Below are 72,089 nucleotides of genomic sequence, written 5' to 3' on the forward strand. Positions count from 1 at the left end.
AATGAAAAGGGGTCCTACCGTTTATCTCCAGAAGGTTCATGCAGCACAACAGGTCATTGTACTTCTGGGTCACGACAAAAGCCACTGTTCTGATTTCCAGTTTGAGCCATACGAATTATGCTCCTTAGAGGAAGCAGGGGTTGTGTTTTTGTAACCATGAAATCTATGAACCATAGATTTCATAGAAGGGAGGGCACGTTGAAGCTTGTACAGTGGGCTTGCGATAATTCAAATTCAGATATTTCGTACTTCCGGTTAATTCAAACAGATTTGAAAATTTTGGTTGTCCCGCTATGTTTTTAATTTATTCATAAGCCGCTTAATTCAAACGGTGTTTTCGTTTAATTCGTATTTTTTTTTGTTTTCGCGGCCCCGTTGAGTGCGCTTCTTTCCGAGCACCGGTGCACCGCAGAGCAGCAATACCCGCGGAGCTTGCTTTTGCAAGTGTTGCTTCTCCACAGTGCACCGGTGCTCGGAAAGAAGCGCACTCAACGGGGCTCAAGCGGGCACACATTAGCGGAAAACTGCGTTCACATTATGTGCTTCAAGACTAGCAATGATGACCAAGACGACATCGAGGATGAGGAACAGTTCACTGGCATCATGCTTTCTGGCCTTGAAGCACATAATGTGAACACCGAGCAGGCGGAATATGCTAGTCTTGACGACGATGTGTGTCTTTGTCTTGACTCATTAGAGGACATAGTACAGGAAGTAATGCCAGCACAGTGCAACAGTGAGACTGAAGATGACGATGAAGAAAGGGATGACCCACTACCAACTGTCACAGCCGCAGAGGCCTTTGAGCACATCGCTCAGCTCCGGAAGTTGGTCTGCAAAGGAAGAGTCCCCTAAAGAGCTACTTGTGTTGGCTGGTATTGAAAATTTTGTTTTGAGGTCTCATGCGCCGACTAAACAGTCCACAATCGACAACTTTTTTGCCGGATGAATAAACTTAACGTCACAGTTCTTTCACCAATCTGTTATGCCTGTACCTGCTTAGTTAGGCCTATATAGAGGAAGCTGGCAAAAATCTGCTTTGCATGTGTAACTATCTATGTAAAAAATCATGTCTAGTATATTTAGATGAATTTCTGATGATTCAAACTAAAATCTGTGACTTCCTGGAGTTTGAATTAATGAGAGTCGACTGTATACTGCACCCGTTACCAGTCCACCCCGAACAGCCGTGGGGTAGGGAGATTGAATAGGATGAGATTAAAACGAGCTAACCAGCAGCTAATCCTTTTAAAGTATCAACGTTCATCAAAGTAACTCTTTGCAAGCTTTGTCGTAGGACAGAATGGTATTGCCAACATACGGCGTGCACGTGACGGCAGTCTGCCCCTCTTTCTGGTGGCCAGAAGAGCTCATTAACGCAGAAGTTACCCTCTCACGTGTCCTTTTCCCCATTGTCTGACCAAGTGACGTCTGTGCAAGTCGTGTATAGCAAGGGTGCCAACTTCAAATCCAGATGAATAGTATTTGGTGCATGTGTTTTCGTCTTCATCCAACAGATATTTTCCACCCCAATATTATTTTTACTTTTGAAAAAGTCTACACTGCAGAATCAAACTCCGAATTTTGGAGAATCTAACAAAAACAATTTCAATAATCTCTGAATTTTCAGCAAATGTTCATGTTACTGCTGTTGATTTTAATGATTCGTGCTACAGAACCAGAAGTCACTGCTTCAGCGACTTGGACAGTGAGCGAATATGCAAAGGTTGCCGGTGTTGGACGAAGCTAGTCGCAACCAGTTAAACAACAACGAAAAAAAGACAAATTTTCTCTTTTCAGGTTTGCCACCGACACGATGAGAACGGCAGGAAGCTGCTATAGTTGTCGTGCCTCTAGCACAAACTACTCCCCTTTGAAAATGCTTGGGCGTCTCGAAAGCTTTATGCATGCACGCACAGCCAAAGCACGATGGCAGGCAACAAACATGTGCTGGGGGCCGGACATTCAAAATAGGCGGCCTGCACTTCTCGTCCCGTCGGCGACCACAGGAACAATGCCAAGACTCAAGGTTGGAACACAAGCACACACAAAAAAACTGAAAAGGACGCAAAATTAAAAAGGCGCCAAAATTGTTCCACGCTATTTGACGAAAAATTAGCATTTAGTGCCCGTGAATCGCAATAGTAGTTTCATAGTTGTGTGGCGCATGTTTAGACGGCAGGAAGCCCCAACGGGCGTCCAGCGTCTCTGCTGTAGACGAGAAATTCGGCCTGTTCAGTACCACTGCTAACCTCGGGTCTTTTTATGTGCACGACACGGTAGCGACACACGATGATACAGCAGGACGAGTGTTGTCCAGATCGGAGTGTTCAGGGGTGGGGCTCTAACCCAGGATCTCAGGCTTCTGCAGTGCTAGCTTTCAATACAGATGTTTCCAGCTGTAGTGCATTGATTCGTCACACTTGGCCACCTATACCCCTTTATTTCATCAAAAACATATTTGCAACTTTTGAGCAATAAATACTCGCGCCTAGTTCGTTGCTCGAAAAATGGCGTCGAACTGCTTTCTTATGTGTTGCGAATTCCAAGCGATTTTCAGTCTGTTGCCGTACGTATTGCAACTTTCGGTCTTCTTCCCTCAAACTCGACGTCCCAACGACGCTACACCGGCGACCCCTAGACGAGAGAAGGCTGGAGTGCTCCCGAGGGGTGCTGCGCCGATGTAGCGTCGAGCGTCACTGTAGTGGCCACGCTGCCGAGCGTGTTCTACGCTCCGCTTTGCCTCATGACGGACCTCAGCGGAAGCTACGAGCTGTCGCAGCCAATCCAATGCTGCAACGTAGGGAGCCTTCATGTGCGCTTTGCTAGGGTGGTGCCACCCTTTGTAATACCACTCGCCGACAAACCAGCAGCCATTTTGGTCTCGGCGATAATCCGTGGGGCTTATAACCCTCCCGGAAACAAGCACCTTATCTCACGAGTTCGGAGCAGCGTTGTGGAACCCACGGAGGGAGGATTAGCATTTCCCCCCTCGGATGGGGGGACCGATGGACACAAAGGCCACTTTCCGGCGCACGGGAAACGCACGGGGAAACAATGAGGAACAAAATGGCGGCGGGGGAAAGGGAAACAGGCAGTTGGCATCACTCTATGCGAAGCGCACATGAAGGCACCCTACTGCAACGTATCGTGCGACTACGTGCCCAGCACATTACTGCACCTTCTCTCCGAGATTGTGCAACACCGGATTGGCTTTGACGGCTCATGGCGTCATGTGTGGTCCATCGTAAGGTGAAGCGGAGTCATCGCTGGAAAGGTTTCTAGAGTACTGCATTTTCGCTTTGACGACAACCTGTTTTGTTGCAGTTGGCAGCGCAGTTTCTTCTAAGGAATTCAGACCCACACCGAACTAGCCACACCTAAATTGCGACGATGCGCTATTGCACCGAAGGAGTCTTTCGACGTCGTCCTCTTTGAATCTGCATGTGCAATCAATTGCTCAACCCTTTATCTGCACCAATCTCCAAAAGGAAAACATCTTTCCTCCCTCTTTCTTATCTTAAAAATGATGTACAAAAGTGCAACCACCCCCAAAATTCAGCACCTCGAGTGGAGCTGAGGGAGCGTAAACCCCCGTGCACTCTTTTTTTTTTTTTGGGGGGGGGGGGGGGGGGGGGGGGGGGGGGGAGGAAAACATCATTTTTTTAACACCAAAGGGAAAAAGCTTATCTGCAAGTTTTGATGTTGGAGATAAATAAAGAATGATCGCTGCTTGGATAAAGTGATCAATTGCAGGCGTACAAAGACGTCGGTAGACAAGATTTATGGAACAACCTATCGTGAATTTGGTTCGGCCCACTCGGCGTGGAGTGGCCAAAAAAAACTGCTGTGAAATGGTCCCAAAATGGCAGTGCGCTACCCAAGACGGATTTTTTGTACTGAGGAATCCTATCTAGTGATGCATACATGTTGCAGCATATATTTTGAATCACAAAATTTGTTGTCTGAAAGAGCAAGTAGGAATGACTGCCAGCAGGGAGAGGCGACATCACAAGAAATAAAGGAACTGCTTGGAGAGGCACCATCGTAGCAACAACCTGAATCGTAAAGGAAAAACAGGTTTTTATGGTCTAGATTTGAGGTATGAAAACCTGTAAAGAATAGTTATTTAGAGATGTCAGTTAGCGTGGAGCACACTAAGTTTTCGTGGAACTAAGGAAATGAATATTTACACAAGTAGGTACTATGATGGTCTCTGCATCTTACAGTACTTAATTCAAGTTCTTAATTTACATCGACACGAGTTAGCACCACCAAGAGTGCTTTCTTGTTCATCCTGCAGAAGAAGTTCTTCAGCAAAATGCTTGTGCTGCACCATAACACATGCCTCAGCACGAATTCAGCAGTGTGTCCGTCTTCGCAGACGTCGAAGTCCGAAGACTCCCCGTTGGTTAGGAGATCCACCGTGAGGTCGGTGACAAGCTGGCGCTGGTTCGGCATTTTCAGAAACTCGGCCTGCTTCGACAGTTCCTGAGCGACAATGTAGCTGTGTGCAACAGCGTTTATAGCAAACATTGTTGGAAAAAGACCTTTTCCGCCCAATTCCTTGACAAGCTTGAAGTGTTGCTGCGCAACAGAAATGGTGATCGCCTTGTTTACCGACAATACTGGTCTGCACTTTACACAGTTCAGCCTTTCCAGGGTGGCATGGACTGCATATCCAGCCACGTAGACAAGAACCGGGAGGGTGTCTTCCAACTTTGACAGAGCCTCTCCGGTCACCCCTACGGTGTTGCCAGGGTGGAACGTGTGTTCTCGCTTGTGGAGGTCTTCCCATTGCTCATCTCCTTCATTTTCTGTTTCGCAGGCCGCAGCGACTGTCGGCAGACTGTCTTGTGGCTGTAATTCACCTTCATCCTCATGAAACTGCCTTATGGAGTTGTGATATCGGGGGCCGGCCGGGCGTTTCGAGTTTCCAAAGCGCTCTTCCAAGTTGTCGGTCTGAATCTTCCCCAGAAGGATGAAAGACAGCTTGAGCTCGGTGAAGCAGTACCTGGCGACCTCCACCAATGCATGAGTCGTGTGCTGGAGAGCAGCGTGGGTATCGCTGGTCAGCGTCCCACTGTCAAGGTCCTTGCCCTTCCATTCGTCCAGCCAGTCCAGGAACTTGTAGAGGAAATCCACCTTGGGATCGTCCTCCGAAGGAAACACTGGTTCTTGGAACTGGTCTCTTAATGCCGTTCCCGTGTCTGGAGCTTTGACATTCACGATTCTCCACCACTTCACTATGATTTCGATGAAACTGGCTGTCTCCTCAAAGAACCGCAGGTTGTGCTTCGCTCCGAGGGCACGAAGGACCTTTGGCAGCGAGTCGTTGAAGATCTGCAAAGCCAATTTCACATTCTCCCTTTCAGTGTTCACCGGACACAGGGCTTCCCTTGATAGACTGTAGCCATACTTCACCAGTTGGTAGTTCTCCAAGTTGTACAGATCTCTGATGGTTGCAAAAGATGCGGACAGCACACGCTGCACACGTGTTGGCTCGGCGTAGAACTCGGGAAAATAGAAGCAAAGTAGGTCATTGCTTTGGTCGAGCCAACTGTTACGAATGCACTTGAGTATGTTAACAGGATCTATCACAAAGAAAAGCGGTCTTGCAGGATCAGACGGGTGCGGATAGACAATTCCTTCATTTGGCGGCGATGTGAAGTGAGACATTGCGTCTCTATTGACGGAGCTGCCATCGTTTACGACACATGCAACCCTGTACCCAATCTTCTCCAGCCCACAAATCAAGTCAATCAGTAACTTGTGCAGAAACTGTGCGTCGGCCCGTTGCATGGGAACAATGTGCGCAACTTCCTTGAATTGGCACGTGAGGCTTTGCACTGTAAAAACAAGCACACTGCTGGCGACTTCCGGGGAGTTAAGAGCTACATCAGTAGTGCTGCCTCCTTTGTAATCAAGGAAAGGTTTAATGTGGACCTCATCTACCATGACGGTCACAAGGCGTTGCTTATCGTCCAGATCAGAGATCCTCTTTGCCACATACCTGAGGAACGTTGTACTTTGAGGCAAAAGCTGGGGATTCATCCCGAAGGACAGGCATACCGACCTGATGATCATCGGGTGAGGCAGACTAATGTTGCCGGAGCTGCAGATGTACTTGTATGCATGAGGTGATATTGTGAAGAGGATGCAGGAGAACACCATGAAGTCAACTGAGTAACGCCTTCGCTCTTTTTTGGTTGACAGTAGATTGAACTGCTCTCTGAGGAACTGGATGGCAGCGGCCTTGTCTTCTGTCGGTGTTGCGGTCGACTTGCCAGGCAGCAGATGAACAGCCTCACCAATGTCTTCATCTAAACTGTCAGACGTGGAGCTGAGGCTGCTGTCCCAATTCTCTATGCTCTTAAGGAGCTCCATCAATGCCCTCTTGCTCTTCACGGCGGTTGGAATGCACAGACTGGATCCTAGCCTGGTGACCGGCGTCTTAGCGACATGGCAGGTAAGAGTGAGGTCCGTTTTCAGCACAACAGAGTACTTGATCCATGGTGCTTCATCTTCGACAATGTGCACCAAAAGGAGGCGTGCACTGCCTTCAACAGCGTGCCAGAATGTGGAACACTGTTTATTTCTCACATGGTCGGCTAGATCTTTTAAATCAAGGATTTTGTCTGCTTCTTCAAGGGACTCGTTAATTGCTCTTTGGATGTCATGAGAATCCCGGCTCGTATGCCTTGGACGCTTTTGTCTCCAGTTAGGGTCTTTCTCATTGAGCATCCCGTCTGCGTCTTCCTCGCTGCTAGACATGTTCACATCTGGTTGCATGTAATCGGAATCTGAACTCTCTTGCCTTGGACGGCTTTTCCTCGGATGCCTTCGTCCTGCATCTTGGTCTTTTACACTGCCCTTCCCATTTGTTTCTTCCTGACTGCAAGATGTCTTACGTGCAGTCTCGATGGGGTCTTCGTCGTGCATTGCATCGACATACTGACGTTTTTGCCTTGGCCGCAGTTGCCTTTTGTCCGTTACGCTTAAGTTTCTGTCAGTTTCCCCCTCACTGCGAACCGCCTCGAGCACATTATCAATGGACTCTGCGACCGCTTTCTCTCTTGCAGCAGCACCTAGACGCTTTCGCCGTGAACGAGCTTTCCTGGAGTTTAGGTCCTCAGAAAACTTGGATGGAACTGCTTTCGGGCGAAGGCGGGCTGTCAACAACGGCACCGTAATCACGCGCCCGGTAGCAAAGTCTGTATGTGTACTCTCCCGAAGGATGTCGCTCTCCGTGAAATGAAGTTCGCAGACCTAAAAAGAGAGAGAGAGAGAGAGAAAAGAAAATGGTTTTTGAGTTGATGAGAGCTAGCTGTCAGTATGCGAGATCAAACGGCAGGCGAAGATTCCCATTCGAGAAGAGACTTCATTGCTACTTGTTTCGCAGCCTGTTACACACGCAACCATTGTAAAATACAGGAAGATTCTCACCGTGGAGCACTTTAAAGGAACGAAATCTTTTTGCGGTATAGCCCGTATCCACGCTGCCCGCAACTCTTGGTCATGGGGAAACTTAAAGACGCGCGCCTTGGTTTCCCGCGTGTAGTTGCCACGACACCCAGGCACGCTGCACTTCAACGGCATGTTCGGGTCAACTGTATCGCCGCGGAGACGCCCAGGGAACTCATGAACACTACGACTGCAAGTTCGCAACAAGAAACGTGAACACAAAAGTTACTGACAGGCAGCGAGCAGCGGTTGCACTAGTGGTCAACGCAGTGAACGCGTCTGTGTGGATGGCTAAATCGCTAAATATTAAATAGACAATGGCTACATCCGCTGTAACCGGTGAAAGCTTGCGCCATCTAGCTGGTCATTCTGTTACTCACTGCTATAAATTGATTTCACTTTACACCTTGCATCTGTCACCGGGTCGTGGAGAAATAATCACCGAGAGGACCATTTGGGGGTTCATGCAAAACAACAGAATGACCAAGAATAACGGCAAACGTAGCTACCTCCTTGTTCCCTGCCGGAAATTTGAATCCCGTTCAAACTAACAAAGCCACCTAGACGAAAATGGGAATTCCCGACCTTTGTCCCCTTCGAAATAACGAGGTCTTCTTGAGGGACAGTGCTTATCCAAGCATTCCGTAGCACTTCATCCTTGGGAAAGCCGAACACCTTTACTTTGGGCCCTGTATCTGCTGTATCACTCCTGAGAACGTCCTCTGCTGGTCGAGACGCCTTCGTCCCGACGAAGACGTCGTCACGTCGTCGGGAAAGATGTCTTGAGGACGTTTTCAAGTTCCCTTGTTTAGGAAGTCCAAGAAAGTCTTCTCGCGAATGATTCTCAATTGTTTTCAATAGTGTAAACGGTTTCCGTGGCGGGAGGTGAAAACGAAACCAGAATGAGTACGAAACTGAGACTTCTTAAAATTATTTTTACTGAAAATCATAATAAAAAGAAAAACTTCACTGCAAACTAAGTCACCTTAAAATTATTTTATGGTATAAAAATGTGTATCGTGTTAGCGTTTGATAGATATCATACCTCGATCTTGTAAAAGCAAATGAATCTTGGAACGAAGTACAGGCTACGCGGGAAATAGAAAATGGCTTTTTTTCGACCACTGGACTTGGGAATGACAGAAAACGATAAAGAAGGTAAGCAGTTGTTATATTTGCTTTCATATTTCGACTGCCATTACTCAAGGAAAGGTTTGAACTAGGGGTGTCGCAAACTTTTATCGAACCGGATTCTTAGGTCGAACATTTGGGGTTCGACTGGGTCGAACCGGTTCAACGAACCTTCGAACTTTTCACCAGATTGGACCGGTTTGACTTTGTGGACATTGTGGCCAGACCTTGACACAGGCATGTCTAGGTCTGGAGAAATTTTTTTTTTTTTTTATGCAATGGGTTATTTGATTTTATGAACAGTTGCAATTAAAAGAAACCAATTCAAATCACTGAAGAAGTTAATAACTTAATTTTTTGTACTGTATTAACTGAAATAACCAATCAGCGCTGCCCTTAATTCATCCCTTAGCCATCACCATCCAGTCCGAAGCCAACTGGCCAGCCTGTCGCGCATGCGCACACGAGTCGAACCTCAATACGCCTCGCAAGTGGGCTCATTTTCGTCTTCTGCGCATGATAAAGGAAGTAGCGGCCACGTCAGAACGCCGAGCCCTGATTGGCTGATCGCGTACCCCTATCTCAGCATCGTCTGCTCCTTTGCAACGTCGTCTGCTCGCAACGTCATCTGCGCCTGTCTTACCTTTCCTGCGACTTTCGGGGCGAACTCGACTTCGCCTTTAAGAGAGGGCAGACGAAATAACTCAAGCGGTACGTTGTTTTTGTCTAAAACTAGCAGACGCGCATCAAGGAGGGAAGTCAAAGGACTCACTGGCGAGGTGTCCCGGGGCGCCGAGGTTTGTTTGTTTAGAACCGAGAGTGAGCGTGTTAGTGTCCGCAAGTTCCCTCCCAAATACTTTTTCCCTCCATTCGTGTGCGGGGAGTCCCCTCACTCTTTAACGGCGTCGGCGGGTTGGCGCAGTTAACGTCGTCTGCTTTACGTCTGCTAGTCAAAGCGATGGCTGCTTTACCTTTTCTGCGTCTGTCGGAGATTCACCGCTTTTTCACCGGCGAGAGTCACCGTTGCCTCGGGAAGCAAGGAGATAACAAGAGGAAGAAATTGACCTCTTAATCTAAAATTGAGGTCAGCGATCAAAGTATAATACGGGAAGGGTTCACAAGGGTCGTGCGGGCATATTCCATTCAGCACGCCAGCCGGTCGTGGGCAGACGGTCGCCAAGTCGCGGAGCGCCTGCTAGGCCTAACTGCCCAGCTCGTTTGGTCGCGTTCGGTGGAATCGAGGCCGTTGGAGCTTTTCCTGGGTGTTTGTGGATCCAGCGTTCTTGTTCGTCGTGGTCTGTTTCAAGTACTTCTTAATTTTTTCTTGCTGCTTGAAGTCGGGACGCGTCAGAAGCTCAGGTAGAAAAATAAACGTCCGTGGGTCGTCGCGACCGCGACGCTGTCGGCCATGCTGATCTGATCGTAAGAAGTGCGTAAGACAGCTTCGGAGGTGCCGTAGTATTTCGTCGTAACCTGCGCAAAACTTACGAAAATTTAGTTTCGTGAATACGAATTTGTTCTTAAGTTTTGTCTTACGCACAATTTTGGCGTAAGGTCGTTTTGTGAATCTGGCCTCTGCGCTTCCGTAAGTCGCAGGAAAGGTAAGACAGACGCAGACGGCGTTGCGAGCAGACGACGTTGCAAAAGAGCAGACGACGCTCAGATAGGGGGGTCGCGATCAGCCAATCAGGGCTCGGCGTTCTGACGTCACCGCTACCCCCTGCGCAAGAAGCAGACGAACTTGCCCTCCGCATACAAGGTTCATCGAACTTTCCACTAAAAGTTAGAAAAAGTCGAACCTGGTCGAACTCGAACCTCGGCCGACTCGCGACACCCCTATTTTGAACTTTAGGTGAAGGTGCGAAATAAACAGTAACATGGCGGAAGAGAGGCACTCACTTGATCGAATGACGTTTTAGCGAACGCCCACGTTTCACCGAATGACGCTTTAGCGAATAGTCGGACGCCGCGAAGCGGCGTTTTCGGGTGGTCCAAATGGGTTCACATTTTTGTAATGAGCCGCCGCAGACTGTCGCCACGAAGCGGCGTAAGCGCAGCGCGGCGGATGGGTTAACGCGCACCCCCTTTATTCGCTAAAATGTTGATTCGCTCAAATGTCGCTGTTCGCTAAAACGTCATTCCTTCATGTGATATGGACCCGCTGCTTGCTGGTGTTAAGGGATTGTTGATGACGTGGGTAAAGGTTCGAGCGATCTAAATGTTGATGAAGGAGAGAGTTCTGCTGATGGCGGAGGAGAGAGTTCCGCTGATGAGGAACGCGGCACTGGTTTGTGAGTTGAATCAGTGCTCCTGTCGAAATGGCAATAACATATCGCCGAAGAAAATGCCATTTTGAGAGCCTGCGCTAGGTAGAAAGCGCAGACGCAGTTGAAAGCTCAGACTTGGAAGACTGCTTGGAGTTTCAAAAGGGAACTCCGGGAATGGGCAATTCATCATTCTGCCTCCCACGGGTCCATTGAGCGAATGACGTTTTAGCGAACAGCGACATTTGAGCGAATAAACGTTTTAGCGAAGAACGGGGGCGAGTGTTAACCCAAACCCCCGCGCTACGCTTATGCCGCTTCGCGGCGGCAGTCTGCGGTGGCTTATGGAGCCTTTATGTGTGCTTTGCTAGGGTGATGCCACCCTTTGTAATACCACTCGCCGACAAACCAGCAGCCATTTTGGTTCTCGGAGATAATCCGTGGGGCTTAACCCTCCCGGAAACAAGCAGCTTATCTCACAAGTTCGGAGCAGCGTTGTGGAACCCACGGAGGGAGGATTAGCATTTTCCCCCTCGGATGGCAGGACCGATGGACCCAAAGGCCACTTTCTAACGCACGAGGAAACAACGAGAGGAACAAAATGGCGGTGGAAGAGGGTGTGGGAAAGGGAAACAGGCAGTTGGCATCACTCTATGCGAAGCGCACATGAAGGCACCCTACGGTGGCTCATTACAAAAAATCCACTTGGCTTACCCGTAAACGCCGCTTCGCGGCGGCCAACTATTTGCTAAAGTGTCTTTCAGTGCGGCGTTCACTAGAACGTCATTTGATCAAGTGAGTGTCTCCATTCTCCCCACAGAATTAACACCGCTCTTTGAGGCGTTCTGCACAGTCACGCTTTTATCGGCACCTCTGAGCAGTCATGGGCATGTTATCAGTAAAAAGTAACAGTGTTACAGTTACCTAGGGGGGAAAGGAACTGTTACAGTTACAGTTACCTAGGGGGGAAAGTAGCTGTTACAGTTACAGTTACCGGCTTCAAAAAGTAACGTGTTACAGTTACAGTTACTGCAAAAGCAGTAACGCCGTTACTTTCTTGTTACAGTACAAAAATTGGACACAATAAATTACAAACCAAAACAGTATTGTTTTACTTGTTACAGTATAGTGAAAGGAAAGGTAAACAGAAATTAGAAGAATTTAAACCCGAAGGGTGTTTCTTTTTTGCGTCATTCGCCGTTTCAGCATTTTGATGCGCATAATTATTTTTTTTGCAATATTCGTTATAATTTGGAATCAATTGTTTTTAAAAATTGGCATCGGCACACGTCAGTGAAAGTTTTCGTGAATTTTTCACTCCGAAACGAATGGGGACACAGATCGCATAATTACCTTATGAGATATACTCGGAAGCAGAGCTAAACGTAGCAGGTCAAACAGCTTCGCAAGAATATATGGGGAAAGGGGACAAAGTGAGGCCTTCTGGCGCTCTACGAGTGTACGACGACCACCTCTGTGTCCGAAACGCCAACGGTGGAAGACCAGTCCGCACGCATAAAAAAACATCGCTTCAACTGTAGCACTGCATTCATTCCACAATAAAGTGTCCCTCCATTGGGGCGTTTCTTGAGGCTATCTACGAAAAAGACAATTACACTTGAACCTTGCCTTCGTGTTTACTTGAGCGGCTTCGAAGAGAATGAATAAGTCAAACAAGCGCCGGCTTTCTGCACAATATGGGGACGGCTTCCTTGAAAACTAATAGGGAGGAGGAAATGGCGAGTGGCTGAGTGTAGCACGGACATACCCGACAAAGGGGAAGGGAGAGGGGGGTAGGGGGAGGGGGGGGTTCGGAAACAGCCCAGACGCGAACATTCGAGACGTTTCGCACGACCACCGACACCCGCAGATGGTCCCACAAGAAAAGAGTGAGCCAAAGTCGGTTTCGTGCTGCCGCATCCGTCGTCAATTCTCGATTGCAAGCGAAACCATGCAATTCTTTGTTTGTTTAATGCATGGCCACGCTTCTTTTTTTTGTCAACGAGGAGTTTTAGGAAAAATACTTCAAGATGGGAATTTCACCATGTCCGCGGAAGTAGGTTCTAATTTATACAGTAAAAAAAAGTAACTTTAACGGCCTAAACAGTTACAGTTACCCAATAAAAAAGTAGCAGTGTTACAGTTCCAAGTATCAAAGAGTAATGCGTTATAGGTAAAAGTTACAGAGAAAAAGTAACTAGTTACCGGTAATGCATTACTAGTAACTAGTAGTTACTGCCCAAGACTGCCTCTGAGCCCTGCAAGAACGCTGTTGGAAACGCCGCGGAAAACTATGCGTATCAAAAACATGGCCTCTGGCAAATTCTGCCCCTTCCTTTTGACTGCTGGTTTGGAGGAACTTCTGCGTAGCGATTCCCTGCTACCATATCATGTCCTCTTGAACTTCGGGAGGCACTCACTTGATCGAATGGTGTTTTAAAGAACACCCACATTTCACCAAATGACACTTTAGCGAATAGTCGGCTGCCGTGAAACGCAGGGGTTTCCCCAAGAGTTGAGATTAAGGGGGGGTGTCTAAATTTTTAGGGGGGGAGGGGGCATTGAGAATAAAGGAGTAGTTTCGAATTAAGGGGGTGACTTCAGAAAAACAAGGGGGTATTTACACCCCCCTAGGGGGTGTGTAGGGAAATCACTGGCGAAGCAGCGTTTATGGGTGGACCAAGTGGGTTCACATTTTTGTAATGAGTCGCTGCGGAAGGTCGCCGCAAAGCAGCGTAAGCGCAGCACTGGGGGTGAGTTAACGCGCGCCCCTGTTCTTCGCTAAAATGTCGATTCGCTCAGATGTCGCTGTTCGCTAAAACGTCATCCACTCATGTGATATGGAACTCAAGTCACTGTTGCATTTGGTTCCTTTCTAGATTTTAACAAACAAGGTCAAGGAAGCATCACAATAAGGCACAGGGGGCATTGGGGCACACAAGAAGTGAAGTTTCCAGTGGTGAGGTTATGTTTAAGTAGGATTAGACTTGTGACAAGAAGTTTTGCTGTAGGTACATAGAGTTAATGCTTTCTTTCTAGATTTTGAGGAACATCATTCATATTTTACACACCATCAGGCTAGTATTCTATGCAACTAGACACCATTTTGGAAAATCCTGAACACCAGTAGCAGTGAACAGGCCAAATGATGAAATCCTTGACGGACCTTTTGACAATGTGGATGACTTTCTGGCTTTTAACAGGAAATTAAAGACATGCCAAGCTACCAAGGAAAGACTGGCGAGTTCTATAGCATTGTTGAGTTTTATGGCATTGTTCTATTCATTGTTTTGTTGCTAAACCACAGGCCTTGTTTGAGCTCAGTAACTGCAACGGTTATTGCAGATCAATCAGCTGGCAGGGGTTGGAGGCTCTTCAGTGGGCAATAACACACATGGTGTACTAGAACAGCTGATGACCCCGAAGGGGGCCGTCAAATTCAGCTGGCTGGGTCAAAGAGTAATGAAGAAGTTTGAAGAGCTCGAGAACCCGGATGTCATCGACAGTAGGTGCTGTTATTAGGGCTGTATGCTACAATAGAGGTTATACTGAGACAAAAAAATAACTGTGGTGATTTCTGGTGTTGCCAGTGCCTTAGCACGTTGGTCCCTCTTCAAACTGATCCCTTACTCATTGATTCACATGACAAGATTTACTTTAAAAATCTTTGATTTTTGGTACAGTGACCTCTTTTCCAACATTGCAGTGTTTGTTTCTTTATTTATGACCAGACAGCTTTTGTTTTCTGTACTGCATGCTGTTGTATTTAATGTTTTTGTTCTTTTTTAATAGTTTGCTTTATTATACATTTGTGCAGCCGCAAAGTTCCCTTTGAAAAAAAAGTGTCGGAAGCTCATTGGCTGTCAGTGCCCACATTGGAATTACCCAATGTGGGTGCTGACAGCTAATGCAGCCGTCAGGGATTTGCCTGCAAGCACCTCAGCTTTTAGGCCGGCCGCAGATATAGCTCAGCGGGTGCCTGCCCGTGTTGGAGGTCATTTTAACATTTTGGAACGGGTGCTGGTAGCAGAGCAAGATTTGCGGATGGGTCACCTTAGTTGTGACCAAGAGAGGAAGGTTGAAAAGCACGCTCTCCACCTGGAAATCATGGTGGCCAAACACAAAATTAAGCAACGAAGGCATAGGTTGGGGGGGGGGGGGGGGGAAGGTACAGAAGCTTTGCAGCGAAAATAAGCTAGTGATGCCAAAAATTTATGAGCTGGAGAAAGAAACAGGAAAAGGCACTCTATTTTAACATTTTTTGTTTCTTTCACATTTTCTCGAAAGTCCATATTCTGCAAGATATTTGTGTCATTGACATGTACACAGAGATGTGGCGTATTAGAAAGGCGTCAGCACCCCAATCCACGGACTGGAACAGAAGCTTTGTATGCGACACAAAGTCTTCGGAAGGTGCTTTTTCTTAAGAATTGCTGGTGCGGCCTGACACTTCCAAAGCATGTGCTCGTGCTTGCAGTTTTCATTCCAGTCGGAGCTAAACATTATGTGGTTGCAAATACGCTGGTCAAATTACATGAAATGTTTGGCAATTGGATTGCTCCTTGCGTTCGTCCTGGCGTCTGCAGGAGGTGGAGGTGCTGCTTGCCCGAGTTTTCGGCGACGGCGCCTTGGAGGAGGAGGCAAGGGCACGGTCGGTGGACAAGGGTCTAAAAGCTGCCTTCCCATGTTGTGAAGTGCCACACAGACTGTAATAATTATTTGTAGATCGCTCCGACTTGTGTTGAGAACAAACATTTTGAAGCAACCTGAGACTGAGGAAATACAGAAGTTGACACCAAGATATGGAGAACGTCTTAAAAACAGGTAAAGTTTTCTTGCAGACAGAACCCTAGGTTTGACAAACTGAAGGAAAGGGAAAGACCCTTCTCCACTCTCACCAGCCCTCGTTTGACATAAAGGAATGAAACAACATTGGGCCCTCCACAATGGAAATCATTGCTCTATGCCATTTCTTTGGTGGCAATATGAGTTCATCAAATGGCATTTCATCGACAGATTGTTTCATTGACAAATTGTTTCGAAAGCTCAGATTAGCTTTTTTCTGTAATAAGCTGCACGAGACTGTCGCCGTGAAGCGGCGTGTATGGGGCGGTCAGGTGGATTATTATATTTGAAATGAGCCGCCACGAGGCGGCATGAATGCAGGCGGTGGCGGGGGTAGGGGGGAGGGGGGTGAATCTACAATCCAGTGATACACGTGTGAAAAAATGTCCCTACAGCGTGCAATTCGCATAACGAGTGTCGATGAAACGATTCTGTCGACAAAACGTGTGTCTACAAAACGAGTTTCGACAAATGATAGGGACCTGTGCTCACGTCGTCTACCACATAACTCGGCGGACATGCACTCTGCAAGGGCTCAAGTGCAGTCTGCTCCACAGTCTTCGTTATGTTCAACAAGCTCTGCAACACCGCATCCACAGCCTGCGTTTTAACACAGGAAATGGCACGTTTCACGGAAATGTGTTTTGTAAGCATTAGTAGAAGGACAAGTCCACTAGACTGTCCAGCTCAAGCAGCTTTAGCTGTTTTGCAGCGGTTGTCCAGCACAAATTGAGCGTGTCGTGTTAAATTTTTGCTGGACAAAGAAAGTGCGTTCACGAGTTACTTCTTAATATAAAATTCCCTCTGGAGTTCTGTGCTGCAAATAGCTGTACGTGTTTGACACTTTCATGGTAGATCATTTCTTGCCTACCTGCCAGAATTGATTGTTGCAGTCGCCTGCGGTGGTGACTGCAGGAAGCTTTCGAGACAAAAGGACCGTCCATATCACTACAGTAAAATCTCGTTAATTCGTATCTCATGGGGCCGGCAAAAATGTCTGAATTATCCGAAAGTTGAAATATCGAAAGGACAAAGAAAATTGCGCGAAAATGTTTCCCTGTGACATGCCTTTATTTTGAGAAGAAATCTGTTATTGCCGCCTGCTTTCTGGACGGCATTTGGGCAGAGATTACAACTTTCCTTAGCGCGGTCAGGTGCTCACCGCACTCGCACTGTCAGAGCTATGCATCTTGTGCGCTGAGGATTTACAACAGCAAGGCTTCTTCTAGTTTCGGGTGCACCACCTTCCACAGCCGCTATCTTTTTGCGTTGAACTTCTCGCTCTCGAAAACCTGTAGGATCTCGGCCTCAATTTTCACGTACGTGGCCAAAGTGCTTCTCTTGACGTCGTACCCTTCCATCACTTGTTGTCGAGAGCCGCCGTCCTTCAGGGCTTTCAGTATTTCCACTATAGTCGCTAAATTCTTGGCCTGGTACAGGGGTCCATATCACATGAGCGAATGACGTTTTAGCGAACAGCGACATTTGAGCGAATCGACGTTTTAGCGAATAACGAGGCGCGCGTTAACCCATCCGCCACGCTGCGCTTACGCAGCTTCGCGGCGACAGTCAGCGGCGGCTCATTATAAAAATGTGAACCCCCTTGGCCCACCCAAAAAAGCCGCTTCGCAGCGTCCGACTATTAGCTAAAGTGTCATTCGGTGATACGTGGGCGTTCGCTAAAACGTCATTCGATCAGATGAGTGCCTCCCATTTTTCCCGAGCGCGCTGATAGCGAGAGTGCCAGTCTTGTTGCATGTTTCAACGCGGGGGTGGCCGGCGAAAAATTAAGGAATACGATAGCTGTTAAAATGCGGTCTTTAGGATGGGCTGCTTTCTGCCGGCCACCCTGCGTTGAGGCATAAAACGTGACAGTCACTCTTGCTATCGGTGCACTCGGGAACAATAGCGCCGTGTGTCGCGGTTTTGCTGCTCCGGTCGTCGGTGACTTGGACTACTCTTTTTCCGTTGCAGCTGCACTTCTGCTGCTTCCATGCCAGGAGACTAGCGCACCGATGCATGGCAATCCAGAGCAAAACTGGTGCGAAACACTGAGAACTGGAAGAGCAAAGAACCATGGTAAAACTGGAAAAACCATGTGTGCACCTCGGATAGATAGCAGTCATACACTTTAGAACGGACGGTAGCTTGTGCCATATGCCGAATTAACCATAGCGCGCCACATTCCCTCCGAATTAATGTGTGCTTGGTACCATTGACTAATACACACTTTTGAAGGGACCGGATCGGCAGTTTAAATTATCCGAATTTGCGGGGTGTTGAATTAACGAGGTTTTACTGTACGACACTGCACGACAGAAGATGCACTGACCCTTGCTCATGATCATAAACTGTACTCTGTTTCAACAGCTGCGCGGCGCAAATGTAATGTAATGTAATGTAATGTTTTATTTGCTCAGGCTTGCTTGTGTGCGAATCAGCAAGCTGTAGCAACCAATAAGTATCCATACATCCAGCCCGAGCCTTTACATTAGTATTGTTGATCAGGAAGTTTGTTTCGTGCGACCATAGATGAAATATAACTTTTTGCGATTAATGTTTTTCTTAATACGCCTGAGTACGCGAGGTAAAACTCGAAGGCGCCATTGAAAACCTCCATTTGAACACACTTCTCATCTCTTATCTCTACCGCCCCGCAGCACTGCACGAAGTGAAGTTTCCACCCGCTTGCATTCTACTAATATTCAACATCACGTATGCGCATAAAGTTATCCTGCCAATCATGTAGGCACATTCGCTCATACAAACCGTTTTAAGAAAGCAAAAGTCGAGCACTTGTGTGAGGAATGTCGCACCGTTCGCCGGAAGTGCGCCAGACGGGCATGAACCCCTATGCGGAGCGCCAAACGAACGAAATTATTCAAAGCGCATTTGACGGATGCTAATGGCTATAATATTTGTTATGTGTTTGCTTTCTTCCTGAATGAGTGTGCCGAGATAATTTCAGACACACCGTTCAGGCACAGATCTTGGGCGTCAGGAAAAGCTCGTCCAAAAAGGCTTACCGAGGAGTAGGGGACGCTTGTTGGAACCTCAGTCGTAGAAAGCCGATCTCAGTGTTTGCAAAAACTTAATCTTCTATCAGCATACAATTTGAGTGTGAGATATGTGATGACACGAGGAAGACATCATAGTAACTTTTGTGCAGTAGTGAGGTCGAATTTATTACATTTCCTTAAAAGTTTGTGCGCCAACGCTGGACTCAACTTTGATAATCCTGTGAAGATGCGGCTTGCTTTTCGCCCAATGAAGCAACAAGAAGCGGACGTTTGGCAAACAAAATACGTGTAGGGCTCAAGGTGACCAAATTTCAGTTGTAGTTCACTGGTACTAGACGAGATTACTGACATTGAGCTCAAAGATGCACTCGTGGGGTGAGGTAACTAAGCCACGTCTTACTATGTCTGCATACGCACGCACAATATCCGGTGTTGCGGGAACCAAGGAAAGTGCCCCAGTCTTCGTTTTGTATCGCTTGAGAATGAGTGTATTGTACATTTGTAAAAAGTCAGAGAATCAGAAACGCAATCAGCGCGTTCGGTCGCGGCGTGATAGCATGAGATGAACCTGCTCACTCGAAACCGAAACTGAGTGGCCAACTAGTTCCCAGAGTGCACTGCGTGATATTTCGCCGCGATGGGGCGCGTCGGTTTTGGAAAAAGTCTATTGTAGAACGTCTGAAGTTCCACACAAGGATTCGTCAATAAGGAGAAACTGTGAGCGAGTTTATTGCATCTCTGCGGAAGTTGGCGGACTCTTGCGACTTCAAGACGGCGCTCAACGACATGCTTCGAGATCGGCTATTCTGCGGCATCAATAACGACCTCATGCAGACCAGACTTCTGGAAGATGCAGAACTGACTTTTGAGAAAGCGGTCAATGTCATCGTAGCCATGGAAGCCGCGACGAAAGATTCCCAAGCAATCGCGTGCCGGGCTGGGACGACTTCAGCTGTCGAAACCAACCGCCTATCAGAGCAGTCATCTAGACAGTCTCGATGTCGTTACTGCGGAAAGTCACACGGCTCAGCAGCATGTCGTTATGCTAATATGACATGCCACAACTGCAAAAAGGTTGGCCACCTCTCAGCGGTCTGCACAGCAAGATCCTATGACGAGTCAAGCAGCGTCAAGAAAGATGGGAAAGCTGCGCGAGACTATCAGAACTCGTCAGGACGACGGTCGAAAAAGGCGCCATCGGCGGTTACAGTTCACAGCCTCAACGACCCCAATGATCAGGACAGTGACGATGACCCCCAACGTACAACATGTGGCAACTGAAAGCATATGTCTCAGGTTCCTCCAATTATTATAACTGTCAGTATTCAAGGCAAACCAGTTGACATGGAACTCGACACTGGGGCAGGCGTCTCCGTAATGGAAGAAAGAAGTTTACGAGAATTGTTGCCGGATGTGAAGGTTGTCCCCTCCAATGTCGTTCTTAGAGGGTACTCAGGAGAGTTGACACCGGTTCAAGGTTGCGCGAGGTCCTGGTGAAGTACAACGATCGAGAAATTCTTCTTCCTCTGTTCGTCGTTGGCGGAACTTCCCCAACTCTGCTGGGACGAAACTGGATACAAGCTCTGGGTCTACCTGTTGCTGATGTTGTAAATCTACATAATACATCAACAGAGGGTCTTTTCAGCAAATTTCCAGAGGTGTTTTCTGGTGGGCCGGGTCTGCTGAAGAACGTGGAAGCCAAGATTTGCGTGCCAGATGGATCAAGACCCCGGTTCTTCAAGCCACGACCAGTCCCCTTTTCATTGCAAGACCTGGTCACTCAAGAGCTTCAACGACTAGAACAGGAAGGAATTTTGAAGCAAGTCAGGACTTCTGACTGGGCAGCCCCGATTGTCCCGGTACTAAAAAGAGATGGTAGAGTGCGAATCTGTGGAGACTTTAAGGTCACCATAAATGCAGCAGCCCAGGTGGAAACGTACCCGATACCGAGAGTCGAAGAGCTCTGGACGAAGCTTTCCGGAGGCATCAAGTTCTCCAAGTTGGACCTCAAAGATGCTTACCAGCAGGTGGTACTCTCTCCGACCTCAAGGAAGTATGTCACTATCAATAGCCACAAAGGATTGTTTGAGTTCACAAGGCTACCTTTTGGTGTTTCATCAGCGCCAGCAATTTTCCAGCGAGAAATAGAAAACCTGCTTTGTGACCTCAGGCACGTTGTCGTCTACTTTGATGACATCTTACTAACTGGAGTGGATGACTCGGACCACATGAGAAATCTCCGAAAAAGTATTTCAGCGGCTAACAAATGCAGGATTGAAGCTGAAGTTTGAAAAGTGAGAGTTTTTTGCATCAAAGGTAGAGTATTTGGGACACCTGATCGACCACACAGGTCTTCAACCTTCGCCAAGTAAAGTGGAAGCAATTGTAAAGGCACCAACTCCAAAAGACACAAAGCAACTACAAAGTTTTTTGGGCCTGCTTAATTTTTACAGAAGATTTCTACCCAATTTGTCAAGTGTCCTGGAGCCGTTACATCGGCTGCTGGGAAAAGGATCACGCTGGGAGTGGTCAGGAGAGCAAGAATGCACGTCCAAGCGAAGCAAAGAGCTGGTAACTTCTGCTGGTGTCCTTGCACATTACGACCCCACGAAGCACCTTGTGGTAAGCTACGACGCTTCACCCTACGGAATTGGAGCTGTACTGGCGCACAGCAGTTCCATGAGCAAGGAGAAGCCTATTGCGTTCGCATCATGTCGTCTGATGGCAGCAAAACAGAACTACAGCCACCTGGACAAAGAGGCTCTTGCACTCATGTTTGGAATAACAAAATTTCACCAATGTCTCTGGGGTCGACCTTTTGAGGCAGTCACTGACCACAAGCCCCTGCTGGGACTATTAGGCGCTGACAAAGGCATTCCCCCACAGTGTTCACCAAGAATCCAAAGGTGGGCCTTGAAGCTAGCTAGCTACAGCTACACCTTGGTCTATCGTCCTGGAAAAACTCTTGGTCATGCTGATGCGCTGAGTCGCCTACCACTGGTGACTAAGAAATTCACAGTGCCAAGGCCCGCAGATGTTTTCATGTTGGAACATGACTACAAAATTCTCTCCCCAGAAGATATTGCGACAGCTACGGGACGAGATCCGGTGTTGTCGAAAATATGAGGTGCTATGGGCCGGTTCAACTTTTCCCGCTACACCAGAGTGGCAACCCTACGCTAGAAAAACGCAGGAGCTCAGCGTGCAAGACAATTGCGTGCTATGGGGTACGAGAGTAGTAGTTCCGAAAATCCTAACAGGAAGTGTGCTGGATCTCCTGCATGAGGGACACCCAGGAATCACCAAAATGAAGACGGTGGCAAGAAGTCACGTTTGGTGGTATGGCATTGACGGAGACATTAAGGTCAAGGTCAACAGCTGTTCTGTGTGTCAGGAACACCAGCGAGCACCACAACCAGTGGCAACGACACCTTGGCCATTTCCCGAAAAAGCTTGGTCATGCCTTCATATAGATTTGGGGGACCATTTCAAGGACAATATTTCTTAATCCTTGTAGATGCTTATTCCAAGTGGCTCGAGGTGATGGTCGTTCCCTCACCTTCGGCGGAGGCAACGGTGAATTGTCTTCGATCAATATTTGCCACGCACGGATTGCCTGACCTGATCGTGAGTGACAACGGACCAGCCTTCACAAGTTCTGTATTTCAGAAATTCCTGAAGAACGGAATTCGTGGTATGAGGATCCCCCCATATCACCCGGCATCTAATGGGGCTGCGGAGAGAGCCGTTCGAACAATCAAGAACAAACTCAAGAAAGCTTCTTCGGGAGATTTTCAGACAAAGATTTCACGAGCCCTTCTGCAGTATCGCACAACCTCACGAGATCACTGGACCTGCGGAGGTCCTAATGGGACGGAAACCTAAAACTGCAATGGACTTGCTGCATCCTGATTTCCGTTCTAAGGTCGTACTAAAACAACTGAAACAGAAGCAACGTTGTGATCATGGAGCTAGACGACAGCCACTGCTGCAAATGGGTGACAGCGTTTGGGCAAAGAACTTCTGACCAGGGCCTGACTGGATCCCTGCGCCCGTAGTGCACCCAGCAAGCGCATCATCATCACAGGTCGTTCTAGATGACGGCACATGTTGGCATCGCCACGGTGACCACCAGCGACAGAGAGTTTGTCCCGCTTCGGAACAATTAAGGGACATCTGGTAACCAGTTGCCAGAATTGCCATTAATGGACGTTACATTACCCGGATCTTCTGCGCCGACATTCCCGAGAAATCCAACAGCGTCGTCTGTACCTCCGGTACCACCGCCTGTACCTGCGGTGCCAGCATCCCCGCAATGTTCCACACCCGAGCTTCAAGCTCCATTGGCCAGCCCTAGCCAAAGGGAAGCTTCCCTTATTGGATCGACCAGTTATAATGTTGAAGCGAGCTCAAAAGTGAGAAGATCCACGAGAGTTAAGAAGCCAGTGTCGCGCTATGAGCCATAGCGAACCAGGGGTAAACGTGTGTTATGTATCAAGGTGCGGAGCAACGGTGTGAGTAAAGACGACGATGGCGGTGCTCGGGCAGTCCGAGCCGAGGCTGATAGCCAGCCATATATCACAGTCCCTCTTATCTCAAAAATGATTTAGAGGAATGCAACTACCCCCAAAATTCAGCATCTTGAATGGATTATGGAACCATCTAGTGTAGGCAGTGTAAACCCGTCACTCTTTTTTAAGGGGGAGGGGATACATACTTTTTAGGGGCGAAGCTCTTTAGGGTCTAGCCTTGTCCATCCGTCTGGCGTCCGTGCTCACATCGATTGCACTGCCTCCATGATCGGCTCACTTTAAAAAAAAACAACATGCGCCCGCACGGGAGTTCAAACTCATGACCGCTTGCTTACGAGACAGACGTCTTAACCACTACGCTACACTCCAACGTTGCATGTAGCCGCTCAACGTCTATACAGGAGAGGGTGCTGCGGTCAAATGCGTATATAATCGCGTTAGACATTGCATGCATTGGCTCAACGTTTATAGACGAGAGGGCGCTGCGGTCAAATGCTCAACTGCGTATATAACCACGATCCATACCACACATTCTCTTCCTGACATGGACCATTGACTTAAGTGGTGGAGATGCATTCCCACGGCTTCTAGCAAATCCAAGCTGATCCGCCAGAAGAACCACTGGCTCTGCATTTCACTGACCATAAAGCAGCAATAATGAAGTCGAAACACAACCCGGAACTCAGCACTACCTATGAGCAATAAAAAAAAATCAGCACTACCTATGAACAATAAAATCAGTATCATCAGCACCACCAGAGCTTTGCCCCAATCAATATCATTCACCACGTGGAGATGTGGCCTCTTTTTTAGATTGCAGCTCTTAGGCGCCCGTTTCCGGCTTGAGCGGTGTCGGCGTAACCGGGCGGTGCATTATGGGAAACGCCCCATAATGCACCGCGCTGAAATGTTGCGAGTGACGCTTCGGTGGAAGTCGCATGCCTAAACGTTATGTCACATTTTGATGGAAGTCACGTGCCAAAACGTTGCACGACATTTCGGCACCGCGCTGAAACGTCGCGTGATGATGCTTGTTTCGCGTTTGAAAAAAGGAGGGGAAGAGGAGAGGGTACAGATGAGGGGCATACGCTCTCCTCCTCCTCCTCAGGAGCTGTGCTCTAAATCGGCGTTACAGGAAGTTGTAAACGTCTCATTTTTAACACCAAAGAGAAAAGGCTTATCTGCAAGTTTTGATGTTGGAGATAAACAAAAAATGATCGCTGCTTGGATGAAGTGATCAATTGCAGGCATAGGAAAATATTGGTAGACAAGAAATTCTTACGTAACAACCTATCGTTAATTTGGTTCGGCCCACGCAAGTGGAGTGGCCAAAAGAAAACAACTTTGCTGCGAGATGGTCTTAGAATGGCAGTGCGCTGCCCAAGAAGGATTTTTGGTACAGTGTAGACCGCATATAACGTATGTTGCGGGAGTCGCGAGAATCCGCACTATAAGCGGTACCGCGCTATAACCTAAACATAAATTTTTCAGCCCAAAATACATGCCATGAGACAACTTACCTTTGTAAAAGAATTTATTTTATGTTCGATGAAAAATAAAGCTTAGTTTGAGGAAAGTCTTTATTTCACCAGACTAGTACAGTTCTGTCTCAAGTGTGTCACACATTTTGAAAGAAATGAGCGGCTTTTGCCTGGCGCAGCCTTTTAACGGCGTCGCGAGTTGCGGACGGACGTTGCGAGCGGTCAGGATTGCTAACCCTAATCACTTTTCTCCGGAGATGAAAACGCGTGAAAATTCGCATCCTTCATACGGTACGCGCCAGTAATACCTCGAACTTGAGCACACGCATGAAATGCGCCAAATAAGAAATCCGGGCGATGTTCGAGGACACAAATGCTTAGAAATCACCGCTGTAGTCGAAGTAAACAAACACGACAACACGGGCGTTTCTGCCGTCTTGAGAGCGCCGCCACGACATCGCCGCACGAGTAGGTGGATCTGCCCTTTTAGTACGTGCTGGGTTATCATAGTGACACACAATGAAAATTCACAGTCAAGGATAGCGCGTTTACACAGAACGATGAGATGAACGCCGTCTACGACGACGATCACAACCGATGCCATGTTTGCGGATAGAAGTGATAAAAGCAGCCGGCCCGCGACCGGCATGCAACGCGCGCGAACACTTCTCCTCGATCTGCGATTGGTCTGTCGGTGCGGTTGTTTGTTTCTTTGTTTCCACGCAGCGGAGGGGCGGAGGGACGCACGCACGTGAACGACACGTGCGTGCCTCTCTCTTCGCTTCTCCCCACTTCTTCAAGCAACATCCCCGCGCCGTCAGCGCCGTTATCTAGTGTCGCACAGGGAAGCGTGCTCGCTGCTCCGGTCGTCGGCGCGGTCGGCGGGCTGTGCCAAAAACCGCACTATAACCGGTATTTCCCTTCGCGCGCCTGCATTTTAAGCGGTATGTAAGTACATGGAGTTCTATGGGAGGCGAACCGGTGGTTTAAAAATACCGCGTTATACCCGGTCCTGCACTATAAGCGGTTACGTTGTAAGTGGTCTATACTGTACTGTGGAATCCTATCTAATGACGCATATATGTTGCAGCATATATTTTGAATCACAAAATTTGTTGTCTGCAAGAGCAAGTAGGAATGACTACCAGCGGGGAGAGGCGACATCACAATAATAATGATTGTGTACATTTAGACAGCATGTAGTTGGTCAGCCATCTCAAAGCTGCGACTAGTCACTTGCTGTAGATGAAATTTAGCCAGTGCGGTACAACTGCTAGCCTGGAGTTTTTAACGTGCATCACGCAGTAGTTGTACACGACCGCACACCAGTACTATGCTCATCCAGATCGAAATGGGCAGGAGTGGGGATTGAACCCAGCATCCCTGGGTTCTGCAGCGAGAGCTTTCACTTCACATGCTTTGAGCTGGTGTGCGCTAGCCCACTTGCCACCGATCCCCCAGGTGACATCACAAGAACTGAAGGAATTGCTTGGAGACGCACCATCATAGCAACAACCTGTATTGTATTGGAAAAACAGGTTTTTATGGTCCAGATTCTGAAGTATAAAAACCAGTAAAGAATATTTATTTAGAGATGTCAGTTAGTGTGGAGTACACTCTCCTTTCGTGGAACTAAGGAAATGAATATTTACACAAGTAGGTACTATGATGCTCTCTGCATCTTACAGTACTTAATCCAAGTTCTTAATTTACTTCGACACCAGTTACCACCACCAACAGTGGTTTCTTGTTCGTTTTGCAGAAAAAGTTCTTCAGCAAAATGCTTGTGCTGCACCATAACACATGCCTCAGCACAAATTCAGCAGTGTGTCCGTCTTCGCAGACGTCGAACTCCGAAGACTCCTCATTGGTTAGGAGGTCCACCGTGAGGTCAGTGACAAGCTGGCGCTGGTTCGGCATCTTCAGAAACTCGGCCTGCTTCGACAGTTCCTGAGCGACAATGTAGCTGTGAGCAACAGCGTTTATCGCAAACATCGTTGGAAAAAGAAGACTCCCTCCACCCAGTTCCTTGACAAGTTTGAAGTGTTGCTGTGCAACAGAAATGGTGATCGCCTTGTTTACCGACAATACTGGTCTGCACTTTACGCAGTTCAACCTTTGCAAGGTGGCATGGACTGCATATCCAGCAACGTAGACAAGAACCGGGAGGGTGTCTTCCAACTTTGACAGCGCCTCTCCGGTCACCCCAATGCTGTTGCTAGGGTGGAACGTGTGTTCTCGCTTGTGGAGGTCTTCCCATTGCTCATCTCCTTCATTTTCTGTTTCGCAGGCCGCAGCGACCGTCGGCAGACTGTCTTGTGGCTGTAATTCACCTTCACCCTCATGAAGCTGCCTTATGGAGTTGTGATATCGGGGGCCGGCCGGGCATTTGAAGTTTCTGAAGCGCTCTTCCAAGTTGTCGGTCTGAATCTTCCCAAGAAGGATGCAAGACAGCTTGAGCTCGGTGAAGCAGTACCTGGCGACCTCCACCAATGCATGAGTCGTGTGCTGGAGAGCAGCGTGGGTCTCGCTGGTGAGCATCCCACTGTCAAGGTCCTTGCCCTTCCACTCGTCCAGCCAGTCCAGGAAATTGTAGAGGAAATCCACCTTGGGATCGTCCTCTGAAGAAAACACTGGTTCTTGGAACTGGTTTCTTAATGCCGTTCCCGTGTCTGGAGCTTTTACATTCACGATTCGCCACCACTTCACTACGATTTCAATGAAACTGGCGGTCTCCTCAAAGAACCGCAGGTTGTGCTTCGCTCCGAGGGCACGAAGGACCTGGGGCAGCGAGTCGTTGAAGATCTGCAAAGCCAGCTTCACATTCTCCCTTTCAGTGTTCACCGGGTACAGGACTTCTCTTGACAGACTGTAGCCATATCTCACCAGTTGGTAGTTCTCCAAGTTGTACAGATCTCTGATGGCTGCAAAAGACGCAGACAGCATACGCTGCACACGTGTCGGCTCGGCGTGGAACTCGGGAAAGTAGAAGCAAAGTAGCTCGTTGCTTTGGTCGAGCCAACTGTTACGAATGCACTTGAGTATGTTAACAGGATCTATCACAAAAAAAAGCGGTCTTGCAGGGTCACACGGGTGTGGATAGACAATTCCTTCAGTTGGCGGTGACGTGAAGTGTGACATAGCCTCTTTGTTGACGGAGCTGCCATCGCTTACGACACATGCAACCCTGTACCCAATCTTCTCCAGCCCACAAATCAAGTCAATCAGTAACTTGTGCAGAAACTGTGTGTCGGCCCGTTGCACGGGGATGATGTGCACAACTTCCTTGAATTGGCATGTGAGGCTTTGCACAGTAAAAACAAGCACACTGCTGGCGACTTCTGGGGAGTTAAGCGCTACATCAGTAGTGCTGCTTCCTTTGTAATCAAGGAAAGGTTTAATGTGGACCTCATCTACCATGACGGTCACAAGGCGTTGCTTATCGTCCAGATCAGAGATCCTCTTTGCCGCATAACTGAGGAATGTTGCACTTTGAGGCAAAGGTTGGGGATTCATCCCAGAGGACAGGCACACTGACCTGATGATCATTGGGTGAGGCAGACTAATGTTGCCTGAGCTGCAGATGTACTTGTATGCATGAGGCGATATTGTGAAGAGGATGCAGGAGAAAACCATGAAGTCAACTGAGTAACGCCTTCGCTCTTTTTTGGTTGATAGCAGATTGAACTGCTCTCTGAGGAAATGGATGGCAGCGGCCTTGTCCTCTGTCGGTGTTGCGGTCGACTTGCCAGGCAGCAGATGAACAGTCTCACCGATGTCTTCATCCAAACTGTCAGATGTGGAGCTGAGGCTGCTGTCCCAATTCTCTATGCTCTCAAGGAGGTCCATCAATGCCCTCTTGCTCTTCACAGTGGTTGGAATGCACAGACTGGATCCTAGTCTTATGACCGGCGTCTTTGCAACATGGCAGGTAAGAGTTAGGTCCGCTTTCAGGACAACAGAGTACTTGATCCATGGTGCTTCATCCTCGACAATGTGCACCAAGAGGAGGCGTGCACTGCCTTCAACAGCGTGCCAGAATGTGGAAGACTGCTTACTTCTCACATGGTCGGCTAGATCTTTTAGATTGAGGATCTTGTCTGCTTCTTCAAGGGACTCGTTAATTGCTCTTTGGATGTCATCAGAATCCCGACTCGTATGCCTTGGACGCTTTTGCCTGAAGTTAGGGTCTTTCACACTGAGCATCCCATCTGCTTCTTCCTCGCTGCTAAACATGTCCATATCTGGTTGCATGTAATCAGAATCTGAACTCGCTTGCCTTGGACGTTTTCGCCTTGGACGGCTTTTCCTGGGGTGCCTTTGCCTTGCATCTTGGTCTTTTACACTGGCCTTTTCGCTTGTTTCTTCCCGACAGCAAGATGTCTTGAGTGCAGTCTCGATGGGGTCTTCGTCGTGCATTGCATCGACATACTGATGTTTTTGCCTTGGGCGCAGTTGCCTCTTGTCTGTTACGCTTAAGCTCCTGTCGGTTTCCACCTCACTGCGAACCGCCTCGAGCACATTATCAATGGATTCTGCGACTGCTTTCTCTCTTGCAGCAGCATCTAGACGCTTTCGCTCTGAACGAGCTTTCCTGGAGTTTAGGTCCTCAGAAAACTTGGATGGAACTGCCTTCGGGCGGAGGCGGGCTGTCGACAACGGCACCGTCAGCGTGCGCCCAGTAGCAGCGTCTGTATGAGTACTCTCCCGAAGGATGTCGCTCTCCGTGAAGTGAAGTTCGCAAACCTAAAAGGAGAGAGAGAGAAAAAAAAAAGGAATTGGTTTTTGAGTTGATGAGAGCTCACTGTAGTATGCGAGATGAAACAGGAGGCAAAGATTCCCATTCGAGAAGAGACTTCATTGCTACTTGTTTCGCAGTCTGTTACACATGCAACCATCGTAAAAAATGGGAATATTATCACCGTGGAGCACTTTAAAGGGACAAAATCTTTTTGCGGTATACACCTTTCCAAAAAACACTCGACCCCAGGGGCAACAAACCGCTTTCGAGCCCAGTCACTGAGCTTGAGGCTAGACTCTCACCGGCGTCCCTCCTAACCCTAACCAAGTGGACTGTGATTTCAATAGCTGCAGCTTGCGTAGGCGCAGTTTCAAACGCTGCTGGCGGCTAAATTCTCGTCTTTTCCCGCTATATTTTGTGTTTCATGGTACATGTATTTTCCCGAGGACACTAGGAAAACATTGTACCACATTAGAAAAAAAAAAAAAAAAAAAGCAAAAAAAAAACTGCAAACTATTTTTGTTGGGTACGCGCGCGACAGAATGAACGTGACTGGAATGTATAGTTCTAGTTATTTGTTTTTTTCTTAGGATAAGTTTTGACGGCGCCGCAGGATTTGCCGCATGTGAATCGACAAAGCGCTTTGCTGAAAAAATAAATTGCAACAGAAGAGGGCCGAAAGGCATGCATTTTTCACGCTCTCAAATAACGTGTTTACCGATGGACAGGACACGGACATACAATTGAGGAAGTGTTAACATTCTAACAATATCTCGTACGTATCATACGATGCAGCATTATCCGAAAATAATTTATTTGAAAAAGATCTCAAATAACACAGTCACAGTCGACGACAGTCACATCTTGACGATCGGACGGATCTGAGATGACTTCGTTTTGGGGCACGTTTTGGGGAGAGCTTCTTTTTTTCACAACCGCAACAAGCCAAAGAAACAAACGCGACTGACCCGTTTCTCACCCCACCCCGGACAACTATTTTTGCAGATGACTGAGGATTTAACAGTAAGAAAGCACAAAACAAACAGAGGGACGAAAACAGACATGTACAAGCTTTCAGTTTACAACAACATATATTTGACACCAGCGAAGTCTGCACCAACAACCATTGGTGGGGAAGGGGGGAACGAGCAAGAGGGAGAAAAGAAGGGGGAGAAGGTTGAGAGGGAAGAAAAGGGGAAGGGAAGGGAAGATAGCGTTTCTGCATATGAAGCGGATTGACGGCGGGAGGCTGAAGGGGGGTCTTGTTGTTCAAGGTTGTGCAATTGGAGTCCGAGAAAACGCTGGCCTCAGAAACACCAGTTCTGGTTTTGTCAACGAGAGGGATGACCCCTCCGGCTGTGACGCGCATTGAATGCGTGTCACAGCCAGAGGGGTCATTGCATCCTATTATAGTTCACGGTAAGGAGTGCCACGCATGCACGCCATTGTTCAACGAGACCAAAGTGGTTGGGGGGCACCGGGAGCGCTATGGGAGGGAGATAATTGAAGCTTATAGGATGACTACCACCAAGAAAAACATTGCTTCCCCATCCCTCTCGTTGACAAAACCAGAACTGGTGTTTCTGAGGCCAGCGTTTTCTTGGACTCCAATTGCACAACCTTGAACAACAAGACCCCCCTTCAGCCTTGGGCCGTCAATCCGCTTCGTATGCGGAAACGCTATCTTCCCTTCCCTCCCCCTTTCCTTCCCTCTCAACCTTCTCCCCCTTCTTTTCTCCCTCTTGCTCGTTCCCCCCTTCCCCACCGACGGTTGTTGGTGCAGACTTCGCTGGCGTCAAATATATGTTGTTGTAAACTGAAAGCTTGTACATGTCTGTTTTCGTCCCTCTGTTTGTTTTGTGCTTTCTTACTGTTACATCTGTCCCAACAAGCTCGTCAAAGTCTTCGACTGAGGATTCTACGCAGATTATCTCTGGGAGGGGGGAGAACAATGTTCGCAAAATCGCGTCGAGGGCTGTTCGACGTCCTTCACTTCCTTCGTTTCCCGTGAATGTCGAGCAGAAAAGCTTGAATGGCAGGCACCTACCAGCCTTATTTCTCACAATGGAGGATAACACAAAAAGGGTACGCAGCACGCATAAAAAAAATTAAGTGGAAACTTTCAAGGGGGGCGAGAAAACGTTGAACGCAAAACCGCAAGAACATAGGTAGAGAACCGTGCTGAGCGGGTCTTCACAGTCCCAGAGAGTGGCAGAAAATTTCTAGCTGATAGAGGGCGCGAGAGTCGCACCAGCCGCATCAGCATCAGCAACATGGCGGCGGCCTAGGAGCGTTTTTTGGAAAGATGTATAGCCTGGATTCATGCCGGCCGCAACTCTTGGTCATGGGGAAATCTAAAGAAGCGCGCCTTGGTTTCTGGCAAGTAGTTGCCGCAACACCCAGGCATGCCGCACTTCAACGGCATGTTCAAATTAATAGACCTTTTGATTTTAGTAGTTGCCTCACCGGCGGATAGAGGGCGCTGAAGCACTCGGCGCCAATAGGTTGCTTCAATTTGGTTGGTTTCGGTTTCAAGATGAACGCGGTTACATTGTTGTTTTATGATTTTGCTTAATTTTGTGATACAATCATTTTCCTTGTAGCACACAACCAATGAAACAGTGTTATTGAGCCACTTTGAGGACTACAAGGTGTATTTTAGCCTAATTGCGGGCTCTTTTACCAACTCCTTCAATGTATCTGCTTATGGTTGGTTGCAAAATGCCCGACTGATGTACAGGGAGGATTTCCATCGTCTACGGCCGTACCCGATAACACCAGTTTCCAGAAAAACAAACCAATGGAGCGACACACGTGATTGTAAAGAAGCATATCGGCAGCTTGATTAGCAATGTGCTGAATCGTCCAGAACAGATGAACTCGCGAGTTTACTACTCACTGTTTGGTTTTCGTTGGCACCCAACCTTCAGTGAACTTCGCAGACTAAAAACATATTGTGTAATGACACAGAGAATTGATATAAACAAGTAATATTGTCTCGGCCTCTTGATTTCTTTTTAATTCAGTAGTCGAGCATGTTTTGACAGGCCGAGTAGAAAATTTCTTAGATTATCAATCCTGCTAAAGTACTCACAAGCATACCTCGGCAAACCTCACTCATGAGGGCCCTCACTCACCCTCATCTTCACAGGTGAGGTGAGGGTGAGTGAGTTTTTGAACCAGGAAAGTTCATGAGTATGAGGGAGAGTGAGGGCTGTGAGGGCTGTGAGGACCGTGAGTGTGAGAGGGCCGTGAGGGCAGTGAGTGCATGAGGAGGGTGAGGGACATGAGGGCGTGAGGGCGGTGAGTTGCGTGAGGGCTGTAAGTGCGTGAGGGGTGTGAGGGCCATGAGTGCATGAGGGGTGTGAGGGCAGTGAGTGTGTGAGCGTGAGGGGTGTGAGGGCCGTGAGTGCGTGAGGGGCGTGAGTGCGTGATGCCCCCTTCAGACGGAGCAACTTTCTCGGCAATTTTGGTGTTGATGGCGGGTTGTTCCCTACCTTTCCCTAGATTGACACGAATAGACTACTTCCATAAAGCCCCGCATGCAACATGGCGCGCGTTGCACTCTGGGAACTAGTTGGCCAGGGAGGAGGGTGGCATGGTTTCGGTTTCGAGCGACACGTCGACAAGAGATTATACACAGAGCGTGGACTATTAACGGCCGTTATATCATGTTTTCTGGCCCGAAAGCGTCACTTGTGGTCTCTATAACTAACCTAAATGGCCGGACCTTGAAGCTTTAGACAAGCCCGAGACGTATAGCTTGTCTTAACACATCAAGGAGGTTATAATGGGCAGGAGGTGGCGTCCCTATCCCCAATGCATGAAGCGAAGTGTAACGGAAGTAGGCGTGGCCACGAGCCGCAACGAGGATTTCTTGACCAATGGGAAGCCTAGTGAGTGGGCGCCGCCGTTAATTTCGGTGCAAACAACCGCGTTGCTATGACATTTCCGTGGCAATGCGACTGTGTGCACCGAAAGTAATGGCGGCACCCACTGTTATTTGAAACAGCGCTTAACGGGAGACTTTTAAACCGCCTGGTTACCCAGCAGAAGGTAAGTGACTAGAATTGAGACGCTCTAGACGACGCACCATGGAGGACTTGACGGTGCGCAACACATTTTTTAATAAACAGCAGCAGCAGATCGCACGAGCGCGCATGCAAGCCAGGAGCGCACAGAACAACGGGCTCGCGCTTCCAGTTCTGACTTGGCTCGCACATAATGTGGAACTAAGTATACACACTCACGCTGCAAAGCATTTGCATCGTGGACGCCCACGGCGGACGCCGACCGCATCGAAGGCTAGCCTCGTGAAGCACACGCCGGAGCAGATTAGAAAGCAGTTGAACCGCCGGTGCGCTACCCCACAGCCTCGGAACGGGTGCGCAAGGCAGTCTGGGATTAAACGCCTCTTCCGGCTTCACTCAGGCTGACGTCATGCCGGGTCCTGTCTGTTTAAACGTCCTTGTAACACATGGTTGTTGTATTTTTGTACTTGAGCCTTTCTGTTAGCGTTCCAATCGACGAATGTGGACGAGCCAGTGCTGAGAATCTCGACGCTGTGAAGCTCGGGGATCTTGCTTGTGTACGAATCAACAAGCTGTAGCAACCAATAAGTATGCGTACATCGAGTTTATGCCTTTACATTAGTGTTGTTGATCAAAAAGTTTGTTTTGTGCGTCCATAGACGAAATATCAGTTTTCGCAATTACTGTTTTCTTAATACGCCTGAGTATGCAAGGAAAAACTCGGAGGCGCCATTTAAAAGCCCAATTTTAACACACTTTTTATAACTTATCTGTACTGACCCGCAGCACTGCCAGGAGTGAGGTCACCACCCGCTTGCATTCCACTAATGTTCAACATCGCGTATGCGCATAAAGTTATCCTGCCAATCATATAGGCACATTCGCACATACAAACCGTATTAAGAAAGCAAAAGTCGAGCACTTCTGTGAAGAGTATCGCACCGCTCGCCGGGAGTGCGCTGGACGGGCATGAACCCCTGTGCGGTGCGCCAAACGAATGAAATTATTCAAAGCGCGTTTGACGGTTGCTAATGGCCAAAATATTTGTTATGTGTTTGCTTTCTTCCTGCCCGAGTATGCCGAGATAATTTCAGACACACCGCTCAGGCACAGATCTTGGGCGTCAGTAAGAGCTAGTCCAAAAAGGCTTACCGAGGACTCGGGAGTAGGGGACGCTTGTTAGGGCCTCCGTCGTAGCTAGCCGACCTCAGCGTTTGCGAAAACTTATTCTTCTACCAGCATAAAATTTGAGTCGAAGATATATGATGACACGAGGAAGACATCATAGTAACTTTTGTGCAGTAGTAAGGTCGAATTTATTGCGTTTTCTTAAAAGTTCAGATGCGTCAACGCTGAGCTCAACTTTGAGACTCCTGTGAGGATGCGGCTTGCTTTTCGCCCAATGAAGTAACAAGAAGTGGATGTTTGGCAAACAAAATAGGTGAAAGGCTCTCCAGATGAACAAATTTCAGTTCTAGTTCACTGGTACTAGACGGGATTATTGAAATTGAACTCAAAGATGTACTCGTGGGGTGAGGTGACTAAACCACGCCTTACTACGTTTGCATACGCACTCATAATATCCGGTGTTTCGGGAACCAAGAAAAGTGCCCCGGTCTTCGTTTTGTATCGCTCGAGAATGAGTGTATTGTACGTTCGTGAAAAGTCAAATAACCGAAAACGCAAGCAGGCCGTTCGGTCGCGGCGTGATAGCATGAGATGAAGCTGCTCAATCGAAACCGAAACTGAGTAGCCAACTAGTTCCCAGAGTGCACTGCGTGGTATTTCGCCGCGATGGGGCGCGTCGGTTTTGGAAGCAATCCATTGCTGAGATCGAGTATGGCTCGAAACAAGTGAGCAACTCGGAGCAATTTGAAGACGTTTGAAGCGGCAGGAACCAATCAGCGGCACAATATTTTCATGTGATACCTCGTGCCGGTGATGATGACAACAAAAGACCTGGTTCTGGTTTGAAATTGATCGTTTTTGGAAATAAACTGTTTCAGAAAGATGCATTAGTACTCTCAACGAGATTTAAATGCATAAAAACATGTTTATAGCGTGTAATTGTGTGTCTAAATAGTGCAAGAAAATAAAATTTCATGATGATGATGGCAAATTGCAGCAATTGGTTGCTGCGTGTGAACGTGGGCGGCCCGTGTTGCTGGTGTTGCGACGTCACGTTTCTGGGCGAAATTGCCTTATCTGACGCGGGCCTCAGTGGCATGAGGGCCATGAGTGCGTGAGTGGCGTGAGGGGTATGAGTGCGTGAGGGAGGTGAGTGTGTGAGGGGTGTGAGGGCCATGAGTGCGTGAGGGCAGTGAGTGGTGTGAGGGTTATGAGTGCGTGAGGGGTGTGAGTGGTGTGAGGGCCATGAGTGCGTGAGGGGTGTGAGTGTGTGAGGGGCGCGAGGGCGGTGAGTGGCGTGAGGGCGGTGAGTGCGTGAGGGCCATGAGTGAGTGAGGGCGGTGAGTGGCGTGAGGGCCATGAGTGCGTGAGGTTCAGTGAGGGTGAGTGAAGGGCTGAAGGTGAGTGTGACTGTGAGGATCAGGGTGAGTGAGTGGCTGAAGGTGAGTGTAGCTGTAAGGGTGAGGGTGAGTGATGGGCTTAGGTGAGTGTGGCTGTGAGGGTGAGTGAGGGCGACCTAAAATGCTGACCTCTGCTCATAAGCAGCATTCGCAATATTTGCCCTAGGAAATAAATTATTTTTATATAAACATTTGCTTACTTAAGATATGATATAAGTGACAGGCCCGTCAAACTAAATCTGGCATTCGTCTTCCGTAAAATTGGCCAAATAAAATTAAAGGGCACAGGAGGAGAAATACCTCGGAAACTTTGGCTGAATTCTAGCGCTAGGCACCACTTCACAAACCTGTGTGAACAAATATTTACTTGTTTGAACAGATTCGCTTTGTAAATTTAGGCGTCGCCAGCCACCAAAAGTAAACCTCTATTCGCCATTGACAGTCCTGGACTCAACTGATTGTTATGCAGACAGCTCTCGTTTTTTCTTTCTTTTTTCGGCGTCAAATATTGCGGATCCCAGGTACTGGCAAAAATTAAAACAGCCTACGCAAAAAAAAAGAGAAAAAAGTGCCATTATTGTGCATGCGCCGAACCCAAACTGCGTTTTGGATTTGCAAATAGAAACAGCGTTATTTCTTTGTGCATGCTATTGTAAAATTCGCCACTGTTGTCTGTTGCAGTCTCTTACGCAGGAAGTCCCAACCTTTGTGTTAAAATACATTAAGTGGATGGCACTGGTTAACTAAATATAATCAATAACTCACTTAAATGACTTGAAATGGGAGTGAGCATGGTATACAATTTTGTAAACTTCATAAGTAAACCGACCAACCAAATGTTTACGTCGCAAAAAAAAAAAAAGAAAATTGAAAACCAGGTGTGATATTATGAGCAAACAAATCGCCTGATGTTCACGTACCAGTACTTCTAGCCTCAGATAAAATACAAGTTAAACATTCATTGTCTATCTCCTCCGCGAGTTTCCTCACATAATCAAAAGAAACTGCTTTCAATATATTATGAATACAAAGAACAATAATTTCAGGAAATACAGATAGCCTCCCTGCGCTGACTATTCTTGACGCCTTCCGATCCCAAAACGCTCGATATAAATATATGCGCTTCTCACTGAGAATGTTCCACCACTACTAGTAAACAATCCTCGGTTGTCATAAGGGCCTCTGAACTCTCGTGATGTCTTAGTCGTCGAGTAGACGTATCAAACTAAAGTTTCCAAAGTAAGGCAAGAAAGCGCAGTGAAACGCGTAAAAAAAACATGAGTACACCGCATCCGCCAAGGCGCTGAGGGGAGAGCGGAGCAGAAAGTTGAAGCAACCTAATGGCTACTGCGTCACGTGATTCCAAGATGGCAGTGCCCATGTGGAGGAGGATGAAAAGGTCTATAGACCTTTTCATCCTCCTCCACATGGGTGCTGCCCTTATTCTTGAGTAAGCAAATGTTCATAAAAAAATAATTTATTTCCTAAGGCCCATATCGTGAAATGCTGCTTATGAGTACTTTAGAAGGGTTGATAATTAAGAAATTTCCTACTCGGCCTGTCAAAACATAGTCGAGTACTGAGTTAAAAAAAAAAAAGGCCCAGACGATACTACTTGGTTATATCAATTCTCTGTGTCATTACAGAATATGTTTTTAGTCTGCGAAGTTCACTAGAGGTTTGGTGCCCACGAAAACCAAACAGTGAGTAGTAAACTTGCGAGTTCATCTGTTCTGGCCGATTCAGCACATTGCTAATCAAACTGTCGATATGCTTCTTTACATTCACGTGTTAGTCTCTTCATTAGTTTGTTTTTCTAGAAACTGGTGTCATCGGGCACGGCCGCAGGCAACGGTAATCTTCCCTGTACATCAGTTGGGCCTTTCACAACCAACCATAATCCGATTTACCGAAGGAGTTGTTCAAAAAGCCCGCAGTGTAGGCTAAAATAAAATACACCTCGTAGTCCTCAAAGTGGTTCAATACCACAATTTCATTGGTTGTGCGCTACAAAGAAAATAATCGTATCACAAAATTAAGCAAAAACAGCGTATAACAGCTACATAGCCGAGTTCACGTTGAAACCGAAACCAACCAAATTGAAGCAACCTAATGGCGCCGAGTGCGTCAGCGCCCTCTATCCGCCGGTGAGGCAACTATTAAACTGAAAAGGTCTATAGCATCGCCACGGTAACGCTTAGGGCAACTGTCGACCGCAACAAGAAACAACAGTAGCTGTGTTCAATTTACTTACACCTCCTGCACCGGTGCAGAAATGTGTAGGGTGGTGTACTTCAAGTCGTTTCTAAATACACATACCGGAAGTAGACTGCCCTGCACTTTTTTGCACTGGTGCAGGTGAACACAGGTGGTGATGAACACAAAGGTTACTGGCGGCGAGCGCTGATGAACGCTTTTGTGTGGATGACTAAATATTAAGGATGGCTACACCCATTGTAACTGGCGACAGCTTGCGCCATCTAGCTGGTCATGCTGTTCTTCATTGCTGCAAATTGTTTTCATTTTACACCTTGCATCTGCCACGGACGTGGAGAAATGATCACCAAGAGGACATTTAGGGGTTTATGCAAACAAGAGAATGACCAAGGAAAACGGCAGACGTAACTCCCTCCTTCTTTTCTGCGGGAAATTTGAAGCCCGCTCAAACTAACAAAGCCACCTAGACGAAAATGGGAATTTCCTACCTTCGTCCCCTTCGTAATAACGAGGTCTTCTCGAGGGACGGCGCTTATCCAAGCATTCCGAAGCGCTTCATCCTTGGGAAAGCCGAACACCTTTACTTTGGGCCCTGTATCATAGTTACCTTTACAACCAGGCACACAGCACTTGTGAGGCATGCCGGAAACCACTGATGAAAACGGCACGACAGCCACAGCACTACATCGTCGAGATCGTCGAGAACAACGCACAGAACACTCCCAAGCGGTTCAACTTTTAAAACAACAAGTAAGGGGAAAACAAATTGAGGCAGAATTAAGCGTCTTTGGAAAAGTCAACGGATAAAGTAGATGAAGAGACGAATCAATGTTTCGGTCCCGCGAACCGCTGGAAAAGCTATCATCAACGTTGGCTATCCTCAAGGCAAAACATCACTCCCGCTCGTTGCCCCTTGACGCAGGGCGGCTAGTTTTATTTTATATTAAAATTTCACAGAAATAAAGTTGTTTTGAAGTACGAGTGAACGTAACTATAGTTCTTAAATAGTAAATACCCTTTCCTAATTTTTCATTTTCCCTTTGTTTTCTTCCTACTAGGTTCGTCTACTTGGCGGCGGCGTAGAGGTCATTTTTTGGCGCGTAATTCAAAATCACGCGCATATATCGGACAGACTTGCGCTTACTTGCGTATGTCGTGTCGTCTTCCAGTCCCAGTGTTGTTTATTGGTAATATTTCACAGCGCAGTTCATTCGAAGCATCGCAATCTATTGCCGCGTGCATGACCGAGAAGAAACGCTTATCCGTGCATCTAGAAGTATCGTGTTTATTCTCATCCCGAGTGTAAGAGATAAAAAAGCCAGAAACACCTGAAACTGCGGTGGAAACTACGACCCCGTTGACCAGTCATACGCCTCTCTTTCGCCACTTCATCACGCTCCCGGCCATAGACGAAGACTACGGGGGGGGGGTCCTTGAGCCACTTCCTCATTTTTACCTCTGTGGTATTTTAGCCTGCAACGGTGACGCTCAAAGAATCAAGGCCTACCTCTACGTTCTGGCAGCCGCAAGCGTTGGAATGGGTTTGAATTGGTGGCCCAAAATCCCCAGAAGTGGCTGATTGTTTGCGTACAAAAACAAAAATTTGCATAATGATAAATAAATATATATATATATATATATATATATCAAATCAAATCAAGTTTATTTGTTGTCACATTTTACATGACATTAAGGACTATAGGACAAAAAAATGAAAGCCGTTTACAATTCCCTGTAACGCCGGATTAGAGCGCAGCTCTTCAGGAGTAGGATAAAAGCGTACTGAGGGATAGGTGACTCCTTGAGGTCACGTGACCTCAGGGGGGGGGTCGTGTGACGTCAGGGGGGTCACGTGACCTCAGGGGGACACGTGGCATCAGGGTGGTCATGTGACCTCGGGGGTCACGTGACCTCAGGGGGGTCACGTGACCGCGCGGTTACGCCGACGGCGATGGCGACGTTGACGCCGACGGCGACACCGCTCAAGCCGGAAACGGGCCCCTAAGAGCTGCGCTCTAAAAGCCGCTGAAGAGCAGCTTGACAAAGGTCCCAGCCCCCGTCAGTTTGCGACAGTCTCAAACACAATTTAACAACACAGTGTACAGAGACGAGTAGAAACCAATGCAAAAGCTTGATTTATACAATACTAGATTTGATGCAAACATATAGACGAAAATACACAGGCCAGTGAAAGAAAAACACGACTAACTAAAGCAATATGATACAATCGTACATGAAATAATTCATCCTATTCATAACGATAACATCAGCAGTATTCAAAAATCGCATCGAAAAGTAAGCTCTTTTAATTCTCTGTGTGATAGTGATTCTAAATGTTGACCCTTTCTATAAAAAAACTACTTAACATGGTGGACAGTCTGAAATGAAGCGTCTGATTTAGGTGATTTGTATGCGTTGGACGAATCATCCAGGGCTCATTTTGTCTTAGGTTGCGTCGGATAATGCGATGTTTTAGGTTGGCTAGTTTAATAAACTGAACATTATTGTGCTGAAGACCCCTGTGATACGTTGACAGATGATTGTAAGCAAACGTTTGCTCGACGCTTTTTACGTTTAGGTATTTAAATAGTGATTTAGTGGGATGAAGAAATGGAGTTCCTGAAATTGCACGTACTGCCTTCTTTTGTAATAGATGTAACTTATTAAGATTACTTTTTGTTGTGGTGCCCCATATCAGGTTACAGTAATTTAAATGAGAACAAATTAACGTATTATATATATTTAATTTAATATGAATGGGAAGTAAACTTTTAAATTTTGTAATTAGGCCTACCTTTTTAGATATTTTTGCTTGCACATAGTCTATGTGCGCGTTCCAGCTCATATCATGAGAAAACAACACCCAGAGTTTTAATACAGTCTACGAACTCAATTTCTTCATTGTTTATTGTAAGACGAGGTAGGATATTTATTTTCTTATTTTTGGGCCTAAACGAAATAGCTTTGGTCTTTTTACAATTTAATTTTAATTTGTTGTTTAGTGTCCAGGCGACGATTTGTTTTAGCACTTCATGCACTGTAGCAATAGAAGTACGCATATTGTTATGGGAAAAAAAATACTTGTATCATCAGCGTAAATTATCAGCTTTACATCTCCGCTTTTGGCCACATGCACAATGTCGTTTATGTATAATATTATTAACAATGGGCCTAAAATGCTACCCTGGGGAACACCGGATTTGATAGCAAGCCTATCCGAATGAAAATCGCATTGGTTCCTATTTATTAAGTATGATTTCATGAGATCGAGTGCTACGTCTTTTATTAAAAAAAAAAAAGATAATTTGGCAAGTAAAATATTATGATCGATGGAATCAAAGGCTTTTGAGTAATCAAGAAAGACGTCTAATGTCATTTTTCTTTCGTCAAAGCGTTCACAAGTTGTTCCTTCTGGTTTAATAAAGCCAATTCGGTAGATCGATGTTTACGAAAACCGAATGGCGCATCGGAAATTATAGCATGCTTATCAATATATGTTATGAGTCTATGGTGTATTAGTTTCTCAAGTGATTCAGGAAAGACAGGAAGGATTGAGAGGGGCCTATAGTTATTTATGTCAAGCCTATCACCACCTTTATGTAGAACACAAATTTTTGATACCTTCATTCTTGGGGGAAAACAGCCTGTTTCTAATGCGAGGTTATATATATATATATATATATATATATATATATATATATATATATATATATATATATATATATATATATATATATATATATATATATATTTTGCAAGGGTGGGAAATGGGATAAATTAAGAGGCAGCGAGGGAGCGACAGATATTGCGAACCGTTCGTAAGCACACACAGCGCGGCCTCTCGAGCTGCTCGCACGTTCCCCCGTACCCAACCGTTCCTCGTCTTTATCTTCCTAACACTTCCCGCCGGTCGGGTAAGAGCTGACATGGGTCAGATCAATGGGGGTTGTCCGGAATGCAGAATGGCTTCATCCTGGCAACGTGAACAATGTCTGTGGTCTTCGAGCGATGATCCTGTGGAGGCGACAGCGGTGACACTTCATAATTCGTGGGGGAAAGGCGACGAACAACACGATAGGGTCCAATGTACTTAGAGAGAAGTTTTTGAGATAGTCCGCGGTTGACGCAGCGGTGTGGCTAGGAGAACTATGTCCCCAATCTCGTAAGTGACGGAAGAGTGACTCTCGGCGTGGCGAAGCTGCTGTTGCTGCTGCGACTTGAAGGTGTGGAGGCGGGCAAGGTGGCGAGCATCTTGGGCTCGGCAGACGATGTCGGCGGCAAAGCCACTGACTGGGGGGTGGTTGATAAAGGGCAAAACTGTGTCAAGAGTTGTGAGAGGTTCGCGGGCGTATAAAAGGTAGTAAGGGGAGAAGCCCGTGGTGGCCTGGTGTGCTGTGTCGTATGCGTAAGTCACATAAGGGATGACGGTGTCCCAATTGGTATGATGGTCGTCGACATACATAGATATCATTTGTGATAATGTCTTGTTAAGGCGTTCGGTCAGTCCGTTAGTCTGTGGGTGGTACGCGCTCGTCCACTTGTGAACTGTGTTGAAGAGGCGTAAAATCTCCTCAAGAAGCTGAGCGATGAACGGAGTGCCTCGATCGCTGATGATGACTTGTGGTGCTCCATGACGCAGTAGGATCTTATGGAGAAAGAAATCCGCTACTTCTTGGGCAGTGGCCTTTGGTACAGATGTCGTCTCAGCGTACCGCGTCAGGTAGTCGACGGCCACAATAACCCATCGGTTGTTGTTGGCAGAAAGCGGAAAAGGACCCAAAAAATCGATACCAATTTTTTTAAAGCGAGTGTCCGGTGGAGTAATAGATTGAAGAGGACCGGGTGTCCTGGTCGTACGGCTTTTCTTCGTTTGGCAAAGGCGACATGTTCGTATGTATCTGTTAATGGTGCGGTACATGCCGTTCCAAAAATAGCGAGCACGGATGCGGAAGTATGTCTTGCTAAATCCAAGGTGACCAGCAGTCGGGTCGTCATGATGCGCTTGTATGATATCTCTTTGGAGTATTCGGGGTACAACAAGCAGCCACGGACGCCCATGTGGTTCGTAGTTTTTTCTATAAAGAACACCCTCGTGAAGCGTGAAAAGGGTAGCCTGTCGTTGCAGTTAGCGCGTGGAACGTGTGGCGGTTCCCAATAGGTAATGTATGATAGGTTTTAAGTGTTGGTCCGATAGTTGAGCGTCGGCTACATCAATTGTGTCCAAAGCTGCAGAGAGCAAAGGGGAGCCCTGGGGTTCCTGTCCAGAAGGCTCACTAGGCAGTGGACACCGAGACAAGCCGTCAGCATCGAGGTGTAGCTTTCCAGACTTGTGGACGATGCTGAAGTCGTAGTCCTGAATCTTGAGGGACCAACGTGCAAGGCGTCCAGATGGGTCCTTAAGATTCGTAAGCCAGCAAAGGGCGTGGTGATCTGTGACGACTCGAAAGTGGGTTCCGTAAAGATATGGACGAAATTTGGTAATGGCCCATACGACAGCCAAGCACTCACGTTCGGTGATTGCATAGTTACGTTCGCATTTTGTAAGAGTTCGGCTTGCGTATGCAACCACTCGCTTTGTGTTACCAACGTTTTGCGCCAGGACAGCACCTAATCCGTGACCGCTCGCGTCGGTGCGTAATTCTGTGTCGGCGCCTTCTAAGAAATGTCCAAGAATCGGGTCAGAGATGAGGGCCCGCTTAAGAGAGTTGAAGGCGTGTTCTCGGGGTTGATCCCAGTGGAAGGCTCGGCCCATTCGAAGTAGCTCATTCAGCGGTTCGGCAAGGTTGGAAAACGCCGGTATAAATTTTCGAAAATAGGTGCAGAGGCCAAGAAAACCGCGAACGTCTTTCAAGTTCTTAGGCACAGGAAATTCGGAGACGGCTTGAATCTTGTCGGGGTCAGGGCGAATTCCGTCGACACTGACCAGGTGGCCAAGTACTTTGATTTGCCGCGCTCCGAACCTGCACTTTTTGGAGTTTAGCTGTAGTTTAGCTGCACGGAAACAATCGAGAACTTGGCGCAGTCGGCGTATATGCTCGTCAAACGTCGCTGAAGAGACAACAACGTCGTCCAGATAGCATAAACAAATGTTCCACGTAAAGCCCCTAAGCAAATTGTCCATCATTCGTTCAAATGTCGCGGGGGCATTGCATAGTCCAAACGGCATTACGTTGAATTGGTAAAGGCCATCAGGAGTGATAAATGCTGTTTTTGGTTTGGCGTCATCGGAGAGAGGTATTTGCCAGTAGCCGCTGCGTAGGTCCATAGAAGAGAAAAAGGATGAGCCCTGAAGCGTGTCTGAGGTGTCGTCAATTCGAGGTAACGGGTAGGCGTCTTTCCGGAGCCATGGGCTGGTGTTTGGTCTGCTGCTGCGGATGACTGCCTCAACTCAACGAGGCGGGTTCAGAGGATCATAGCGGCGCCGATGTTCAATAAAGGAGATGAGTATGGCTCCGCACCTCCACCACTTGCAAGGGTGGGAAATGGGATAAATTAAGAGGCAGCGAGGGAGCGACAGATATTGCGAACCGTTCGTAAGCACACACAGCGCGGCCTCTCGAGCTGCTCGCACGTTCCCCCGTACCCAACCGTTCCTCGTCTTTATCTTCCTAACAATATATATATATATATATATATATATATATATATATATAACCTCGCCTTAGAAACATGCTGTTTTATATATAAATAAATATTATAAATATGAAATAAATATAAATGTTTTATATATAATAAATATATATATATATATATATATATATACGCTGATTGCATGCAGGTAAAACCTATAAAATACGTCATTGATATTATTGCACCATATTTAACATATATGTATATATATATAATTGCACCATATATAACATATATATATATATATATATATATATATATATATATATATATGTGTGTTAAATATGGTGCAATAATATCAATGACGTATTTTATAGGTTTTACCTGCGTGCAATCAGCGTCGATGCTTTTGCTATTTTTAAGATGTATGATGGTCGAGTAGACTTCGAACTCATCCGTGGGGAATAAGAACATTGATTTCGTTAACGATACTGGCATGAACTCTAGAGCTTTGTCTAGGCAGGTCGATAACACACCAGAAGTACCAACATTTACAAAGAAATTATTGAACGCATTTGCCATGTTCACCTCGGTTACTTTAACGATCTTTATGCTTATTTCATGGGGCACGTTTTGAAATGGCTTATGATTCAGTACTGATCGTATCCTCTTCCACATAACGTCAGGCTTCTTAGTTTCTAACGGATCGAAAAGGTTATTCTAGTAGTCCCGCTTAGGATGTCTTAGTAGACTTCTGAGTCTGTTGCGGTATTTTGTAAAGGTTTCAAGCCTGCTAATTTCTTTTGTTCCTAAAAAAATTTGATATAAATTATTCTTAACCCGTAATATTGAGAGTAGCTTTGGCGTAATCCAAGGCCTACGTGATATGTTAGATGCTTTGAGGTTGACAAAAGAAAAATGTCTACTATAAATTGCGCTAAATGTATCGAGGAATAAATTATATGAAAAATTGGCTGATTTTGTTAAAAAAATAATGTTGCCAAGATATCTTTTCAATTTCTTCTCGAAAACTACGGAATTCTTTAGGGGTGATAGACTGAACTTTAAACACTGAAACAGGGTCACTGCGGTTTTTATGCTATATCTTGCCGTTATTGACTTTTGTCGCTATCTTTTAGATTGTCGCTGGATTAATCCTGCTCAGACAAGTTTTCCATTGTTTCCAAAACTTCCGATAAACAACTTGTTTTTTTTTTTCGGAGATTTTTTCCGGCCTTCAAAATTTCTGGAAATTTTTTCATTCCTGAACCGGCGACGATCGGCGCGTTTCGACGGCGTCGTCGCGAAATAGGTCTTGCTATATTTCGCGCCAGGCTAGCCCGGCCTGAATGCTACTCGCGCGCTCGTCTGGCTCTCCGCACTTGAGCAGTAGCTCCCAATGCAACTGGAAAATATACACCACGTGACCTCAACACCAATTCAGTTTTCCCGCTATATTTAGCGGGGAAAATGACGTCACATGAGTTCGTGTCAAGTCACTCATGAACAAATTAAATTTCCCCACTAAATTTAGCTAGGAAACTTTCGCTAAATTTAGAGGAAAATTTAGCGGGGAAATTTAATGGGAGGAGGAGAGGAGGAAAGGAGGAGGAGGGAAAAAGGTGGATGAGGAGAGAGGAGGAGGAGAGGAGGGGAAGGGCACGAAGGAGAAGGAGGGGCGTACCCTCCCCTCCATATCCTTCCCTCCTGCTCCTCAAGAGCTGCGCTCTAATTCGGCATTACACGGTGTTCTAAACGTCCTTAATTATTTTCAGTCCTTTCTTTTTGGGAGCGTTCATGACGCGTACTTATGTGTGCGGCTCCTTGTCGCACACGTGCTTTGCGCATTGGATGGCAGTCAGATTGCGGGAACGCACCCAGAGGCAAACGTACCACCAAAGGAAGGGGGGGGGGGGGGGGGGGGGGGAAGGGGCCGAGGCCCGAGCGAGAAATTTATTGAATGTATCAGGGAGCATTACCACGTAGACCGGCGGATAAGGCTTGAATTCTACAAATCGGGTGGCGGCTTAGAACCATCTAGGTATAGGCGGTTTGTTTTGCGGAATCCATGACCGCTAGAAGTACCGGTTAGCGTCCTGGCTCTCGTATTTAAACCCGCTTGCTTCCAGTGTGGTAGGTCGGATTCAAGTTCGATTTTCGTCCTCGAAACTCCCCGAAATAATGTGTGACGTGCGCCTTTAGAAGTAGGGTCTGTATTGATGATGTTGCTTGTGAAGACTACAAAGATATCTTTTTTTTTACTGGGGCACGTACTTTTTATACAAAATGCTGTATATGTTGCGCTTATTTACAAACCATTTGGCAGTACTATTGTGAAGGTTGGAAAAAAAAAACGCGCATTGAGTAGTGACAAAAAAATGCGTTTCAAACAACTATCTTGAAGAGACCATGAATTGGTTTTCCAACTACATCTTTCACAACGTTTCTCCTCAGTTTACAAGCAAAGTGAGAAATCACGTGGTCGTATTTCACTAGAACCTAAAGCGTTCCCAGCAGTCTGAGAGTCAGCAAGGAGAAAGCACTCAATAAAATTCACGCTTCACATTTTCGCAAGTGCCGACAACCATAAAGTATAAACCGCATGCAGCAATTTAGCGAGCGACGAGACAAGCGATGGCGACCCTTTTCGCTATCGCTCAGTCAGTCGCGCGACGAGGCATATTGATGTCACGCGACTTATGCACGAATTCAGCTTCCCCGCTAAATTTGGCAAGAAAAGTGATGGCCCATGATCTGACGTCGTGTGTCCTATACACACATTCAGTTGAAAATAAAATGAGCAAAATAACAAATGACCTCTTGTTGAATACTGCATATCATGCATTATAGATCTTTGAAGGCAAAATTCACTGCCAATTTTAAATATTGTTTTTACGTTAAAGAAACAGCTTTTCTCTCATTGTTTTGATTGACTGCTAGTGTGATAAACTGCTCCTTGCAGCCTTGAACAGTAAAGCTTGCACATCAGAAGGATTCCTAATTCTTAACAAGATCTTTTGTCTCTTCCAGCTTTACAAAATATGTGCATAAAGGTGAATATTACTTTTTCTTTTTACTGAGTCAGTTTTTTAGTTCTGGGAGCAATACGATCATTGCTACTCAATACGTGATTCCACAGATGCATATCATGTTAGCACATCTTAGCGAAACAACTTTACTCTCAATGTTCTAATTTAACACTAGTGTGGGAAATCCCTCTTAGGAAGTTTGCTAAAAAGTAAGTTTGGGCTAGTTGGTTTGAGAGCATAATGGTTTAAAACAATGCGACAAGACAAGGACAAAGCTGTCGTCCTGGTCCTTACTAGTCCTTACAAGGACAAAGCTTTTTAATAAAATTGAGTTTACCAGTTGGATTCAACAGTATTTATCTGGAAAAGGGCAGCAGTTCAACTGCACCATTTGTCTCGAAAACGTCTCTGTCAACGCAGCCATCTTGTTTGGAGCATAGAGTTGTTACAATAAACGCTAGAGGCTCAGCTGGCGCTAGTGTCTACGGGACTTTCGGTTGCAAACTGAAGCATACAGCAAGCAGTATACTTTTCCAGACTTCCTATATATATATTCCTATGGGAAAACGAATGTGATATTTTTCGCCAGGGAATAATAGAAATCAGCGTAGTTTCTTTACTCGTAACGAGTACTATGTAGTTTTATTCACATTATAGAAGTGTAATATATTTAGTTAATGAGTTTTTTTTTCTTTATTACTGAGCGATGCTTAAATTAGCAACAATTGAGTCCCGGGTCTGTGTTGCACAGCATGATATGTCAATACAAGCTGTCAAATGTCAATATAAGTTATGAATCAACCAATACAAGCTATCAGTGATTATTCATGCACAGTTTGTTACTAATCCAGTACGTGTTCTTCGGTCCTTAACTCCATGCTTCGTTCTTGTTGTCTGTTTGATTGTTTAATTTAGCATATATTGGCATCCTTTTGGTATTTTGTCAAGCTGATTCACTCTGTGTGCTTAATAGCATTGACTACATGCGTAAATGCGTGCCCTATAATAGCAGCCTGCAGCGTCAACACGTATTATGCATGTGCATTGAGCTATATAAGCGCAGTGTTTGACGCCATAAATTATAAAGAAAAACGCTCTATCTGAACATTTTTTGTACATCCGATTGTAAAACGTTCCCAACTTTTTATTCTGTCGCACCACTAAGCAATATTTGCTCTTATAATCGAGCGCAAAGAGAAAACGCATTTGCGTTTTTCCATAGGAATGCATCCCCGGTAGTCAAATTTAGACTGCCTGCTGTCTGCTTCAAAATGCAACAGCACACTCGTGTCAGCTGAGCCTCTAGCGTTTATTTCGTAATAACTCTATGGTTTGGAGACGTAAAATCACGGTTCGCGAAAAAGTCGCTCCAAGAATAACTTGGTGCACAAAGAGCGTGCTCGAGTGTCTGTCGTAGAAGACAAACAAACAGTGTTATTTTATTCCGAAGTAATCTGCAGCAAAACGCATAAAAACACAACCCTGTTTGTAATCAGGGGAATTGGGTATTAAACATCCAATTTAATGTTTTTGAAAAAAAAAATGACCATGTTTTATTTTGCCAAGTGAAGATAACATTGGGCGTGTTAAAGGGATTGTCCGGTCAATTTTGTCTTATAGAAAACAATTAAATCTTATTTTAACCGTGTTTATAGGAACACCCTCCGCGCAATATCTGAATTTTTCCTCCTCCACGCGAGAAATGGTATTTGAAACTCTTCAGAAAACTCGTCCTAAAAAAAAAGACATCATTTTGGTTGGCAACATTGGCAAACGCGGAAGCTCTGACGTAACAAAAAGTGAAGACAAGGACGTTTAAATAGGGCAGGACCAGAGTTGTAAAAGTTACTTCAAAAATGTACCTAAGATACAGTTACAGTTACTCATACGAAAATGTACCTAGGTGCGTATCTAGCTACTCGCTTAAAAATGTACCTAGGTACAGGTACAGTTACTTCAAAGATACTTTTTATTTTCACGTCAAGTATTTTTTCTCAAATTTGTCACATTATTATTGGAAGTAAATCCTTTGTATGCTGGGATGTACACAAAAACAAGTTTGATAAACGTGCGTTATTGATGTCAATGTTTTAAGGAAGGAAGATAATATTTTAACGTGAGCGCGTTTAGGAGCTCGTGTCACAGAAAATCCGTCGGATGTCGGTGGCGTCGGTGGCGTGACGGGAAATTCCTGAATGGTCGATAGGGTTGTGACGTCACAGCCACTTGACTTCGCGCGGGAATTTCAAACAACCCACTACGCTCATGTGAAACGTGACGTCACGCGTGGAATGAAGGTGGTTAAAGACACACGAATTAATGGTCGCCGCATGTTCCAAATGATCCCACTTCATAAACTAATTCATTTGCCTTAAAGAAAAATTTTAAGAATTTACGCAGGATCGCAGCCACGACCCTTCGGTTGCGAGCCAGACATGCTACCGACTAGGCAACGGAGGGCTTGGGAATGGCAATGCGATCCTGCCGTCATTGGAGTGCCTCGATGTCTGTTTGTGTCAGGGTAAAGGCATTATGACATCGAGTGTTGTATGCGCGTGCTGAGCAAACACATAAATATACCTTGCGGGGTAAATTGGCACCAAAGCACTGGCAAAAGCTCCTCGATCGCACCGGGAGTGTTGTATCATAAAAACTAGGTCGTTGTGTGACTCAAGAGCATGCGAAGCGATTGAGAAGGCCATGCGAACGGGGCCCGATAACTCTATCGAAGATTAATCGTCCTCCCAGTTTTTTTTCTTCACAAACATTTTCAGTTTTGTAAAGTGCAAAATTTGAGTTCGATTTATTGCATGGAAAAACTACGTGATGTTAACTTACTTTACGACTGTAATTATAATTTATTTTCAGTTACATGTTATATTGTATTTCTATGATTTTGACGAAGTGAATAGAAAAGTACTGTAAAAAGTAACTTCACTTTTACAAGTTACTGGAAAATGTACCTAAGATACAGATACTGAGAAATGAAAGTACCTAGGTTTCTCAGGTACAACAAAAGTTCCTAGATACCGACTTACAGTTACTTGTACCTAGGTACTTTACAACCCTGGGCAGGACCCGGCACGTCATGCCCAGCGACGCCGGAAAAAGAACCCAATCCCAGTCTGTCTATGCTAGATCGCAAACTCAACGATGAAGTTAACTCAATCGGTCGCTGATTGGCTGCCCTTTTGGTCACGTGATGTGACGTTGCGATTGAGTTTTTCCCTACGGATTCCGATGGAGTTCGAGCTATGCTGGTGAAATAATGAAGTTCGCGGTGACGTCAAAATGTCGTCACGATTGAGTTTGGCGATGGAGATAACTTTGTAGTAGTCGGGCAGCAAAAGTTGCCAAAGTCAATGAAGATGGCGACGTTCAAGCTCGCGGACGGGGCGGACCAAAGCGGACTATCGCTACGTTTTTATGTGTTCGCCGTTCAAGGTTCGTCAGGGACGTAATCGGGGAATACTGCCCGACACTCGCTGGTGCTGACATTTGCCGTGGAAGCTTTGGCGGCGTCGCGAGGGGCCCCATATGGTGACCGCCGAGCAGCAAGTGCTCTCTTTGAGCGTTGCTGGCGGCACATTTTGCTGCGACGAAGACGTCACCGTGCGTCGGTGTGCTGCGAGTCGCATTCTTTGGATGCTACAGAGGCGATAATCGATAACCCGGGGCTGAAGGTGGGTGGGCTTCGCGCGCCAAGTGAAGACGGAAAGACGACGACCAAGAAGTTCAGCGATGCGAATTCAGCGGTGTTGTCGGTAAGTGCTCAATACGCATTTTCTTAATGCGCTTGCACGAGAGCTCTCGGTAGAAAACGGGTGCCTCGTTCGCCGTGATGAGTGTCGTGTGAGATAGTCGCACGGATTCAAGCTTACTCGTGATTGCATGTGTATCATCCAAATGTCTCGGGCCTCAACATCTGGAAATTGTTCTGCTGCAGCACGTTGTGTACGTTTTCATTTTACGATTGCACGTTCAAACTGGTACAGTATCTTGTTCTTTGCTTGTGTTGTCTGAAACGTTTCTGCTGCTTTTCTGCCACACCGGGTAGGGCGCCTCGTCAAGCTGCAAGCCATGCAGCTTGACGTTTGACATTATATGCCCCATCTCCCACCTTTGTATATAAAGGAAAATAAAGAGATTATAAACTCAATTGACACCTCTTTGCTCTGAAGGCATAATTTTGGGTATTGTGCAAGACAAGTGGAATATCTCCACTTTTTTTCCAACTTTTTTGTTATTACATTTTCAGCCTTTTTGGGATGCTATGCAACTACTATCTCCAAGTAGAGGCTGCATTAGCATATAGAATTTCTATCTAGTCTTGATGTGCTTTTGGACAACTGAAAAGGTTATGAAACATTCATGTCAGATACCGCCTCACTGTTGTGTGCAGGTGACAGCGACAAAACCCTGAAGCCATGCTTGCACACCAATTCCTCGCAACCCCAATGGATGCTCTGCTGTTCTGAGGCCAAGCTTAACAAAAAGCATTGCTTAGGATTCTATCGTAGAGCAGTGAATAGGATGCTGAAAAGCAGGTTCCGGTGGTTGCAAAGGTGCTAGGCACAACAACATCATTTGACTTTCTGCACAATGCGGGCTTGTATAGCTCTATTTTGGGGCCTCTCCCTTGAGCCCCAAGAGTCCGATCTCGAGGACGGTGTAAGCTTTGACAGCAGAGGACACGCTGTGCAGTGCTGAAAATCTGAGAGGTGGCCACCTCTGCAAGTATGTGCTGCCTACCAGGGTCTCCCTGCTCAAACTTGAAGCCTGGCAGCTGTTGAGGCTACTACGAGCTTTGTCTCTCGTCACATCTGCGAAATATACTTGTGTGTATCCGTTTGCAATGTTTTGTCATACTCTGTAACTTGCCAAATCAAGTAGACACGGTAAGTCCCTTTGGCTGCAGAGTGGTTTACCTAAAAGACAGTTCAAGCACCTAAAAATGGAAGTTTGTAATAAGTTGATGTTTCTGAAAAAGCTTTTTAACACAATGTTTTTGGCAGGGTAACCTTGCAAAAATGCAAACCGCACAAGCGAAACGTCGAGGCATTATAATAGAGAATAAAAGAGGGCCTCCTCATGGGTGGCATCGTTTCCCATTGACTGCATAAGCATTCTGGCTAACAGTATATTGTTCCAAGCATAGAGGAAGAAAAGGTGAAGAATTAACTGTGGTTGCTGGTATCTGGACGATGGAACTTGCACCGCCGTGTCACCGTTAATTGTGAAATTTCTAGTTCCCTGTATATGAAATATACATCGACATCTGCAGTCGAGATACGAGTCCCGGTACATAAACAATTGCACCGAGATTTCCTGACCCAAAATTTGTATTCGATGTATGACAATTTTGTCGGGTATGACCAAGGTAGTGCTGCAAACCTTTTTTCCATGCTATACTGAAATCATGACAGACGCAAAATGGTGCCTAGGGAGCATGTTTTATTGTGCATGGAAATTCTGCACCCCCATGAGGGGCAGCACGAGTGTGGTCAGTGCAGATGACTGCTGGCTGTCTGCAGCTGCTTGTCCCTCCACAGCCTGCAAACAAAGTACACGAAAAGGGTGAATGTTTATAAAAACAAGCATTTTTAAAGACTATGTTACAGAAATTGCATAGAACAAGAGAATCCCAGGGGTGTGGTGAGCAGTAGTGTATGGCATACCACTGCTTTTATCTTCTTTTAGAACTCTTATGCAGTGCTGTAAATATCAAGAATGCGAGACTCCTGTAAGGCATTTTGTTTATGCGGGCACCTCCCTAACCAAGGAACTGCTCAGACCAGCAAGCTCATGCTGTGGGTCTTCCAGTACAACACGCAACCTATGAAGCAAGCAGCCTTGAGCAATGTGCACCTAGCATGATCCAATTACTTTGCAACAGACAGGCTTGCTCTGTCCATCACATGAAAAATGGAAAGCGAAAAGTTGGAAATCACTCACTTCGAAACACAACACAAGGTCCGAAAATGAAAAGGAGCGAAAACAGAAGAGTCCTGCATTCACTTTCCTTTATGCTATAACTGTCTGTCATAACTGATTCCCAATGGCAAGTTAACTGTTGTTCCCGTCAATGTTTTTGGTGCTGTGGAAGTCCAGCTCTTCCGCATTGCATTGAGCAAACAACACAGACTGTGAGCCCAAGCTGCTCTAGGTGTAACTCAATAAAGCAAGGACGAAGAAACTTGGCCTGGAATAATTCATTAGTGCCATATGACACAGGTTTTCTTTCGACGGTTCTCCAAACAATGCTTGCCACCACCGTGTGTCGCGATTTTACTGCTCCGGTCGTTGGTCGCTTGTGCTTATCTTTTTCCGCTGCAGCTCTACCTGATGACTGGTGCACAGCTGACATGACACAGTTTCAGTAGCATGCATACATGGTTTGCAGGTAATGTCATGTGAGTATAAAAGACAAGACCTTTGGGTACTTCCAAGGGCACCGTGTTGGTGACCACCACTTGGTACATGTCAGATATGGTTAATGGCAGAGGCTGCTCATATTGCCATGCACGTCTCCCAGCAAGCTTGCCCGTGGCCGAATGGTTATTGTGCTTAGCTTGCACACAAAGGGCTGAGGCATGATGCCTGGCCGCACATGCACTTTTTTGTTATTTCTGTAAATGTTGCATTCTGGTTTAATTCAAGAATCCCATTGCTTGTTCAAAGTCAGAATGTTCTATGCACCAAACTTTCTATGCCGATTGTTCCAGAAGTCCACGCATATACATGAGGGGCTCTGCGTGGCGATAGAGAGAGTCTCACTCTTGCGCTCGATCGTGCCACTCCGCCGTACTTCGATGCCTGTGATGCTACCTCTTTGTATTTTTGTTTTCGGCACAAGTTTGCCAAATTAAACGTTTAGTTTCTGTTCATTCGTCACCTGACCATCTGTCATTCGTGAAATTTTGGTGGATGTGCGGGACATTAACAAAAAGGTGCATGCGCGGCCAGAAATCGAACCTTGGCCCTTTGTGTGGGAACCAAGTACGAGAACCATTCGGCCACGGGCGCGCTTGCTCGGAGACGTGCGGGGAAATATGTGCTAGTGCAGGCACTTGGGCTAAGCCTAGGCAGAAGTTTAAACCGTCAAGTGATGATGACAAAGTTTGTCCGTGTTTGTCCAGTTCAGTACGCAGAAAATATTGCTCTGTGTAGTGGTGAGAACCATCTGCTACTTACTCTCAACTGTGACAGATTGTGATATCTAGCGAAAGGTGGAGGACGTGAATAACTGAGTGCAAAAAATGAAGAGAAGTATACAAAAATGCACGCCGATGATTCTGCTGAGTTCGACAGGCAATGCCCAGCCAGGTGCGTCCTGCTTCCACAGCCCTTTGCTGCAAATATTTTTAGAAGTGGACCTTTTATATAAATAGCAGACACCGGTTTTGGAATTCGTGAGCCAGTTTTGTCTTAGTGTCATTCCCTTGTCAATTTCAGGGCAGTGGGTAAATGTGGTGCTGCCGGGAATGTTTAATGGAAGCAGGTTGCTGTTGGGACACAGGACCGGAGGCACCGTCTTTTTCCTGACACAGTCTCATTAATTGGATCTGTGTTTTGTCCGACACAAAACTCAAGTAACCATGTGTGGATTGTCTCTGCACCATGTGTACACTTAAGTTTTTGTAAGTCTTGCTGAGGTGTCACCTTGCTAGAAACATCAACACGGCTGGACCTACAGTCACCTTGGGAGCTACCGACCAGGCACAATATGTTAATGACAGCATCTTCTACATAGTTGTGCACAGTGCAGGTCATGTTCACGTTTTTGTGCAATCACTGAGATGGGTACAAAAGCTGTCACTTTGGGCCACTGGAGCCAGCGCAGTTCACCATGATCACAGTGTAGCAAAGCTGCAACCCCACAACATCAATGGCCACCAGCATGAGGCTACCGACGGCACTCATGCATAATACATGTCCTGACACAGGCGCAAACCACGTATTACGGAGATGAACCCAGACTGTTTTTTGTACCTACCATTTGGTGGTGGTGGAGCTGCCATCTGTGCTGGGTCCTCACTAGCACCTTTGGCCACAGCAGATGAGTCCTGCATCATTCAATCAAACACAAGTTAACGCACAACAAATTGGCAGCCTTTCTGGTTCCGCGTTGATGTAATGCCCATTGCCTACACTTTAGAATTCAGGTATCGGAGTGCCTCATGAACAGCTCTAGAGAAATTAACTCGTCAGCTTGAGCGCTACGATCCCAGCTTTCAAAGAAACATCACGAGACAGCACACTCGTGCAAAGTCAATAAGACCAAAAACAACACAGTGTCTGTTTACTACAAGTAGCAAGTTTTAGGAGACCGTTACCGTGTTCTGCGGTGGCCACGGTGCAGCTGGCTGGTAAGGCTTTAAGAGCGCTGAAAAGCATGCTTCGAAATTACAGCGCGAGCTCCCTGTAGCAATTTCGCTGCGCACGGCAACGGTACGCTAAAACCGCCCATTGAGATGCCATGCACTTACTTACCGACACTGCAGCCGAGATGCCGTGTGGCGACGGACGAGGCGCATCCGCCCTCGAAATCATGCGCCTTCTTCCGTGTCTTAGCGAGGAACCATTCTCATATGGGCCAAGATTCTGTCCTCCTCCTCGAGTTCAGCGAGGACACTTGGTTCACGTCCCCCACCAGACTGCCGAGTGGTAATCGCGACGTGAAAAAGCCCGACTTGACAGCAAAAATTCCAAAAGTGAGGCAAATCTTCGTACAGACACACGAGCACTCTACGTTCGCCATCCACCGTCGGCCATGACGATTCATCACGATCGCGATGCAGCTCACGCATTGCGATCATCTAAATTGTTTCACTTACGTAAAAAGACATGATTCATGCGACCTAGACTTGACACCGGTAATTATATTTAGATTGTACCGCATTATACATTTTCAGAAGTTAAAAATATTGCTTTCACAAGACCCTTCGATGCGGCGTTGCGCATTTCCCTCTAGGGACATATTTTGGGGACAAATCCCGATGAAGTTTCAACTCAATCGCCACTCTCCGTCGACGTCATCAACGCGCCGCGATGAAGTTCCCTGCCAGTTGAGTTCGCCGCCGATTGAGATTAGGCTCCTCCCACCGGCGACGTCACGATGAAGTTTCTTCATCGCTTTTTCCAGCATAGACAGACAGACTGCGCACCGAACCGCTCTCATCAAAACTAAATCCAACCAAGCTCCCAGCGTCTGCTCGCCGCTCGGTCGACTGCGTTAGGCTTACGCTACGTCTGCTCCGTGCCTGCGGTCTGCTTCGTCTGCTTGCTGCCGAACCTGGCTTTCGATTAGATCGGCGCACCTAAAGATGTTTCGATGCGAACCCGCATTCTTATTACGGCGGAGTGAAACCAACACATTCTGGAAGCAGGGTTTGTACGGCTTTTGAACCCGCGGTGCCATTTTCAGGATTCGTGCGTACGACGACTGATACGCGATCGCTTTCCAAAGCCACGCTGTGACGACTCGTTCTAGACGACGCTCCAGGCACGGTGTCGAGAGCGTCCGCTACGCGCTGGCTTCCTACTGGCCCATTCAAGTATTGGGCTCCAAATCTCGCCTGTTCGACACCGATCCAGTGGACGCCGCCATTGATTTTGGGGGCAAAGAAAGCGAGCAGGGTTGCCAGGTGCTTGAACTCCAGCCCGCCACACGTCTACGAGATCTAGCCCAAAAATAGCCAAATGTCGATCCAGAAAAATAGCTCAAAAATAGCCCCAAAAAAACTTATCACTTGAAACGTTTATTTTGAGCAGAAAAGACACATAATACATTTTTATCCATCAAATGCCCCAGAAATGGCGTACCTTGCACGTTCGCCGAACATCCTGAAACGCTCGTACAAGCGCATGACAACATACCTTCCACTGTATTGGGAAGGGTGACTAGAATGACGTCACGGGAGAACTATGCAGAATTCAGACAACCTAAAGAATGCGCAGAACAGGTGCTGTTAAGGCCGCAAGGAATCGCGCCGTCACTTGTTGAGATGGAGGAATAACATCACTGTCACGATCTTTCTGGAACGTGGACGAAGGGGGCCGAAGCACCCGCCGAGAAGAGACGACACGCAGCCTGGTTGTGAGGGTGGACGATGACTGACCGGAGCGGCGTGGGCTCTACGGCGTTTATTGGGCGAGGTGAACAATGTTGCCCGCCGAGGCAGGCGGCCGCAGACGGGCGGACTGGAGGGGGGCGCTACATACTTGTTACACTCCTCCCCCCCAGTTTGTTTTTTCTAAAAACAAAATATATGACAAACACACACGGCCGACACCAACTAGGCGTCAGGTCGTGTCAAGTCCCGGCCGGTCGATGGTGAAGATCACCCCGGCGAGTACCGGTCAGGTGGCCTTCGCTGCCGCATACTCCGCCTGGGCCCTGGAGTAGACGGGCCAGGTGTGGCAACGCCGGGCGCTGCCTGTACAGATCGCGCTCCACCCAGTGGAGCCGCAGGGACTGGATTTGGGTGTGGCACCGGTCCAACTGGTGCCACAGGACTGGCGACGCTTGTCGCCTCTGGGGTGGGTGGTGCTCGGCTGGCCACGACGAGTGCTGTTGGGCCCCCTGCAGGCTGGTCCTCCGAAGCGACGGCCGAGGGTGGAAGCCAGGTCCCGAGGCGAGGCCTGACATGGTCGGCGTGCCGGTGCCAGGTGGTCCCGTCGGGCATGCGGACGAGCAGCGATGAGGCGCTCGCTGGTGAAACCACATGTCCGGCAGACCAGGGTGGGCCAGGACGGAAGTTCCTGGCGTACACCGACGCTCCCGGCTCCGGCAAAGGCCCGGGACGGCACCCTCGGTCAGCAGCCAGCTTCTGCTTCAGCTGCTTCAGGAGCGCCGTGGACCGGAGGTCTGGATGCAAGACGTCCAGGGGGGTCTTGACCATCCGGCCCAGCAGAAGCTCGCAGGGGGCACGGCCAGTGACCTCGTGAGGTGTGGTCCGGTATTGAAACAGTACCTGGGCCACCTGCGTCCGGAAATCCCCGGGCTGGCTCCTCTTCAGCTTGTTCTTGAGGGTCTGTACCACCCGCTCTGCTGCACCATTGGAAGCGGGGTGGTACGGCGGAACCAGCATCCGGCGGATCCCATTCCTCTGCAGCCAGTCGAGGTACTCGGCGCTGGCGAAAGCGGGACCATTATCAGACACGATAATGTCCGGCAATCCCTGCGCCGCGAAGACCTGCCGCAGAGCCGCAATGGTCGCGCTTGCCGAGGGACTGGTGACTGGCAGTGCCTCCACCCACTTGGAGAAGGCGTCCACTACCACCAGGAAGTAGTGGCCCTTGAAGGGTCCCGCATAGTCCACGTGCAGGCGGGACCACGGCCTCTGTGGGAACGGCCAGGGGGTGATCTCCACGTGGCGCGAGGCTCGCTGGTTCTCCTGGCAGACCTGGCAGCCTTGCACCTGGTGCACGATGTCCTGGTCCAGGCCAGGCCACCAAACGTGCGACCGTGCCACCATCTTGGTCTTTTCGATGCCAGGGTGCCCCGCGTGCAGCAACTGCAGCACCTTGGCCCGGAGACTTTGTGGAATCACCACCCTGGAACCCCACAGGAGGCAGCCTTGCTCCAAGCTCAGCTCGGCGGTCTTGTGGCTGTACGCCTGGTGACGCAGCTCCTCCCCTCGGGCAACCGCCTTGACCACCTGAGACAGGACCGGGTCCCGGCTGGTCGCCTGCGCCACCGCAGTCCTGGTCAGCACCCCCGGGTAGGCCCGCTCCAGCAGGAAAACGTCAGCTGGCTCTGGAACGGCAGCAGGCACCTCCGGCAGGGGCAGGCGGCTCAGGGCGTCAGCAGGTCCCAGGTCCTTCCCAGGGCGGTAGACCAGCTTGTACCTGTAGGCTGCCAGCGTCAAGGCCCAGCGTACCACTCGAGGCGAGGCTTGCACTGGAACTGCCTTGTCAGGTCCCAGCAGCCCCAGCAGCGGCTTGTGGTCCGTGACTGCCTCGAACTGCCGGCCCCACAGGTACTGGTGGAAGCGCTGGACCCCGAAGATGAGGGCCAAGCCTTCCTTGTCGAGCTGGCTGTAGCGTTGCTCCGCCGCATGAAGCCGACGAGAAGCAAACGCCACAGGGTGTTCCTGACCATCCTGACCCCGGTGCGACAGGACGGCTCCTACCCCGTACGGCGACGCATCCACGGTGAGGACCACAGGCTTGGCCGGATCGAAGTGCACAAGCACTGGAGCCTTAACGACCAGCTCCTTGCTGCGCTGGAAGGCCAAGTCCTGCTCCTTCTTCCAGGCCCACTGCTGCCCATCACGAAGCAGGCGATGCAGCGGCTCTAGATGCGTCGACAGGTTGGGCAGGAACCTCCTGTAGAAGTTGATGAGGCCGAGGTAGCTCTGAAGCTCCTTCTTGCTCTTGGGCTTCGGCGCCTTGAGCACGGCCTCAATCTTGCGAGGTGCCGGGGCCAGGCCAGCCTGGGAGATGATGTGTCCCAGGTACTCCACGCTGGGGGTCAGGAACACGCACTTGTCCAGCCTCAGCTTGAGACCGGCGTCCTGTAGTAGTGTCAGGACCTTGCGCAGGTTCTGCAGGTGGTCCCCGTCGTCGGTACCGGTAACCAGGATGTCGTCCAAGTACACCGCCACGTGCCTCATGCCCCTGAAGAGGTTGTCCATCTCTCTCTGGAAGATGGCTGGGGCTGAGGTCACGCCGAACGGTAGGCGCGTGTACTGGAAGAGTCCCATGGTTGTCGAAATGGTGACATACTTCCGGGCGGCATCCTGGAGCACCAGCTGCTGGTAGGCATCTCGAAGGTCGAGCTTGGAGAACTTCTGTCCCCCGGACAGAGCCGACCAGAGATCTTCTACCCGAGGCAGCGGGTACTTTTCGACGGTAGCGACGGGGTTGATGGTGACCTTGAAGTCCCCGCAGATCCTGACGCGGCCGTCTCGCTTGAGGACTGGGACAATTGGTGCAGCCCACTCGGAAGTCTTGACGGGCACCAGGATACCCTCTCGCTGCAGCCGTTGCAGCTCCTGGGTGACCCCGTCCTTCAGGGCGAACGGCAGCGGACGCGGCTTGAAGAACCGAGGCCGGGCTCCCTCGGGTACATGGATGCCGACCGTCGTGCCGGCGAAGGTGCCCACCCCCGGCTGGAACAGGGACTGGAAGTCGGTCAAAAGGCTCGGGACGTCCTTCACCACGTGCAGCGCAGCTTCTTGGTACTCCGGCAGCCGAACACCCAGCGAGTGAATCCAGTTCCGGCCCAGCAGCGTCGGCGACGACCCCTTGGTTAGGTAAAGGGGAAGGATTGCCTCCCTGTCGCCAAGGCGAACGCTGACTTGGGCCCGACCCTGGACCTGGGATAGCTGCCCGGAGTAGCTGCGCAGCATGACGTCTGACGCCTCGATGGACACGCCGGGGAAGGTCCGCTTGAACAGCTTCCCGGGCATGACCGACACGCTGGCCCCTGTGTCCAGCTCCATGGTGATGGGGTGGCCGCAGATTTCGACAGACACCATATATGGTGGCACAGACGATGAAATTCTCCTGGTGTGCCACACGTCGAAGATCTGCGGGTCCTCGACCACGACGTGGACCCTGGCCGAGGAGGTACCCGGACCTGGTGCCGCTCGTCCCCGCCGCGTTCTCTTGCGACGGCCACCCTGGCCGCGGGCTTGGCTGGAACCCGGGCTTGAACCAGGCTGCTGCTGCTGCTGGCCGCCGCTCGTCCTCCCCCCTCGGCAGACACGTGCGAGGTGCCCAGTTCTCCCGCACGTAAAGCATTGTGCTTGGACGAACTGGCACTGTGAGGGGGAGTGGGCAGCACCGCAGCGGCTGCAGGCACCGCTTCTTGCCGCCATCTTGTTCACCGCCGCTTCCGTCGACGGTGAGCCGGCCGCACGCGCTATCTCGCTGGCGTCCTTTGCTGCGGCTTCCATCGCCAGCGCTGCCTTCACCGCGTCGTCCAGCGAGGGGTCGGGGAGCTCCAGGAGTCGCGTCTGCATGGCGGGGTTGTTGATGCCGCAGACGAACCGGTCCCGGAGTAGCGAGTCCAACTGGTCGCCGAAGGCGCAGGTGCTCGCTAACCCTCGTAGCGCAGCGACGAACTGCCCGAGGGTCTCCCCGTCCTGGCGGCTCCGGTTGTTGAAGCGGAACCGCTCCATAAGCGTGGACGGCGCCGGGCTGAAGTGCGAGCGCAGCGTGGCGAGCAGCTCACCCAGCGTTTTGACGTGCGGCGTGGCCGGCTTGAGGAGGTCGAGCAGGAGGCTGAAGACACGGGTCCCGCAGCTGGCCAGGAAGATGTCCCGTTGTTTCACCTCGGGCGTGTCGTTCGCCCGGAAAAACACGTGGACCTGTTCTTCGTAGACCGGCCAGGCGGACCCATCTCCCTCGAACGGCTCGAGCCTCCCGTAGAGCGGCATGGCGACAGGAGCGGGCGGCGGTGTTGCGACTCTCTCGGCGGCGTGGGCCGAACCGTGCACGTTGGTGGCCTCCAGTGCCACGGTTCCTCGTCGCCAGTGTCACGATCTTTCTGGAACGTGGACGAAGGGGGCCGAAGCACCCGCCGAGAAGAGACGACACGCAGCCTGGTTGAGGGTGGACGATGACTGACCGGAGCGGCGTGGGCTCTACGGCGTTTATTGGGCGAGGTGAACAATGTTGCCCGCCGAGGCAGGCGGCCGCAGACGGGCGGACTGGAGGGGGGCGCTACATACTTGTTACAATCACATGCTTGCATTCGAAGGTAAACAATTGCACAAGGCGCGCGAAAAGAAGACGAATTTGTTTGCTGTCGCAAACTTATCAGGGTTAAGGGACTGAAGCACCAAATGTTCACGTAACTTACTCTAAAAATACATTCGAACCTATAAACCCAAGTGCTTTCAGGCATTTTGGTTCCAGCACAGGTCAGAAATTGCCCAATGCACAGGTCAGAAATAGCCCAATGCACAGGTTAGAAATAGCCCAATACTAGCCAAATAGCCAACTACCATTTTTTCCCGCCAACTGCAAATAAAACTAGCCCAATTTGGCTATTTATAGCCCAACCTGGCAACCCTGAAAGCGAGTCGCCACGGAAATGCCATGGCAACCAGGGTTGTTTGCCCCAAAAATCTCCCCATTAGTTGAGAAGAGTTCGTGGCTCCGCCTACTTCCGTTACACCTCGCTCCGTGTATTGGACATAGGGACGCCACCTCCTGTCCATCATAACCTCTTTGGGTAGAGACCCGCGTTGGGGTGCCTCCCGACTGCTGTATTGTGAATTTTTGTTTTTTATTCGTCTAACCGTGTTGCTCTGTCAGACTAGATCTTCGTGGATTTAGGGAGACTTTTGTTGTGCGGTTGGTTGAAACTATCCTCGGATTGCAGACAAACGATGTCCTGTCGCCGTGTGAAATAAGAGTCGAGCTGTCCGCGTGCAAATGTGGTCACGAGCTGTCAGGTTCCAGATTGGTTTCGGTTTTGCCGCATAAATATATTTTGAAAATACAACTGTTCCTCTAACATCAATTTTTCAAAATCTTGCAAGACATTTAAATAGTCGAAACGTCTAAATTCACGCTAGAGCTCACCTTTAATGCTACTGGTACAGCTCCAACGGAAAAAGAGTAGCACAAGTGACCGATGACCGGAGCGGCAAAATCGCGACACGCGGCGCTCTTGTTCCCAAGCGTGCCGATAGCGAGAGTGCCAGTAACGTTGCATGTCTGAACGCGGGCGTGGCCGGCAGAAAATTGAGAGATAAGATAGCTGTTAAAATGAGGGCTTTAGGATGGGCTGTTTTTTGCCGGCCACCCCCCCGTTGAGACATGGAACGTGACTGGCACTCTCGCTATCGGCGCGCTCGGGAACAATAGCGCCGCGTGTCGCGATTTTGCCGCTCCGGTCGTCGGTCACTTGTGCTACTCTTTTTCCGTTGCAGCTGTACGCAAAATGGTTTCGGTTTCGGTTGCGCCGCTAGCCATTTTTTTTTTGTGTGTGAAACTGCTACCCTACGCTCACTTCCTCATGATCTCGCAAAACATTGGCTTCAAACAAAAGGCTACTTGGTACTGCGATCCCCCCCAAAAAAAAGGGCGTTGGACGGAAGTTCGTGTGGTCTTCTGGGGACAAGGGTATTGCCAGAAAGACCGAGAATGACAACGTAATCAGGATCGCTTGCCTGTCAGATGTATAAAAGATAGCGAACTAATCACAGTGACAGCCCTTCAGGACAAACGTAGCGATAATGACCGAAGAAGCTCTCACCGACTGCAGTTATTACGACTGCCTGTCATTTAACGAAAAATACAAACGAGACTATAGACAATTAAACTTGAGAAAAAAAAACGAGAAGGGACGGACAAACACAAACTTCCTCAAGTTTAATTATCCCTACCAACCCGCTCGTTCTGCCCTTAGACGATAGACAGTTTTCCAGAATAATTTAATACAGGAAGTGTAAAAAAATAAAATAAATAAGGTCAACAATCTTAAAATCCTTTTAGACTCTTTAAATATAAAATTCGATGCAATCGCACTCACAGAAACTTGGTTAAAAAACGAGGATTTGCCGACATCCCTGAGTGGATATCGATGCGAAAATGTGTGCAGAGGTAACAAAAAATGGAGGGGGGTGGGGGACGGTTTATCCATTTATGTAAAAGATAACTTACATTATCAGATTGTAGAAGATTTAACAAAAATATATGATGATGTAGAATGTTTGGTTGTTAAGTTCTTACATACTGTAGTTGCAGCTGTGTATAGGCCGCCAAACGGCAACGTACTTGCATTTTATCATTCACTGAAAGCGTATTTTGTGCTCTGGGGCCTAACCTACCATTTATGATTCTTGGTAATATGAATATAGACACTGCTTTGGATGACGGACACACAAGAGAATTCAGAGATCTTATTCAACAATACGCCTATAACAACGCCATAAAGTTGCCTACTAGGGTTACCTCAGCCACTGCGACATCACTTGACGCTTGTCTAACAAACATAGAATGTAACCAGATCTCAGCTGGCGTCATCTTGCACGACATAAGCGACCATTTGCATATCTTCTGCATTGCAACTCTTTCAACCGCGAAAAGTAATCTAAATAAAGAAAAACGTTGTCACCGCAAAATAAACGAAGAAACGCTAAGAACTTTTGGCTACTTAATAGATCAAGAAAACTGGGAAGACGTTTATAATGAACATGATCCGACGAAATCCTATAATTACTTCCTGTGTAAATTTGAACGCTGTTATTATATAGCATTTCCTGTATGTGAAACTAGAGCCAAGACTAAAAAAATTAGAAAACAGTGAATAACAAATGATTTATATAAAATAATAAAAATAAAAGACCGCAAGTACCATGCCTTCATACATCATCGTGATCTACGTTTACTGTCCGAGTTTAAGAAAAACGTAAGTACTTCTGGTTTAGACTGGACAATCCCTTTAAGTCCACACTTTTACTTTCACGTTCCGAGTTTCAAACTCGGGATGCAGCAACTATACGGAGCATAGCGTACGGGAGCGCGATACTCCGAAACTATCGACAAGCTCCATGAGCCACTTCCGACCGCACGATTATGACGAACCCAACATCTCGTGAATGCAGGCGGCAGAAGCCGAAATTATTTCGAAGATACATTAATTAAGGCCTGTGTGGACCGGCAAAACGTAAAGTAAAAAAGACGTTCTACGAATTTTTTAATATTCCTTAAAGGTTTAAAGACTCGCTTCGAGCGAATATGCGGACAGTTACCTGGGCCGATTTATTTATAGACCATGCATTTGTACAGATTTAAATGAAAGACAAAATTCTTGAACTCGCTTGTCGACAGAAAACTGTCAAACTTGTCAGATATTCCGCGGTTCCGTCTTGCAGCGCGAGACGTACCCCGTCACCGGAACACCACTCTTCAATAAATTAGCATGCCAATTGGATTTCAAGCGAGATGCACGAACAAACCTTTTTTGAAATGCTAATCGCTTTGTTGGCTTTTAAATAAAATCTTTCTTACCGGCTAGGTTAAGCACTATGCAAATGAAAAGGGCCAGTGGTCCGACTGTGCGCTCTTCGTCATGACAACGCTTACCCAGCCATCAAGGAGAATGCAGAGAATGGTGTTCCACGCGCCGCACGTGCTGGCGTCTGCAGCAGTAATTGTCCTAAAGAAAAAAGCCTACAACAAATGGCATCTTGCACGCGCGTTCATTAACGCGTTATTTTGGTTATTTACTTCGAATCTTTTATACGGGGAAGGCGTGCGCGTGCGGAGCGTGGAACACCATTCCCTGCATCCACCTAGATGCTTGGGTAATTTAGCAAAAGGTCTATTGTGAACAATCAAAGAAGTTTCTTATTGCTGGAAAATATTAACGAACCTGTTTGCTTCTGCGGCTGAAGTAATAATTTGTGAGTGTGGCTGTCTTTCGACTGTTTTCAAATTAACATTAACATACAATGTCAGCGTTACTGTAAAATTCTCAATTTCTGTTGCATTCAAACAAAATTTCAATTTTTTTTTCAATTTCAATTTCAATGAAATTGAAATTTCAATCAAATTTCAATTTTAATGAAAATTTCAATGGGAAAATGGAGTCCATTTTTGCCCGTTGTTGGTTTCTGGTGCTCATAGAGCCCCATGTATTCGAAAACTCCGTCGGCCGCCATTTTCCCGTTGAAATTTTCAGAAAATCACTTATAACTTTTGATTAATTTATCAGATCGGGCTGAAACTTTGGCCTCTGGTTGTGACCTCTAGCGCTACCTTTGGGCGGAGAATGAGCGTTCGGCGATGCCTAGTTTATTTTTGCGGTGAAAAAGACCGTGTAAATTTTCTTCGTGACACCCTGTATATATATATATATATATATATATATATATATATATATATATATATATATATATATGTACAATACACTTTGAAATCCCCTGCTACCCACTCACCTAATATTTTTTTAAGTTTAGGTCTCGTGCTAAAAAATACACTTTTACTCTTTTCTTGAACAGGCATATTCTTCGACCTCAACGTACTATTTCAACAATAATGGGGTGATTATTTATAAGGTCAGATAATTGGTAATCAAGTTTAATGAAACTACCATGAAAATGATGAGTTATATAGAGCGCCCCTCTGGAGACCCGTCTTGAAAAAAGTCTGCTATTGCTTGTTTTATCATAGATCAAAATGCAGTCAAAGACTCTAAGGTACACGAGCACAAACACGCATACTAAAAGCGCAAGGCCATGGTGCATGGTTTGCGCTTGATTGTTTTGACCAGTGCCAGCAAACGCACTATAAGACGTTGAGCTCCGTCACATAGTGTTTCTTGGCTCTGCTTGATTGGCCTCATTGACCTGTTATGGTTGCTGCGCTCTGACTTACAGCGAAAATCAATTGAAACGTTTATGCCGTGAAAAAGTTATTTCATTCACGAAATTCTGACAAGGCATGCCTTATATATGTTATTTATCCTTTGATAACATTCTTCATCGATTGATTGACTATGCTTTTAATTCTCGAATAGTTAAAGGATAGCTACTGGCGTGTGACCCTCTAACGAAATCGCTTTGCCAACCCTGCAGCGCGGAACAAAGCCAGTATCAAAGAACAAATTTTGTCCAGCTAGGCACTTTCGATCGGGTCGATGAGCTAAATGGGCTCCGCTTCTGTGCGAACTGGGCACTGCTAGCACCACTGGCACGTTCGCTGGCATTTGTGTCAGCGGGAGCACGCGCTGAGTGCTGAACGTGCACGGGCGAGCAGCAGAAAGGAGGCAATTAAGAGCAGAGGAGGAACATCACTCAATTACTCAATTTCTAAGTGAGAGATAAAAAAAGGAAATAAACTGTTTCTCTCTACCTGCACCACCTGACGGTATAACAGGTTCGATCCAATATAATATAAAAATGAGGAACATCACTGCCGCGAGCCTATCAAGAGCCTAATTTCTGGCCACACGGATGAGTGCCGCCATCTAGTTGCTGAACTAATGGCTTGTTCAAGATGGCCGCCGTGGGATCACCGCCTGAACCTTTCTTATTACTGGACTTAACATTGCTACAGTTCAGATAATATAAGTACAATTGCAATTTAAGATTACTCCTTTGATTACTTCGTGTTATTATTGGTCCAATTGATCTATAATGGACTCAGTTGACATTATTATTCCTCTTTTGATTACTTCGAGTTATTTTTGACCCATTGTCCATAAATTTAAACTAAATGCCATTGTGATGACTTCATTACTTTAAGCTAATATTCAACGAAGTAAATTTTTATGTGATGATTATTGGCATTATGATTACTCTTTTGATTACTTTCAGTTACTCGCAATTCAATTGACTTTAATTTAGCCTAAGAAACATTTGGTGACTCTTGTTTACTTTGTGTAATTATAGTGCCAATTTATCGGTTGTGAGCTCAATCATACATTATTATTATTAGTCTTTTAATTACTTCAAGTTACTTTTGATCCAGACGGCTTTAGTTCGGCCTCATTGATATTGCGATGTCTGTTTTGATTTTTTAGGGCTAATATTTAACAAAATTATTTATTATTAGCTCAATTGACATTACGATTACTTGCTGATTACTTTGGGTTATTATTTACCGAACGGACTTTGAATCGGCCTAATTGACATTTTGGCTACCCTTTTGATCACTTCGTGTTTATTATACCTTCAATTGATCTGTAATGAACTCAGTGGACATTAGTATTACTTTTTTGATTATTTCGAGTTACTTTTAACCCAGTGGACTTGAATTCGAGCGAAATGACATTTAGGATGACTCTTTTGATTACTTTAAGCTTATCTTCATGCAAACGTATATATTATGAGCCTAATGTACATTATGATTACTCTTTTGATTATTTTGAGTTACCTTGACCCAATGGATTTCTCCTATTTCACAATTTAGTAACTTTTTAAAATTAATTTGAGGTCACATTCAACCAATTCGTTTTTAAAAGCTTGATTTACTATTTTATTACTCTTTTGTATTAATTAATCTTAATTCGGCTTAACTGACATTGTGGTGACACTGGATTATTTTCTAATTTTCAACCAATTGATTTATTGTTAGTATAATTGACATGATGATTATCATTTTTATTTTTTTAATTCACTATTGACCCAATGGGCTTTAAATCTGCCCAATTAACATATTTGTGACAATTTTGAGTGCTTGGTGTTATTTTTCCACCAATTTATCTACCATAAGCTCAATTTTCATTGCTATTACTCTTGATTATTTCGAGTTACTATTGACGCAACGACTATTAATTCGGATTAAGTGACAGTTTGACGACTCTTGATTAGTACTTTGGGCTAATATCGAAGCAACTGCGTTCTTATGAGCTAAATTTGCATTATGATTACCCTTTTGATTGTTTTGAGTTGCTATTGACCCAGTAGACCAGTCTGCTTAATTGACACTTTGGTGTCTGTTTTGACTACTTTGGATCATTATACAGCCAATTTAATAATTATCGACTAAATTAATACTTTGATTACTTTTTCGATTACTTCTAGTTCCTTTTGAGTTACTTTATACTTCACTTCAACTACCGCGGACACCAGAGGGCGGCGTCGAACGAGAATTCCTTCCTGTGAGCCATTCTCCTCATTCGACGGGGAGAAGGCCTTTAATTCTCGTTCGAGAATTAAAGTCAGTTGAATTAAAAGTAACTGAAAGTAATAAAAAGAGTAATCACAATGCCAATAATCATCACATAAAATTTTACTTTGTTGAATATCAGCTAGAAGTAATGAAGAGTCATCACAATGGCATTTAATTCGAATTTATGGTCAGTGGGTCAAAAGTAACTCGAAGTAATCAAAAGAGGAATAATAATGTCAACTGAGTTCATTATAGGTCAATTGGACCAATAATAACACGAAGTGATCAAAGGAGTAATCATAAATTGCAATTGTACTTATATCATCTGAACTGTAGCAGTGTTAAGGGGAGCAAAAAGAAAGGTTAAACAAAACGTCCATTCAGCTAAAATAAATTCGAGTGCGCCAGAATAACTGGAGGTTACAGAAAGGGCAATCACATATCCTTATAGCCTCGTCTCGTCTCGTCAATAGTTAAGCCACGTCAATAGTGGAACTAATAAGTAATCACAATAGTGATCCAATGATCAGTTGTTCCCGCAAAAATCTAATTGTATAAACAGTTATTCTAAGTTACCAAACGCGGAAGCAAAACACGACCACTGAAGACAAGTGCACATACTGTATATATTGTGGATTAAATTGACAGGCCCCGGGATTAAACTGGGTAGCGCAGGGATTGAATTGTGTGGCGCTTGGATTAAATTGGGTGGCACTTGGATTAAATTGGCCGTCGCTTGGATTAAGATGAGCGGGGAAACCTGTAGTATTAGACGCACCCCTTAGGTGCCCGTCTCCGGCTTGAGCGGCGTCGCCGCCGCCGCCGCCGTCGGTGTAACTGCGCGTTGCATTATGGGACGTTTCCCATAGTGACGTCACACGTGACGACACGTGTGACGTCACGAGGGTCACTAGTGACATCATGAAGGTCACTCGTGAAGGTCACTACGAAGGTCACGCCCGTCACGGTGAATGAAGGTCACGTGAAGGTCACGACCTTCACGATGCCTTCACAAGTGACGTTCCGAGAGTCACGAATGACGTCACAAGGGGTAGGAGGAGGGGAGGAGGAGAGGAGAGGGAGGAAGAGGGGAGGAGGAGGAGGGGCATACCCCCCTCTCCGTTCAATCTCCTTCTCCTCCTCAAGAGCTGCACTCTAATTTGGCATTACAGGGAGTTGTAAACGTCTTTCATTTTTTCAGCTCAATGAAGTACTTTAAAACCTTTTATTTTCGCGGCCCCTATTTTTCGCGAATCGGTCACAAATGACATAATCGCGACCACTAAATTTCGCGAATTCCAGACGCCTGCATTGAAAATCTTAAGGACCGAAATTTTCGCGCGCCCTTAAATTTCGCGAATTCTTCAATTCGCGAAATTCGCGAAAATTGAGGGCTCGCGAACATTAAGGGTTCTACAGTACTTCGCAGGCACCGTGTTTAAAGAAAAACAAAAAATCCTTGAATAAAAACACCAAAAAAACCGAAAGTTTTAATGTAGGCTTTCTAAATTGTCTTAAATCTTTTAATCGTGTTAGTTGCAGCGTAATAATCGTTAATTAAAATTTCGGCGTAGCCCTGCTCCTTGCGGCGCACCCAGCCAAGCAGAGCGAGAGAAAGGACATAAAAACCAGCAAAAGTGACGTCATCGGCAGGGTCCAGCAAAACGAACGCCACCAAGCGGGAAAACGGGGAACCATCCGGAACAGGTCGCTTTGCGCCTCTACGCGTCTCTGGTGGCTGTCGCGGGCACGTGTCGTCGGCGCGGTGCCGAACAGTGTAATTTGACGAAGGTCCGAATATTTTTTAAGTTTGCCTGAGTGTTCATTAGTGTGGTGAAGCCTCAGTAGATTGTTTCCTTCAATCACGTGTTTGAAAGCCCGTTTATTCTACAACACACGGTCGCGTGCTTTCAATTTCTTGGATGGGGAGTGATTACGGAAAGACGTTTTGATTTCTTCTCTGTCTCGAATCACATTCAAAGTGACGACAACCTAGTAACTGATAAGTGGTTTCTTTATGGGACGTAGAACAGTGGGCTGAGGGCGACAGTCAAACTGTTTCAATAGAGGGGACACCAATTTTGCAGTCAATTGAATGGGGAGGTTCGATAGCTGCTTTTCTCGAATTGGTTGTGTTGAATTAGCCTTAAGATTGAGCCACCCCCGCCGGTCGGTGCTTTGGCTATTCATTTTGGCTGCTTTTTGCTGAAAAAGCCTCTGAACCACAACAAAGGAGTTGTGATGATTTCGCAATTACTTGATTCAGGAAAAGCTGCTCGCTGCACACGATTAATGAGGGAAATTGTCTGCTTTCAAAAAGTGGGGGACGCGTCTCGCAAAGTTAGAAGCTGTCACGACATTATGCTCTATCGCGCCTACAATATTTATACTATACCCCCGTCCAAGCCAGCAGCAATATACGTTTGTTCAGGTTGTCCGGCCACAAAAAATACTCAATTTCTCTGGTCGGGATTCGAAGTCAAATTCAATGCAGAGGGCGTATGCGTGAATCTCCGATGAAGACTCTTTCCAGTTTGTCCGCATTCGACTCCGTGCTGCCGGCTAGAACCATTTGGCTGAGTTTAAGTATATCCCTTTCTCTCTCTGTCAATACACATGTATTCAGCAGCAGCAGCTAGTCAACTAAGCTCATA

General features: G+C 47.1%; 2 protein-coding genes across 2 annotated transcripts; both read right to left on the bottom strand.

The window, feature by feature from the left end:
- Positions 1–3,641: 3,641 nt before the first annotated feature.
- Positions 3,642–7,762, bottom strand: LOC115329106. Its single transcript, XM_029990589.3, has 2 exons — positions 7,447–7,762; positions 3,642–7,269 (listed from the first exon to the last, which is right to left on the bottom strand). Exons 1-2 carry the CDS (start codon positions 7,597–7,599, stop codon positions 4,246–4,248), a joined length of 3,177 nt encoding a protein of 1,058 aa, XP_029846449.2. The 5' UTR covers positions 7,600–7,762; the 3' UTR covers positions 3,642–4,245.
- An 18,478-nt stretch (positions 7,763–26,240) lies between these two features.
- LOC115329107 lies at positions 26,241–39,155 on the bottom strand. The gene is made up of 2 exons (XM_040218039.2): positions 38,743–39,155; positions 26,241–29,483 (listed from the first exon to the last, which is right to left on the bottom strand). Exons 1-2 carry the CDS (start codon positions 38,893–38,895, stop codon positions 26,442–26,444), a joined length of 3,195 nt encoding a protein of 1,064 aa, XP_040073973.1. The 5' UTR covers positions 38,896–39,155; the 3' UTR covers positions 26,241–26,441.
- Positions 39,156–72,089: the final 32,934 nt, after the last annotated feature.

This window comes from Ixodes scapularis, unplaced genomic scaffold, assembly GCF_016920785.2.
Source record: "Ixodes scapularis isolate PalLabHiFi unplaced genomic scaffold, ASM1692078v2 PGA_scaffold2__306_contigs__length_199485367, whole genome shotgun sequence".
NCBI lineage: Eukaryota > Metazoa > Arthropoda > Arachnida > Ixodida > Ixodidae > Ixodes > Ixodes scapularis.

Coding starts and splice junctions, on each gene's coding strand:
- LOC115329106 (XM_029990589.3), bottom strand. CDS start 7,599: ATGCCGTTGAAGTGCAGCGTGCCTGGGTGTCGTGGCAACTACACGCGG. Junction 7,270..7,446: donor TTCCTTTAAAGTGCTCCACG/GTGAGAATCTTC, acceptor CTCTCTTTTTAG/GTCTGCGAACTTCATTTCAC.
- LOC115329107 (XM_040218039.2), bottom strand. CDS start 38,895: ATGCCTCACAAGTGCTGTGTGCCTGGTTGTAAAGGTAACTATGATACA. Junction 29,484..38,742: donor TTATTACGAAGGGGACGAAG/GTAGGAAATTCC, acceptor CTCTCCTTTTAG/GTTTGCGAACTTCACTTCAC.